The 72,089-nt window shown below is 28.3% G+C and overlaps 1 protein-coding gene and 2 non-coding genes across 3 annotated transcripts; all 3 read right to left on the reverse strand.

The window, feature by feature from the left end:
• Positions 1 to 3,711: 3,711 nt before the first annotated feature.
• Positions 3,712 to 3,783, reverse strand: Trnap-cgg. The gene has a single exon. It is a non-coding gene; the product is annotated as a tRNA-Pro (tRNA).
• Positions 3,784 to 6,202: 2,419 nt separating this feature from the next.
• Trnap-cgg lies at positions 6,203 to 6,274 on the reverse strand. Its single transcript has one exon. It is a non-coding gene; the product is annotated as a tRNA-Pro (tRNA).
• Positions 6,275 to 24,575: 18,301 nt separating this feature from the next.
• LOC113374919 (fatty acyl-CoA reductase wat-like) lies at positions 24,576 to 49,404 on the reverse strand. Its single transcript, XM_026614880.1, has 12 exons — positions 49,047 to 49,404; positions 33,141 to 33,256; positions 32,947 to 33,069; positions 32,299 to 32,483; positions 32,121 to 32,207; positions 31,159 to 31,268; positions 28,397 to 28,601; positions 26,764 to 26,886; positions 26,343 to 26,462; positions 26,165 to 26,258; positions 25,896 to 26,059; positions 24,576 to 24,675 (listed from the first exon to the last, which is right to left on the reverse strand). Exons 1-12 carry the CDS (start codon positions 49,213 to 49,215, stop codon positions 24,576 to 24,578), a joined length of 1,596 nt encoding a protein of 531 aa, XP_026470665.1. The 5' UTR covers positions 49,216 to 49,404.
• Positions 49,405 to 72,089: the final 22,685 nt, after the last annotated feature.

Below are 72,089 nucleotides of genomic sequence, written 5' to 3' on the forward strand. Positions count from 1 at the left end.
TCGTCGAAATAAAAAATAAGTTAAAAAAAAATTATCTTTATTATACGTTTCGACACTTGATGTCATCATTCAGTAGTAACCAGACCAAAATCATAAAACTCATACATCTTAATAAAAATTATTTTTTTCCACAGAAATTAACACAAAACCATAATTATTAGAAGGAATTAGAAATTATAATATTTAAATGCAAAATAGAGCAAAAGATCAATCTAATCTATAAAAGTGACAGAACGAATATGTGATATATTCATCACATGTGTATATTTACTTAAATTATTTTTTTCATTTTGACGAATGGGTTTTTATATAATTTTGTAATAATCGCACTCAAGATTTGCTAAACTGATGATCAAAACATTTTTTCCATTAACTCGAATTATTTAATTTACCTTACCGCACTTAAATATTTTTACGACTCTATTCACAATCCATTATTTTATATTTTATATACATATTAGTTATTTATATTTTATTGCTTTTACTTTTATCAATGTGTTTCATATTTAAACTAGCTAAATGAGTTATTATATTTTGCTCATTTATTCTTAATTATTATTACCTTTTATTATTTTTTGTTTCATCATTTTTTATTTTTGAATTGTTTTCAATTTATTTTTAATTTTGTTTTAATATCCGCCTCATATTTTGGCTACTTATTTGTTCTGTTATAAATATTTTTTATTTGATGTTTAAAATAAAATATGCAAAATTTCCTAAATAAAATATTTTTTTATCATTGAAAATATTTTTTTTAATATTCAAAATAAAATATTTATCAAATTTCGTAATTGTGCTGAAGATTTGCCAAATTGAAGCTCAAATTTTTTTCTACATCAAATTACATATTAAAATCTAAATTACTTAATTTTGGAATATTTATTCACATCACTCAATTTTCAACATACGTAGTACCTATAGTAATTTATACTCAACGTTATAACAAATAGGCAAAATTAACTACTATTCGGATGTGCTAATCAATTTACAGTAGAGCCTACACATGAATTATAATGTACATATCATAATGATATCGTATATACATATATACTGTAAATTGATTAGCAAATTCAATTAGCAATCTACTTTCATCTAAATTTAGTATTTTAATCTTATCATACATGTCAATTTCATATATTTTTCAAGTATGTGATTTTATATTAAATTTTATTGACATCTATATGTTTATACTTCAGACCCTTTTTTCTAGAGCAATCAGTTCGGTATAAAATAAAATATATACCAATTTTCTGATAATATAGAAATGTTATGGCTTTCTCTGAAAAAGACAATTTTGAGGAAAACGCCCCAAAAATATTTTAAATTTTAAAAAATCTTCTCGTACACATACTCTTAAATAGTTAAACTTTGTAAATGTAAAAAAATCTATTTTTTTTAATTTCTACAATAAAATACCCCCTCAACCCTAAAGCATGTTAATATTTTTTCCTATAAAATTTAACGAATGTTTATACTATTTATCGAACGATCTGGTGCTCCTGCACGTTCGTCCGGAGTCGTAGTAAACATGCCGCCAAATATTGCCGTTCGTTTCCGTTCTGCTTTAAATGTGATCTGTTTGCCGCATTGACCGTAAAACGCCTGAGCGTATAAATCTGCCCCATTTTTTCCACTTTTATTTGCTCTTATGCAAATATAGAAAACACATAAAATCACTTGGAATTGTCCAATCGACACATTTCGTATGAATCACTTTTTATTCTATGCCATCATCGTTATACGGTTTCTCATACGCCTCGAGATTCGTTGTTGTAATGTCTGAGGAATTTATATTGTTTAAATAAATATGTTGGCAAACACTATAAAAGACGTTACACTATAGACAATTATATTTTGTGTTGTACTAAATTATTATAAGTATAAATTGATTTTTTTTTCATACATATTTTTAACAGCAATCAGAACCTTAAGTCCTGTAAGATGTTGAGCTGAAACTTCTCCTTACTTCGTATTCTTACATGGTAACCCTATGGTTAATCCATGCACATTTGATAATTTATTTATCACTAGAATTTATCTAATATGTCTGACATTTTTATTGGTGCAGCAATACCGAGCAAGGGCTATTTTTACTTGAAAACATATTGCTATCTATATTTCCAAGTGAAAATAGTTGTCACTGCTCACACCGATAACAGGCTGCTCGAAGTGGGGACCTCTGAATTGTGTCCCGCGCTCTTAACCTACGGGCGAGCCAAAAAACAAACATATATTTTAGAAGTAACTAGATTAATTTAACTTTGTATTAGTCAATTATTCCTCTTTTCTTCTTTCTTTATTGTAATTATTACAATTTTTATGCATTTTCTTTATAATTTTCTGGCATCTTGCTTCCCAATTCTGTGCTTCGGCTTTCAGTTCTCTGTATTTTTTCTCTCGTAAGTCATCAATCATCTGCAATCTTCTTCTTTCTAGTCTTTTCAGTTTCTTTATTTCACCACCGACGACGTCATGAAGGAGATACTCTCTGCATTACGGGTCTAATGTAGTTTTCTTTTCTTTTCATGATAGTTTTAGTAGAGTTCTATATCTCATACCACTCTTTTCAGCTCTTCTTCATTTGTTACTTGTCGATTTCATCTTCTCCATTCGTCTCCAGCACCACTTTTCAAAACTCTCCAGACAGTTTCGGTCAGTCTTCTCTAGAGTCCATGTTTCTCATCTATACAAACCTTATGATCTAGATATAACACTTTATTAACTTCTTGCGCAAGACGAGACTCAATGAGCTTATCAGTAGCGTTCACTTTTTAGTGAAAGCACCTTAGCGCTTGCGATCCTTGTTGTGATCTCTCTCGTCAGATATCAGTCTTTGATCAGGATGCTTTCTAATTTAAGTATTTGAAGTGATCAACATCTTCCAATTCTAGATTTTTTACCTTTATCATCAGTGCCTCATCTCGGTTTCATGTTCTCACCGTTTTCTTTTGTCGATGTTGGTCTCTATTTCATATCTTCTACCCACTAACACATTTTCTTTTCATGACAGCTTTAGTAGAGTTCGTTCCTCGCCTACTTTTCTCAGCACTTTTTCATTTACCTGTCAATTTTATCCTCCAATTTCATCTTCTTCATTTGTCTATAGCACCGCATTTCAAAACTCTCCAGATAGATGGTTTTGATCGGCCTTTCTTAGAGTCCATATCTGTCATCCATACAAAACTTATTATTTTAACTTTTATTAACCTCTTCTGCAAGACAAGACTTAGTGGGCTTTATCAATAGCGTTCTCTGTTTCGTGATAGCCACCTTAGAGCTTCCGATCAGGATGCTTTCTAATTATTTGAAGTCATCAGCATCTTCCAATTCTTTATCCCCTTGGCTCATCTGGGTTCTATATTCTCGTCATTTTCGATCTGTCGATATTGGTCTCCATTCTATATCTTCTACCCACTTCGACGTTTGTGCTCATCATGTTCTGTAGTTCGGCTTTGGTTCTTGATATCACCACAAGATCATCATCTGCGTATAATAAGGTGGTAATCCTCCAAGGTTTAAGTCTTTTCAGCCAAGTCTTTTCTTTATAAGGCATCCCAAAAAATACTTTTTTTATTTGTTCACTTGCAACTAAACAAAGAGGTTGTGTTCGGAGTACCTTTATTATAGGAGATAAATCGAAGGTACTCCGCGACTACTGCTGTTCTGCTGCTAAACATTACGCTACCAACCAGCTATAAAAATGTTTACATCGGGCTCGTCCGGGATTTGAACCCGGGACCTCTCGCACCCGAAGCGAGAATCATACCCCTAGACCAACGAGCCGTTATCATTAATCTAATTTTCCATTATGAAATATTTACTTTAAATGTGCCAACTTCAGATAGATAGTTTTGATCGGCCTTTCTTAGAGTCCATGTCTTTCATCCATACAAACTTATTATTTTAACTTTTATTAACATCTTCTGCAAGACGAGACTTAGTGGGCTTTATCAGTAGCGTTCTCATTTTCGTGAAGGCCTCCTTAGAGTTTTTGATCGGGATGCATTCCAATTATTGGAAGTCATCAGCATCTTCCAATTCTTGATTTCTTACCTTTATCTCCAGTGGCTCATATCGGTTACATATTCTCATAGTTTTAGATCTGTCGATGTTGGTCTTCATTCCACATCCACTACCCACTTCGAAGATTCTGGTCATCATGTTTTGTAGTTCGCTTTCGATCTTCGATATCACCACAAGATCCATCATCTGCGTATATTATGGTAGTGATCTTCCATGGTTTAAATCAGTGATTCCCAAAGTGGGCGCCAGCGCCCCCTTGGGGGCGCTGCGGCGATTCTGGGGGGCGGTGATGGCCTTTGGTGTATTTAGGGGGCGATGCTTAGTTGTAAGGGGCGTTTAAAGCACAAAACTAAAAAATATTATATATATAAATGAGTTATTAAAATTAACACTGAATTATATAAAGATAATATTTTAGTTAAAGTTATTCAAACATATCTGCATAGGTGTATTAGTAAATACATCCGTTTTAAAGCTGTGTACCGCCAATTCTTGTTTCGCAAAAGGTTTAATGAAAAGAATGGTTCATACGTTTCTTTGTGTGTTGATAATTTGTGTAACTTTACCAAATTTTGTAAGAGCTTCTTTAAGAGATATTTTGTAAGAAATTCTGTAAGATTGGCGGATATATGATCACTATTTGTCGTGCTATTAATTATATTTCTTTGATATCTACCCGTAACTGTCCACTCGAATGCCGCGTTTTGTAAAATAGATTTATTGGGGCCTAGTATAATTCTTTCGTTACCTAAAATGTCAAAAAACGTATCAACACCTATCAACATCTACTATCAACATCTACTTCGCACGGAATATTTAAGTGTGAATACAAAAGTTTTAATCCATTATGAAGATTTAGTTCAGAAATTTGGATTTGCTGCGCGGGTAGTAGACTTGATATTTTTGTAAGCACAAAAGCATTTATATTTTTAACAAATGTACCACCTTCAAAAATATTTCTAAATTTGTAAAATTATTCGATTTTGTTGAAATTCCAACAACACCGTGGAGCTTAAGGCTCGTGGATTGAGATTTAACGCGTAATTTTTGGAATAGCGATTTTGATATTGTATTAATTTCCGAGTCTAAATCCAATATTGCTTGAATTATAACGCGACTCCTTTATTACTTTTTGCGAACAAATTTACCGTAGGTACGAGCGCACCCCTCATCATTCCTTTTCCCTCAAATTAAAATTATAATCGAAATACATCGATTGGCTTCTAAATTTTTAAAATCGGTTTATCCGTTTTTAAGCAAACATCGTTGAAAGTTCTAATTTTGACAAACTCCATAAAAACGATACCAATTTTTGCAAACTTTGACGAATTTTCAAAATTTAACTTGTCGTAGGACCGAAATATTTTAGTATGATCTATGAGACTGTGGTATCTACCGTCAAAAAAAAAACATAAAAATTGTCTAAAAAATTACTACTACTTATTAATTACTATTACTTATATTAATAAAAACACTTTATTACAAGAAAACGGCCCGGCCGATCATTACCAAAAATTAATCAGGTCGATTCCCAACCAATATGTTTCGAACAATTTTTAAATTTTCAGAATCGATTCAGAATTGCGGGCTAAAACGTGGACGAATTTTTTTTTACTTTTCTGCGATTTATAAAGAAACGGCTCGGCCGATCGTCGAACAAAACTGAGAAAGTTAGTCCTCATCGAGATACATCGAGTGGCTTTTAAATTTCTGAAATCGGTCCAACCGTTTTTGAGAAAACGACGATTTACGACAAAAAATCTAAACACACACACACACACACATACTGCTTTCCAATTGTTGGTCTCATTCGATTCAGAATGGCTTAAAACGTCGAGAAAACATAAAATTAGCAAATCGGATTTTTTGATGAAAACAAATTTCTCCTTCGGAAATTTTGTAAGGGGGGCGCTGAGTAACATTTTTTCTGGAAAGGGGGCGGTAGGTGAAATAAGTTTGGGAATCACTGGTTTAAATCATTGCAGTCTAGTCTTCTCTACAAGGCTCTCTGCATCTTAAAAATTACTTTTTTTATGCAATAAAAAAAACAGGTTGTTTTCGAAGTAGCTTCATTAATTGTACATATGGGATAAATTAAAGGTACTCTGCGACTACTGCTGTTCTACTGCTAAATAGCATTACAATTAAGTTATCAACAAGCTATAAAAATGTTTACATCGGGCTCGTCCGGGATTTGAACCCGGGACCTCTCGCACCCGAAGCGAGAATCATACCCCTAGACCAACGAGCCGTTTTTAAAGGAGAGACTCTCAAAATCGACTGAATTTAAAAATTTTGAATTTATAGTTCAATAAAAACTCTTAATAACTTGGGGCAATTGTGGTATTTTTTTTGTACTTTTGTACCTAGAGATGTTTTTCACGGTTACGGTGCCAAGGTTTATATGAACAAAATTAATAAAAGGTGACCGCAATAACCAAAAAATGGTCATAATTTTACCAAAGCTCTAGGTTGCACTTAAAAGCTCATAACTTGCAAACAACGTGAGATATTTTTTTTTTCTAAATTTTAATAATATATTAAAGCAACGAAAGAATTTAATACACTAATCGTAATTTCGATCCAACAAAATGGCCATGAGTAATAAATTTTATTATAATTTTTATTATTCTCAATTAATTCATGCAAAATAATAGTAAATGTTAATATTCTCAACAAAAAAGTATCCGCCTAGAAATAATGTCTAGCAGGAAACAAAAATAACGTCTTTAGTGTTAGTTCCATTTTCATTCTCCACTCGCAAGTACTTTTTATTTTCAGATATTATTTTTTGCGCCCATCTCATGTATATTTTTTTCTCTATAATAATATGCAGTTTGTTTCTTTGCACTATTAATGCACGTAATTCTATGAACCAATGTTTTTTGAACTCGTGAGCGATACAATTTCTCAGGCTATGATGTTTTATGTAGAACTGTTAAAGTTGCTGATTAGAGATCAGCATTTACCAATCAGATCATTAAGAGATTAACGATCTAATTAAATTTGTCTTGTAGAATTAATTTGCTTCTACGTCTCATTTGCTTCGACGAACATTTTATGATGAATACAAATAAGAAGACGTCTCGCTTTGTAAGGAACCGAGCGGTTGCAAGAATCTAAATGAAACCACATTAGTTGCTTAATTAATAATGTATTAACTAGTGGTGTGTGGCATCGTGCCCTAAGGCAAATTCCTGGGACCTTAATAATATATTCCTTAAAACTTACTTTTTTTGTTATTTTTGTACTATACCCTAATTAAAAAAAAACAATAAAAACGATTTAAATTAAATTGAATTCTAATATTTAAGTTGATGTACAACTTGCAAATATTGTGAAAATTTTTATCTATTGTCTATCACAAAATTTAACAGTGGGTTTTTGTAAATGAATAAAGATGAATAGATGCTTCAACTATTCCTCTACTGACTCAGTTAAAAATATATCCACAAATGTTGTTTATTCACAATTAATCAATTTCTAGAAAAAGTGCGGTGTTACAACTTACCTCCTGTTTGAGGCTAGTTGTAACATCTACCGCGGCTAGTAGCAACTACAAAAACCGACAATAATGATTCTGATAATTCATTCTCTACTCATTTTTAAGGAAATTGACTTGTCTCTAAGTAATTCTGTTCATACATCAACGCAAACTATAATTAATACAAATAAAATATATATTGTCTTCTGTAATATAAATTTTTATCATAAATCAACGCAAATTACATTTAATTTCATAATAAAATATATAGTGCTTTCTGTAACACAATTTACATGTGCCCACATCTTACAAACTGTGAATTCCTCCCCATCATCTTCACTAGAATCTGCATAGAATTCTTGTATGTTACAACTAGCCTCAATTTATGAAGATATTTTGAAAAAATATAAAAAACAAACTAGCCCCAAGGTTCTGTTTCAACTAACCCCAGGTGTGATTTTTTACATTAATCAAGATAACTACTCCAACAATTTAGCAATTATAGAAATCGTGACACATTTTGGCAGGGAAAGTTAATAAAATATAAAAACTTTAAAATAAAGCTATAAAATTAGTTTTAGAAAAATCTACTGACTTTACATTTTATTACTAGAATTCTACTTGACACACTAGAAGTTCTTAAAATTATGAATTTCATTACAAAAAATTTGAAATCATTCTTTAATAAGTGCTTGTTGAACAAAAACAAAACTATAAATTTCTATTAAAGAAGTTATAATTTATAAACAAATTCTAATTTTCAATTTACTAATAATCTAACAAAATGTTATTTTTATCAAATTATATAAAATTTTTATTACATATTATGTACATAATGTATTTTTGATAACATTGTGCTGTACTTAAATTTATTGTTTACGATTTTTATATTATTTTTTCCACAAATTTAATATTAATAAGATTCACAGTAAAAATGAAGATAAAGTTTATTAAAGTTTTTATTACCTTAGAAATCCGGCATTCATACTAAAAAATTAAAACAAATGTACATTGTATATATTAAAAAAATACATATTTTAATAAATTTATTTTTATAAGAGAGAACATTTTCCAATATTTTTATATAAAGTCAAGAAAACTATACAAGACTATTACATTTAAAAAGTATCATGGTTAAGTCTACTCCACATATCTTCTAGAATAATTAGTGCTGCTTCGAAAGACTTATCATCACCATGCTGGTTATGAAAAGCGATTGAATCTTGGTCGGTTCTTCCCTTGCAGATAATATTTGGAAATTTCGTAAGGTAAGGCGTAGGATTTCTGACAATTGAAGAAATTATGACTTGTCCGATGCCATTACCTGAATTTACTCCATAGTCGGAAGCAAAATCCACCGATTTCAGGTTAAATGAAAAAGTCAAGCCTCTTCGTTTTTACGAGTGTGGTTAGATGGAATTTGGCGTTCCGATCGATAAGCCTTCATGTTGGTGAGCCTTTCGCGCATTGTTTTTATCCGATTAGGAACTGCGATGAGGTGAGCAACCAAGGTGGGGATCTGTGGCTGCTGCAGCTTCGTAAATCCATTGAAGGACGATGATTACAATAGTATTTTTAATTATTCTTACCGAAGTGTATTATTATTAGACATATAACTTTTAAAAGTTTTATTGCATAAAGTATAATATTGCAATATTCAATATCTCAAAGATTCCTGCAATTGCGGTATCTTCAATTAGCCTGCGGATAATAGCGAAAGAAATCAGACATGTTTTCATATAATTTTTTTCATTTTAAACACTTAATTTTATTTTTTATATTATCGAGCTAATACTAATTACAAAAATTATTTTTTTGAAGCATCTCGTTTTATATTTATTGTTTTACCTTGTATATCTCTGGCTTATAATTACGAATTATAATTATTTTCTAATTTCGTTATAAAATTTAATCGAAGTCCGAGCTTTGAGGTGCAGTGATGGCAGGTTGCAAATTGAAATTGTTTTTGATATGCTGTTATGTTTTTTTATATACTCATAAATTTCGAACTTTAGTATGTGCATAAAGTATGGCACATAAAATGGCCAACTGCCGGACATATATTTAACATTGCATGAATCTTACTGGATTGTAAATTCACGTAAAACTGTATGTATATATATATATGCCAGGGCTGCCAGTTACTTTGAAATATATATATATATATATATATATATATATATATATATAAATTAAGGTAAAGTTTAAAGGTCTGCGGGTTCAAAGGTCCACCGATAATTCAAAAACAAGTAAAGTTTGGAATTTTTCAACAACAGTGTTTGCAAGTAGAAGGGAAAAGATGTATAGCCTTGATTCTATGAACGTGCTTATCGGGAGATTAACGGTAATGTTTTTAAATCCATAACAAAATATTTTCTTTTATTGTTAGTTTTTTGGTTGACCTTAATATAATATTTAAGTATACGTTATTTGTTTTTAAGATGTATTATTATTTTTATGTTAGATTCAACAGCTTTTTTATGTAGACTCTATTGAAGCTGACACGTGGGTGGGTAAAAAGGACCATCAAAGAAGCCTTTACCCTGACAAAGATGTGAACAATAAAAAATAGTAAATAAGAATGTAATTTGAGTTTAAAAAAGCAATTCTACATGAGATAAATTAATTTAATAGTTATTCCAATCTTGCTGATAAATATTTCAGACAAAATTTCATATCAAGTTTATATACGATGTAATCTTCGATGTAAAAACGTGCCCATGAAATTTATAGTTTGCATTGCTTGAATAATGTAGCTATTATTTCGTATAATCTCTTTAAAATTAAAAATAAGACATTGGACTTGTTTGTCCCCTGGCGGTTCCATTTTACCCCGCATGAGATGTAAAAATAACCTGGTGACAAATTTTTGAAAAAACAGCAAAAAACACACGTCTACAATGATAAATTAATTGAGAATTTTACTGAACATAGCCAAATAGTTGTTTGTTTGATATGCGTCATTTGTTGTGATATAATTGATTTGCTTTTTACAATATAATAGCTCAAATTCAAATTGGAATTTTGCCCTGCTCTACCTTATATAATTATTATTTATAACATTCCAGTTTGTGTATATATCAAATAATTTTAACTGTTTCATACTTATTAGGTCGGCGTTAAATGATGATTTTCGTAGTACATGCATTATGTTTATACTTTTCTCAAATATTTTCAGCGTCGTGTGAATTCATGCACGATGAAAATATCGTGTGGAAAATCAACGCAAAAAAGCTTTGGCTAACGATGCCGGCCGGCGCGGCGCCAAACTCCCTCTCTATACGTTCCAATACGGATTCCGGATTGTTTTACCTACGATACAATCTCTAATTTTGTTGAACCTATTAACTATATACATAACTTCTAAAAATTGATGAGCTCAATATATACTCTTTACGGATTCAATATTTATTTTTTTTAATGAAATTTCCAAAACTATTGTTTAACATTTTGTCAAGAGACGGTATCTGTAGCGGCCCATTCACATTAAACTGTTGCAAACACAATACATGTATTTATATTTTTTTAAGGTTTCTAAAAACAAAAAGCAATTTAATGTTTAAACTATCGTTTTTTACAAACTCAAGCCATAATTTAATTATTTCAATTTCAATAGTTATTATTTAAAAGTGTTTTATTTTTATTCAAACAGGACTAGCGTTCTTAAATGTTATATTTTTAGTCTGCTAAAAATTGCATTCAAATTTGTTGGGTGAAATTGACGACGAGCAGGATTTGTTGAGCTGTGTAATTTAACCATAATTTCAAATAATGGAAGATATATTTTTCAAGAGTTAAGTTCGGTATTATTTTTATTTTATAAATAATAAATAAAATATATTCATTTAAATGATTATAATACAACTACAAGTGGAAATAAAATATAAGAGCTAATATATAATAAATCCACACATGGGAGAAAGGTGAACCGATGGGTTGCCTCTCATAATAATACCTTAGATCATAAGCGTTGAACCAAACAGCTTATAGAACATATAAATAGTAAGAGTTCTGATTGCTGTTGTAACAATAATAATAATAAAAAAAATTAAATGATTAGTTAGTGAGTGAAATTTGTTCATATATGTATGTTGATTTTAGTTAGTATAAGTTGATATTATATTCATGGTAGATCGATTTTTTATTAAATATAATTTCAAATGATTAAAATAGCAAAATTAGTGAAATTGTATTTTAATCCGTAGGGAAAATTATACTAATCGCCAAAAAATTGAAAATGAAAATATTTATATAAATTTACGATTCAGAGATATTTGAACATTTTAGCATACCTTAGAAAAAACGGATGTATGTGTGTGTATGCAGATACAAATTTTCATCTACGGGTACACGGATCAACCGATTTGAATAATTCGAAAATCATTCGATTTCTTAAGTTCTTAGTGTGGATTAGTTTTGAAAAGCAGGTATAGCCATTTCGAAGATACGAGGCAAAAAGTGCCAAAAATAGTAATTCAGTTTTTGAGCGTCCGATTTGAGTAATTCAAAAAACATTTACAAAATGAAGTACCGTTTGAATTTTTGCGAAGGCAGGTCTGTTTCAGAGGTCGAGTGAAAATAGTAAAATGCCATGATCATTAGATGCTGCACTACAAATTGTGAGATATTCTAATCTAATCTAAAAAGTATGAGTTTTGTTTACATTTCTATGGGTTCCGTACCAATGTTTATCCGATAGTCTACGCGCTTCGATATTTTTTCTCTATAACAGCTACGCAGCACAATTGCTTTAAAAAAAAGTTCAAAATTTTCGGAAAAATTCAAAGTTTAAAAAAATATTGAAAAAAAAAATTTTGGTACGGGAAGTTCCAGAAATTCGCCTTAAGGCACGATGCCATGCACCACTAATTTTAAATTGATCTAAAATATTAACAATTACTATTCAATTACCAATGAACGTGTTGGTATTCACATGTCGATGGAATTATTTCGCTTCTTAATAATTTTTTAGTGAAATATTATAAATAGTCGAAAGAATACCAACGACAAACATTCCAACTGAAAATATAGAAAAGTTACTTATTTAAAATATTCAAAGAATGTTTTATTAAAGTCATGTAAAAATTATGCAAAGAATGTATACTAAATTTGTTGGTGAATTCTTAGTGTCTCATACTATTGTTCAACAAATAAAATAGAATTTATAAAAACAAATAATTTATTATCAACAATTAAAATTGTTCTAATTACTAACCTGAAATTGGTTCCTTCTGCATATTTGTTTGTTCAAGTATTTAACGATATAGGTGATAAAATTAAATTAAAAATTACTTAATTAATTTTGAAGCAAACAACCGAACACGAAAACCAAAAGTTAATACTATCAACGGAAAGTTTTACCACAATACTAGTAACATTCTTGCAAAAGTGCATAAACGTTTCTGGGCTATGTGTATGACGATACAATTATAGCATTAAACTTAATTATAAATATTTCTATTGCCATGGCTAATATTAAAAATATTCTTAATGATATGATATTAATAGGTGCATGATGTGAATGAGTGATAGGATAGAGCGGGTCTTAAAGGTCCATGAGTAAAAAGGTTCACAACCATTATTCCAAAAACTAATGTGGATTTTTTTAACCATGCTATTTTGAAGTAGAGAAATAATGATGTGTAAGTAGGTCATTGCCTTAAATCAAGCGACATCGCAATCAGTAGATCAATAACATTGTCAAATTATTAACGAAAGTATTTTTTTCTTAGTTAGCATTTTTGTTCTTAAGCACGGTTGTTTTACGATATCCGACTACAATTTTTATGTTATTTAATTATATTATTAAGGTTGTCAAATATCTCCCTTCCGCCTTTTTGTATTATAAACCAAGAGCAAAAAAGCGGAAGGGAGACATTTGACAACCTAATAATTTAATATTATTTATACAATTTAAATTGTAATTTAAATATTACAATTAGAAAATTGATATCTTTCCTTCCAAGAAATTATTTTTATTATTAATTATAAATTAATTATTAAGTATACAATAATTAAAACTATCTATTATCTTTCTCATTCAATCGGTCTGATATAGCCATTATCTAATTATATTTGGTCCTTCGACAATATAAACAAAGTGTACTAATTTAATAGAGTTCGGCAGCATTTCGATGGATCAAGAGCTACTATTTATCTCGATCTTGTTCCTTCCGTTTATACTGCTATTTTCTAAAATCTTTTTTAAATTAAAAATAAAATGGTAAAATTTTTGCTTCTGGTTGTTCCTTTTTACATTTCCTATGGGGTTAAAAAGACCAGGTGACAAATTAAAAAAAAATAGCACAAAAATCTATTTCTATAATGATGAATTAGCTGAGAGTTTTACTGAACATGGTCATATAGTTGTTTGTTTGATATGTTATTTGCTGTGATATTGGTTTTGGTTACAAAATATAATTGCTCAAAATCAAATTGGACCTTTCTGCCTAGTCTCACCCTATTATTAAAAATCAAGTGTTTTTGAATTGACAAAGTCATTTAATAAACCGAATTGTATCTGATTCTTTTGTAATTGCAAATTCTACTTACTAATCCATACAATTTATAATTCTAAAATCAATTTCAATTTTCCATTCTTGACATATGGAACTATCAGCATTATTCATTAGTCCTCAATTCAATGCCTGTCATTTGTAATTAGGACATTTTCGTTTTAAGAAAACATTTGATTAAATTATTTCGAATTAGCGAATCACTTGTATTGGGTTTCATCTCCCACACATCAATAGTTAAGCGGTTGCCTCTGGTAATCGAATCATAGTGATTTGCAAAGACCACGTACTGTATTAATGGAATTAGTTTTCGATCAATTTACGTTTGTCTGTACCTTTGTACATGTATATATGTATATATATATATATATATATATATATATATATATATATACATATATATAGTACATTTTTTGTAAAATGTACCCAATTTTTAAAATTCGTTACTTAGTGAATCTGAACAGTTCTCTACATAATCTGGAGAATCTATGTATTCTATATAATGTCAATAAGCTCGCCGGTTGTTGCATCAGTCAATTAAAATTAAATTTCTAATGGTTTATTAGAGATAAAAAATATTTTCTGAATTTTAAGAAAAGATAGACTGTATAAATAATAATTTGCTCAATCTTCTACCATTTTTTGAATGTAGGCTGAATATGGGTGTCGTGACCAATATTCTTTTTACACGGGTTATCAATATTGTTGGAGAGAATTAGCTCCAATATATCCTAATCTACCGATTCGGCCGCATAACAGACCAATGTTATGGCAAGGCTATGTTATGAAGAACTCCCCATACTAATTTGTTATAAATATTGACAAAAGCCATGTGATTGCTGTGAAGTCAGGCGTTTTTCTCAGATTGTCAGATAGAAAACCTAACCTGGAAACCTCACAAATGTCACAAAAAAAAAAAACGGTCTTAAATAATAGGGTCTTTCTGACCCAGCTTCATAACATACAAGTGAATTTGCAGTTCATGTGTAAAACGCCTGAATGCACAGCAAATAAATGACATTTTGACAGTATTCAGTATGATTCAGTAGCATAATGTATGGAAGATGGAGCGTAACATGGCCTTGCCATAACATTTGTCTGTTGTGCGGCAGAATCGGTCCCTAAGTGTGACTTTTTGTATAAACGAAAAGTGTAACCAAAAAATTTGATGTATAATGAAATTATTATTCATGTTTGAATTTTGGAAAACCACATTTTTTGTTTTTTGGTCTGACGTTCAAACAAAGCGGATGGTTTTCCAACTCGTGAACAGGGAACGTATAACTGCCCGTGTGAAAAACAATGATTTTCTAAATAATCTATTTGAAATTTATCCCGCAAACACTAAGCGATTGGCCTTGCGACTTGTTATTGCGAACGAAGAATATTGTAAAAAATGTCTGAGATATAGGTTGTAGACTTTTTTACCCCCGGATTTTTAAGTCCCGCTCTACTCTATATTAGTATAAGATACTAATTGAAAAATAAATATTGTGCTGTTTATTTGTAAACTCTCAATTACAATAATTTTATTGAAAATATACATTGGCACGCACTCAACTGAATTTGCATTTATTTAATATTCTTTTACTATTGCATTTATTTAATGGCTTTTCTTCCATTAAAATACCGAGTTTAGATATATTTTTAGACAATATGCGTATTTCTTGTATATAAATTATTTGCTGGTATTATTGATTGATATTGTAGCAATTAAATTGAATATAATGATTTGTTATTCCATTTCCGGATATCAAATGCAATGATTTGAAATTCTATATCTGAGTTTTAAACGTCTTTATTATTTTGCTTACGGAATATATGCTACATATATAATTTTATTTCACATTTTAAGAATACAAATGAAATTTATAGCATAACATAAACACAAGAAAGTAACTATACTTTTCTGTGAACAATTAATTTGAATAAACCAATATTTATTTTTAGGATTCCGTCTATCGTTTATATACATCCGTTAATGAAAAAATTAAAATTAAATTATTCGATATTTTTGTAACGAAGGCAATCCAACTAAAGTAGTGTTAGAAGTGGACTTTTGTCTACAACATCCTCAATAATCGCCAACCAAAATTGTAAACTTCTAAATTAATTAAATTTTCTGAATCCAGTAAAAACCAAGTTAACTGCTAATTGAGAAAAAAAATTGTCAACTGAAATTTATACTTACAATTAACTGTTTTTAAAAATTATAAAATCTTTTTTTTTTGTTAACTACTAATAAACGGTTCGATCTATCTTTACACATATCAATGAACTTTTTCCCCAACTGTTCTGAAGAAATATTTTTAATTTGATGCAACAACGGGAATCGTACTATTATCAATTGTAAACATATTTTATGATTAAAATTGTTCTTTTTGAAGAAATGGCTCGTCTAATCATCTTAAAATCTAATAAGTACGATCACCAACTGACGGTTTTTTAATTGAATTTTCCGTTCGGTCCATTAATTTTCGAAAAAAATTCCTATGTTGCAAAAAAGGAACTGCCCGATTAGGGCGCAAATATAGAGTTTGCAAACTCTTTTATTAGTATATATATATATATATATATATATATATATATATATATAAGATTATTTTCTATGTAAAGCATGCTTTATGTAAATATTGATCGCTAATACATATTTACTTACGATCATAATAACATGAAATTAAAAATTGTATAAATATTTCATCCGTCACCTACTGTTTTAGGATATATAGTTAATATTTTTTTACCAAATTTTATATAAACTCACTAATAAATACATATTAAAATTTATATGTTGCAACTTTACCATAAATTTAATGAATTCTTTAGCAAATTTTGAGGCTTAAGATGCGAATTTTGAAGGCCACATTGTGGTCAGCTGGCAAAAGATGAAATAGTTGAAAGTATATTTTTTTGGCAAACCATTTTTTTTATTTTTACCGGTTTAATAGAGAGCAGTTATTCAGTTTTATTTAAAAAAATGTGATAAAAGACTGAAGTCTACATAGTGATTCAGTAGAAGATACGACTAAAATCGCACCGAAAATTCATTCTTAAAAATTCTTTAATAAAAATAACGTTCTTTAATGAAAAAATAGCAATTGTTTACTAAATAAATGCTGATTCAGTAAAAATATAAGATATTATATTGTTTTAACTTACTCGGGGGGTACGACTTAAGCAACCCTATACTATAAATGGGTGCACCATGTACTTACGGATCAGCGCACTGCTTTTGAACCTCCCTCTCCCCTCCTTTGTCTGGATAACCTGTTGTCATGCAGTAGTGATATCAATTATCACAAAAACATAGATAAAATATGTTTTCAATTGGAAATAGCCCATTTCGGGCTCTGCGGTGTAAAATGGCAATGGAAAACAACCACTCACACTATTCTGCCCTAAACCGAGTTGAAGTTTAACTCAGCTCACGGACCTGTCCTAAGGCAGTAATACCCACTATACTATATATATTACTATAGGCGTAAATATAAATATGTCGTTGTTTCCCTGTATAGTACAATATAATATATCGAATGTTAAAAAAGTCTGTTTCCTTTGTATGTTCCTATCTGCAAGCGTAATCGTCCGTATCTCGGCAACAATGGATCTCTTAGTTTAATTACGCTCGAATAATTCTATATATCTTGAGGTAATGATTATCTTCATAACTTTGCTCGGCTGCGTTGATTCTTTATGTGACTACCATTTATTCTCGCCGACCAAACAATCCTTTGTATCTGAATGAAATTGCGAATTTTATTCATCTATAGTTTTCAGAACTTGCTTAATAATCGATAATCCTGCGATAAACATTTTTGCAATAAATCAATAATATGCTTTAAAATGAAACGTTCGTAAGATCACTTAAAATTACTATTATTATTATTAAAGGAAAATTGAAGAATTGAAGAATTAAAAGAGTTGAATTAGAAATTCGTATTGATAAGGAGACTTGCTGATTAGTTTTTGGCTTAGGCAGGTCTAGCCGTTTCGAAGATACGGGGAAAAACGAACCAAAAATGGTAATTCAGTGTTTGAGAGAACGGAGCGTTCGATTTGAATAATTTAAAAAACATTTTATTTGTATTGACTAAACGAAAAACTGTTTAAATTTTTGGAAGGCAGGTCCAGCGCTTATAATCTCTCAATAAAAAAAAATAAAAAAAAAAAATAAAAAAAGCCATTTGGCGGTCAAAAATATTCATTATACATTTGCACATCAAATAATCAGATAATTTATAGAGGTTTTGATAAAAAGTACAAATTTTGTTTACATTTCTAATATAAGAGTTCCGCATCAATGTTTAATTGTTAGACTGTGACGCGGCGATTAGATATTTTGTCTTTACCCAATTAACGCAGCGCGATTGTTATAAAAAAGTAATTTTTTTCCAAAAAAATCATGATTTTCAAAAATCTAATTTTTTCATAATTAATTTTTTGTTATAACAGTCCATGTCTTACAAGGTTATGATTATTTTTGGCAAATATATACGTCCGTCATATTTGCCGGCATTTTAACATTTAACACATTAAATATTTTATACTTTTTATCATATCTTTATAAGAACTTTTATAATATATTTTTATTGATATTGTGCAGTCCTTAAATTTATTGTTTGCGATTTTTATATTATTTTTGCCACAAACTTAATATTAACAAGATTTATTGTAAAAATGAAAGTAAAAATTATTAAAACTGAAATACGTTTTCATTACATTAAATAGAAATCCGGCATTCATGCCAAAAAATTAAAACAAATGTACATTGTATGTTAAAAAAAGGACATATTTTAATAAATTTATTTTCATAAGAGAGAACATTTTTTCAATATTTTTATATAAGGTCAAGAAAACTATTCAAAACTATTACATTTGAAAAGTATCATGGTTAAGTCTCCTCCATATATCTTCTAGAATAATTAGTGCTGCTTCGAAAGACTTATCATCACCATGCTGGTTATGAAAAGCGATTGAATCTTGGTCGGTTCTTCCCTTGCAGATAATATTTGGAAATTTCATGGAGTAAGGCGGAGGATTTCTTACAGTTGAAGAAATTATGACTTGTCCGATGCCATTACATGAATTTACTCCATAGTCGGAAGCAAAATTCACCGATTCCAGGTTGAATGAAAAAGTCAAGCCTCTTCGTTTTTACGAGTGTGGTTAGATGGAATTTGACGTTCCGATCGATGAGCCTTCATATTGGTGAGCCTTTCGCGCATTGTTTTCATCCGATTAGGAACTGCGATGAGGTGAGCAACCAAGGTGGGGATCTGTGGCTGCTGCAGCTTCGATAATCCAATGGAGAACGACGATTACCTTCTCCAAGTCGTCCAGAAAATTTATTTAATTTCGGCTTCGAGGTCCATCAACATACGGTCCACATCATCGATTAAAGTTAGCAACACTTTAATTAACACAAAGCGCTAATGAAATTGTAGCAATGCTTTATTAATTTTAAATTTTTAACTTCAAAAGCAACGATTATTGTTGTTCTAAAAAACTGGTTTAAAATATAAATTTATAAAAACATGTATAAAATATTGACTTTGTGTTTACTTTCTTTTGTTTGCTATTATGTATTTTTTCTGGCAACTATGCCAATGAAAAATATTATAATGGAAAACAAAAGATAGTAAACACTACGCCAATATTTTATACATATTTTTATAAATTTATATTTCAAACCAGTTTTTTAAAACAATAACAATCGTTGCCGTCGAAGTTAAAAGTTTAAAGTTAATGAAACATAGCTACAATTTCATTAGCGTTTCGTATTAATTAAAGTGTTCTTACTTTAATCGATGATGTGGACAGTATGTTGATGGACATCGAAGCCGAAATTAAATAAATTTTCTGGACGATTTTAAGAAGGTAATCGTCGTCCTTCATTGGATTAGCGAAGCTGCAGCAGCCACAGATCCCCACCTTGGTTGCTCACCTCATCGCAGTTCCTAATCGGATAAAAACAATGCGCGAAAGGCTCACCAACATGAAGGCTTATCGATCGGAACGCCAAATTCCATCTAACCACACTCGTAAAAACGAAGAGGCTTGACTTTTTCATTTAACCTGAAATCGGTGGATTTTGCTTCCGACTATGGAGTAAATTCAGGTAATGGCATCGGACAAGTAATATTTTCTTCAACTGTCAGAAATCCTACGCCTCACCTTATGAAATTTCCAAATATTATCTGCAAGGGAAGAACTGACCAAGATTCAATCGCTTTTCATGACTAGCATGGTGATGATAAGTCTTTCGAAGCAGCACTAATTATACTAGAAAAGCTATGTGGAGTAGGCTTAGGCATTGTAATTTTTAAATGTAATAGATTTTAATAGTTTTCTTGACTTTATATAAGAATATTGGAAAAGATTCTTTCTTATGAAAATAAATTTATTAAAATATGTATTTTTTTAATATACAATGTACATTTGTTTGAATTTTTTAGCATGAATGCCGGATTTCTAAGGTAATAAAAACGTATTTGAACTTTAATAAACTCTACCTTCATTTTTAGAGTAAATCTTGTTAATATTAAGTTTGTGATAAAAATAATATAAAAATCTTAAACATTAAATTTAAGGACAGCACAATATAATAAAAATATATAATGTAAATTGTAAATAAATATTAAAGAGTTCTTATAAAAATATGATAAAAAAGCATAAAATATTTAATGCGTCAAATATTAAAATACCGGCAAATAAATAATCATAACCTTGTAAGACATGGACTGTTATAACTAACAATTAATTATAAAGAAAATAGATTTTTGAGAATCATGAATGTCATGTTTTTTGGGTTCCGTACCAAGATTTAATTTTAATTTTAAAGTTTACTAATATAGTTCAAACAAATATCCTCGATGATTGAATGATCATTCGGTTCGTACTCGATCGCGAGGCGTTTTTGCAAAAGGCACGTCTAGCCGTTTTGGAGGTATGGAGCGCAAAGGGTTTCAAATTGGTCATGCAGGTTTTGAGAGAACGGATCATCCGATAAGATTAATTTAAAAGATATTTTGCATATGCAGACGGTGTGAAAAAAAAATGCTTTTACAAAAGTGTAAATGCTTTTACGAAAGTTTTATAATTTTGAAATGTTTAAAAAAAAATAAAATTTTCGAAAGAAAATCAAAATTTAAAAAAATCGATTTCTTACAAAAATTCCAAATTTTAAAAAAAATCGAATATTTTAAAAAAATTCCAAATTCTCAACAAAAAAAAAAAAATTGAACTTTTAAAAAATGTTCAATATTTTGAAAAAAAAAAATCAAAATGACTAAAAAAATCAAATGTATATAATAATTGAAGAAATTTCTTATAAACATGCAGATAAGTTATTTGTAGAATACGCTCGTCGCCCAATTTAATAAGCACTTATAAATTTACAATATTTGTAATAAATAAACTATTCGAAAATATTTAAAACAATTGTAATTAATTTATGAATAATTCTCATTGATTATTGATTATTTTTGTTCCTCTAATCTTCAATTATGGTACGGGAAGTTTCAGCAATTTGCCTTAAGGCACGATGCCATGCCCACTAGTTATATTTGACCTCTTACGAATCACACGTGTTATTATTTGCAGTTGTATCTGTTAATGCCTTTAAAATCGCATTAGCAGCTTCGACCGGACTTCAGAAACTTGGTGTAGTTTCGACAACACATTAATGTACACGTAATTCAATATCCTTCTGGCTCAAATATTTATACTCATTTTGAATATAATGTAAAATCTAATGTAAGACAATTTTTGCTTATTGTCTTGTGTGTTTAAATCCAAAACTATTGCGAATAATTTATTTTTTTCGGATGAAATTCTTTCTGAGGTTGGACGAAAAAAACACTACTTAAATATTACTTCAACATATGTTATTAATTTTTATTATTGATTGTCAAATTACTTTAAATACCAAGTATTTATTGCTCACATACTTTTTACTTTATTTCATATTTACTTATAGTATTTTTAGTGCAATTTAATAAACATAAAAAATAAAATATGTCCTTACATGTGCACTACTTTTTTAAATCCAGATATCTATTTTACCATTCAAGTTAATATTATTTTAACTTACTTAAGGAGTTGTCTATGTTTTCTTGCCAGAATATCCCTACATTTTCTGATTCTGATTAATTTGAGACCAAAATTAAAAAAAAAATATTATAAGGTATGAAAAACTTTATCTTTCATCAACGTTTTCTCAAAAAGAGCTCAAGATTTAGATGGACAATCGATGTGGCTCGATAAAATTTCATGTTGATTGGTTTGCCGTGACGATCGGCAGAGCCGTTTCTTTACAAAATATTTCGTCTACATTTGAGACAAAATTTTTGAGTTGATCTTGAAAATTCAAGACTTCTCTCAGTTGGGAATTCTGCTGATTAGTTTGTGTTGAAGATTGACCGAGTCGCTTTTCGTGATTAATTGTTAAAAAAGTATTGTTTGATAATTTTTATGAAACTTTATATGATAATAAAGGTGACGGTCGGAACGGGCATGCTAAAATATATAGGCCTACAAATGTGCTTTGAAATAATGGGATGAATAAAAATGTTAATAATGTATTGTCACAATTTTAAAAGTGGTGAAATTTGAATTCTCATTGATTATGTCGATTATTTATAAATGTCGGGAAATACACTCTCCTTTCCTTAAATCAAAGCGCTTTAAGGAAAGTAGAGTATTGATTGTAGACATTTATTGAAAAATACATGGAAAATTAGCATATTTATACTGCTATTCTAATATTATATTTGAAAATACAGTTAAACATTTTATATTGGAGCTTTGCTAGTTCACTTTGAATGAATTTAATAAGCTTAAATAACTTTAGTCCAGTCATTATAGTAAGTTCACCTCGGAATTCGAGGTACCCAGCTGTAAGTCTGTAAATACTTGTATATTGACATTAAAAAGTTGTCTCAAATCCTACATATGGTAGGGTGTACGTACAATTTTTATATCCAACTAGCTAATTAAAAAGCTAGTAAATTAAAAAGTTGAACAAAGATGTGTATTTGTTACTTTTAGTTTAACGTTACTACTATCTGTTCAACAATTTACCTATTCAACAAATTGTCTACGAATTTACCTATAAATGTGGTAATCAATCTACTATTCTACCGACTTACCAATTTATCTGTCAACTTATTTACCTATCAACCCGTTTCACATGTTTACCATTTTGCCTGTCAACCTGTTTGTCTGTCTTGTTATTTGTCTATCGACTAGTTGTCCTGTCTACCATTTTACATATCCTCTAACTTACCTGACCGCCAGCTATCCAAAGAATTACCTTTTCACCAATTTACTTGTCTACCAATTCACCTGTCTATCAATTTACCTGTCTACCATTTTAGCTATCGACCTGTTTATCAATACACCATTTTAACTGTCAACCAATTTACTTGTCATCCCGTTCTAAATGTGTACAAATTAACCTGGTCAATAAATTACCTGTTGAACAATTAACCTGCTTAACATTTTGTCTACTAATTTACCTATCAACCTGCTTATCAATCTACTATTTTACCGGCCTACAAACTTACCTCACATCCCGTTTTACATGTCTACCAATTAAACTGTCAACCTGCTTATTTATCTACATATTCGTCAATCTACCAGTTCTTCTCTCTACCATTTTACATATCCTCCAATTTACCTGTCCACTAGTTTACCTTTATAAATTCTCTAATTCAGCGTATTTATTTATGCATTATAAACAAATTAAAGCTCAAATTGATTCCACGTTTTAGTTAGAAAACGTTTGTATGTGAAAAAGAAAAGGGCTGTTTTTAGGGTTTTTCCGGCAATTATTCGATTTTAAATAGACCTATGTTATGTTATGGCAAGGCTATGTTACGTGGAGGTTTTTATACAAAATTATACTGAATACTGTCAAAAGCTATGTATTTGGTATACGATCAGGCGTTTTATACATAACATGCAACTTTACTCATATATTATTGAACCACATCACAAAGATACAATTATCATAACATCATTTTTTGTTTGTTTTATTTGTGTGTTTTCTAAGTTAGGTTTACTATCTAAAACTCTTGACTGCACAGAACCACGGGACAATATTTTGACAGTATTTAGTACGATTTTTATGAAAACTGCTGCATAACATAGCCTTGCCATAACATTGGTCTAATTTATTTTATACATGTTTGTAATTGTGCTTTCTCATGACATTTAAGTTTATTTCAATATTTTAGCTCGGGTGCCAGTTTTAACGATTGAGCATGCCCTCGAACGGGCCGCTGCGTGTTTTGAGCGCTGCGGACCTGTACAAGGAACAGAAATCATTTCCCGAGAATGCGGAACTGCCCAAATGGAACAGGAGAGTTGTCACCAAACAACGGCCGCATGTGTTAGCATGCCTCTGGATTTTCACACCCCTGGCAGCGAGGTAATTACTAATATTACATTACTACTAACTAGTATTATTTAAAAAATGCAATATATACTATATATATTTATTTAATTAAACAATGATTACAGGTAACTTATAATTTATGCACATTTTTATATTAGAATATAAATAACAAAATATTCGTGAACACACAGTATACACAGTAAATCATGAAGAGCCAGAATAGTAGCTTGACTGTATTGTGCAACAGTTTTAATCTGAAAAGAGAAACAGTACGATAAGTTTTAAATTATAGTGATAATTAGATGCGTTGATTAATTAAGATTCAATAACAAATAGACTGAGGTATCTATATTAATTAATACAAAAGTATAATGATTTAATCATATAAGTCGTTCATATAACAAGCTTTTGAGAAGATACTGTGCCGTTTTTATTTCTTCATTTTTATTCCTTAATGAAAGTAACTTAAAAATAAATATTAACCCTTTTGCTCTACTAGCGTTGTCTAAAGACGATATCGAGTATGTCGATTCTTGCTTCAAGATTTTAGAGCCTTATTTAAATTACTACGAACTCTAATTGTTGTCTCTAATTTTTCAGAAGTATAATTTTCAAATTTTAAATACAGACTACTGTGCTATATTTATTTTTGTGCTAACATTTCATCATTTTACTCTTTGATATAAATTTTATATTAACCCTTTCGCTCTATCAGGGTCGCCTAAAGACGACATCCAGTATGATTTTTTCAAGATTTTTAACATCTCGAGCTGAATTACTGTGAAATCTAATTGTTGTCTCTAGTTCTTTAGAAGTATAATTTTAAATTTTTTAATACATCTTTATTGTAATGATTGGAACATTTTAAAATAATTTGTGTAACAAATACTTGGGCGGCTTGCTGACTCATACGGCAGGGTCACTCCATCGGAAAACTCTGCCGTGGAGAAAGGGCTAATATTAGTGAATTTTTAGGTGCAATGATTTAACAACAATTATATAGAACCAGAATGATGGAGTAGAACCAGAAAGGTGGAGTACAACTCACGGTTCTACTTCTAAACTTTATTTTTTGGATGTATAAATAAATTTTATTTTCACTAAACTGCCGTAGAGAAAGGGCTAATATTGATGATTTTTTAGATGCAATGAATTACAACATTTATATAGAACCAAAATGATGGAGTAGAACCAGAAAGATAACGTAGAACTCTCGGTTCTGCTTTGAAACTGTATTTTTTGGATGCATAAATAAATTTTATTTTCATTGAACTGCCGTAGAGAAAGGGCAAATATTGGTGATTTTTTAGATGCAATGATCTAACAAAAATTATATAGAACCAAAATGATGGAGTAAAACCAGAAAGATGGAGTACAACTATCGGTTCTGCTTCGAAACGCTTCCAGAAAGTATTTTTCTGGACGCATAAATAAATTTTATTTTCACTGAACTATCAATATATATTTATTTTACCTGCGATACTTGACGATCGCCTTTGGCAATGTATCTAAATCCTCTTTCAATAAATATGTCCTCAAACCAAGTAAATGCGTTTCGCTATGTTTCTCCCAACTCATATCTGCCATACTGAATGGATATACTACTTGGGCAGAATGCGATAATCCTTTCCATAACGCCTAAAATTAACCAGAATTAATTTACACATTCAATAATTGAATTTATCCGTATTATTGTATTTTTAAGATCGATCGATATTATTATAATTGATTTAAAATCCTTACTTGTGTGTTGTTGTTATGGAACACCCAAGAGTTGCAAGCGAAGTAAGCGATGGCTCCACTGAATTTATGGATTTTCTTATACAATCTTAATAATCTGAAAAATAATTACGATGTTAAATTCACAGTGACTTTATTTGTGATCATATTACTATAGTTTGCAATAAATTTTTGTACATACTGTGGCTTATTATTTGTTAGGAGAGCAAAACCGTCGAATATCAGAGCTGGGATGAAGTGCAGGAATAATGTGCAGAGGTAGTAGAATGGCACGTTATTCGTCAATATTAAACAATGATACCTGAAAACAAAAAACATTTACCGATTGATATTTATACATTAGATATTTTGGTTGCTAATGTTTAGTTAACACGATATAAAATCTAATATATAGTTAAATTGCTCAAAATTCGAAGAATAATATGTTTTTATTAAATATTACTTTTCGGATATATTGAAAAATAGGTACTCTTCGATAAATATTACCAACAAGTTTTGATAAACCTAGTTATTATATATAAGTAATTTTCATTTTTATTTTATTTTTTATTTACATATGTAATTTTCTATGGATGATTGTACGTTAAAATATTTTAACTTACCATAAAGCCCTTATTGTTGGGTATTGCTTTCCATATCGATCATTTTTTTCCATAAATTCTTCGTGAGTTATTGGATTTTCTATTGATGATACGTAGTTATATATTTTTATATCTTCTGGGTGCCTATTGGAAACAAATTTATTTTATTAAATTGAATTTATATATAGTGCTATACATGTAACTTGTTTAATAATAAAAATAAATAAATAAATATATAAATATATATATATATATATATATATAGATATATAATATATATATTATAATTATTATAAGTGGCATTTTGCCTTAGGGCAACTTTTATGAACTTTTCGATACGTGTATATAATTGACTTAATTAACAATAATAAAAATAGAATCAATTTTCAATAAAAAACGTCATTTTTTTTAAACAAAAACTACTCGATTTTTCTCATTTCATAAGAATCCTGAATATTACTCGAACGCCTTTTAAATTTTAAAAAACGGTTTACGATTTTTTGTGAAAAGGTTGATAAAAAGGTAGAATTTTTCGTTAATTTTGAAGAAACGGTTCGGCCGATAGTCGTGTAAACTTAATCAACGCGAATTCTTACCGAATTACATCGAATGACTTTTAAGTCTTTGAAACCACTTTTAACCCTTTCCACTCGCGAAATCCGAGATTTATATAAATTTTTCCGCGGCGGCATCCGAGTGGAAAGGGTTATGAAAACGTTGACAAAAAGTCAAAAACCGACAAATTAAAAGTTTGTAAGTGGTATGCCATTTAAATATTATTAGAAACAATACTTTCATTTAATATTCATATTTGCACAACATTTTAGTAGTACTACACTTGTATGATTTAGCAACAGCAAAAAAATCGAAAATAAAATTTTTTGCACATCTTTACATTTAGGCATACTTTAGAAAAAATCGATGTGTGTGTGTAGTATGTATATACGTATGTGCGGATACAAATTTTTGTCGACGATTTCGAGAACATGGATCAACCGGTTTGAACAAATTGAAAAATTGAAAAACATTCGATTCCTATTGACGTGCTGATTTCTTTTTGGCCAAGGCAAAAATGGCCGTTTCAAAGAAACTGGACAAAAAGTTCAAAAAATTATAATTCAGTTTCTGAGAGAACCGAGTATCCCATTTGAATGTTTCAAAAAACATTCTACTTGTATTAATGAAATGAAGAGCTGGTTAAATTTTTGGGAGCGCAGGTCCATCAATTTTGGCGATCCAATGAAAATAGTAAAAAAACGCCAGCTGGCGCTCAAAAATTATGATTAGACATATGCGTATCTAGTTGCCAGATAATTTGTAGATATTTTAATTATAAGTACAAATTTTGTTTACGTCTCTAGGAGTTTTGTACGATTTATAATGTTTAACCGCTTCGATATTTTGTTTCTAAAACAGTTACACAGTACGAATGCTTTAAAAAAATTCAAAATTAAAAAGAATAAAATGCATAATATAAAATAATTAATTTTTTCAAAAAATTCTAATTTTCCCAAAATTTTCAAAGTTCTCACAATGTAATTATTTTTAAAATTTTTTCAAAGCTTTTACAAATTTTCAATCGCGGTACGGGAAGTTCCATGAATTTGCCTTAAGACACGATGCCACGCACCACTAGTTTATGTGGTCGTCTTACCTTTGTGTGTGGTTCATTGTCGAGGTGTTGTAAGCGCATGCGATAATTCCGTTTATGACTAAGTCGCCTGGAACCATTTCAATGATTTCCGACGATGTGCATCGGAACACGTGCAGGACTCCCGTTCCGGCGCCCATCGCAACCCCCGTAGGTCCATACACGTTGTCGATCCAACTACGAATTGGTTCTTTGTATGTTGCAATCACTGAAAATTTAATAATCGATTTAATAATCAATTGAATTGCCATCAGATTTACTAGTTTAAGAGTTTTGTATATGGTGACAAGGTTGATAGTTGTTCGAGCTTTACCAATCTTTACCTGACATCGATAAAATAATTTCCTACCCTAGTATGGGTACGCTAGTTACGCTTAGCTAGTTATAAGCAATTTAATCATTCTGTGCGCAAAACTTGAACGTTAAACATCTAGCAAATATATACTATTAATAACCAATCTTACTTTTTTTTACAATGACTTATTTTAAAGGCTTGATATAGCCATTTTAATAATAAATTATATCTGGTCCTTCGAGGTAATAGATTATACTGTGCAGTGCAATTAATTGACTTTTTTAATAAACATTGCGCCGGGGTAATGAAATGGTAAAGAAAAAATTTTAAATTCGTGCATTTCAGGTATTTAAATATCTTGTATATAGAGAGGTTCATGGTCATAAATATCCTGATATGTTACAATTTTGTTGAATGTTATAATTTCAATGTTTTTGATTCTATGCATAGCGATTTTTTTATTTTTGCTATTTTATGCAGTGAATAGTTGTTCTTTTTTTAAATAGTTCTTGTAATTAATCAATAATTTGTCTAAATAAATTTCTAAAAATAGCGGGATTTGAATTCACAAGAATGAACATAAGAGTTGCAAGGGGGTATTCTGGTCTGGAATTAAAAAAATCGTTTTTTATATTTTTGGATATTTTCAAAAATCCACTAAAGAAGAATATGTTTATGAAAGGACCCTCCGATATATAAATTATTTTTCAAGATATAGCTGTTTGAAGACGGTAATCCTCCTCTAATTCCTTCTTCCGCGAAACTTTAAACGCGTTTTTCTGGAAACTGTTTTTTTTTTGATACGATACCCACGATTTCTCAAATTCTACTGGACCGATTTACTTGAAATTTTTACAGAGTCTTCTTCATAGATTTCTCTTCAATATAAACTACGATCCGATCCACACATACCGATTTTAACTATTTTTAACAAATTCGAGAAAACAAAAAAAAAGTCACTGTTATGTGAAGAACAAATATTTTATCATAACCGTAGTTCATAGGAAAGCGACATTATTCTAGATTAATAATATATTTTTTTTTTCTTCTTCGGATTATTTCGGAGAGCTATAATTATGGGTATGGTCAGGTGCCAATTTTTTGAGACTCTTACTTTATCATCTTTTAGAATTAAATCTATATTATTATTTTAATTTTTATAATATTGAGTATTCAGTATAATTATTGAGAATGAGTATTGTAGAGAGTGTATTTAGAGATAATAAACGAGTGATTAGAGACGAACGTAGTTAAAAATATGTTTTTCATATTTCCAAGACATAATGTAAAAAAAATATTTAGTAAAGATATTATGTTCCTTTTTCTATAAAGCCTTCCAAACATCGCATAAAATTCATGCCTCTAGACCAGAATGCCCCTTCAATGAATTGATTTATTTTTCAAATTAAATTTAAAATTTTTGAAATTCATTCAAATCTGTAATTATGAAAAAGTCAATTGTAGTCAAACTTGGTTACATGACGAACTAAAGTGAAGTTTGTAATAAAATTATTTGAATGTTAATTCTAACAGTGTTCGAATTTGATATATTTAAATACGTGTACGATATTTTTTATCAGAAAAAAGTATATACAAAGCAAACGTATGTATATTTATAAAAAATAATTTTATGCATATATGATAGCAAACATTTGGGACACGATGAATATTAATTCGGATTACCGTTAGGTTATCTATTAATGCGAATTTTTTGAGATTTTTTGCCGATGGCCAAAATTATTAAAAGATTATTCAACCCGCCATAAAAATAGTAATCATACTATACATTATTCGCCTTCAAAATTAAAATGGTGTCATAGGTAATTTAGAAGAAAAACTTCAGTAAAATAACTTTCCGCATATTTCAAGTTTAGTTTAATACATATAATTAACCAAAATGAAAAGCAATTAATAAAAATGTATACTGATAAATTTATATAAACATAGTTGTAGTAATACCCTCGGGTAACAAACTCACATAGTATAATTATATATAATATGTAATAATGGTTCTTCTATACTGAAATATATCTTTTGAAAAAAAAAATTATAGAGACTAAATAATATTTATCTAATCAATGAAAAATGCAAAATTAGAGTTATGCACAATAAATACCCCGTTGTCTTGGTAACTACTTGTGTATATGTATTTAATTATTTACTTAACCTATAACTTTTATCTCACCGCGCATTTTTCATAACAAAAAAAGTTTAAATCTTTGTTCAGTCTCTATTTTAATAGCTCGACGCAAAAACGATATAAAAAATATTCTCATCAAGCAATATTGCTAAAGGGCTTTCTAGAGATAATATCAATCTAGGTTCAATTAATAATGTTGGTTTAGGTTCTACATTGATACTCTCTTGAATATCATTTTTATTGAACATGCAAAATTATTTCTAAATATTATTTAATATTAATTTATGCTTATCTATTTGTTGTAATAATTAATATTAATTTATTTTTTACCTATGCCAGGTCTAAATATCGATATCGGTAATGAGTCCGCGTTTTTCCTCACAATGTCTTCGGCTACAGCCTTTGTAAAAGCATAAGTATTTGGCCATTCACCTAAAATTCTAACAATAAATTTTTGAATGTGTTAGTATTTTGCCAATTACTATAAATTCTAATAATAACTCGCTTATATTAATAACAATAATAATTCAATTTGAAGAAGGTGCGCAATCATTATGAGTAATGATTGTCTAAAAAGCATCTTAAACCTGTTCTAAACAGTTTTTCTTAAGATGGATAATTCGAACATTCATTGTATTAGAATATTTTAACACATAATGATCTTTGTCAGCAAGCTTATATATATACATTATGGTGGTCCTTAATATGGACATTTTCAAATTTTATTGCTCCCAGGGGCCTAAATGCTTCCAAATTGATATAAGAAAATTCTCTAAAAGTTTTAGCTCAAAATGTACATATTAAGGACCACCCTAATATACATAAATAAATTTTAATATATTATTAAAAATATTATCATCTTAATTTAATGTATAGGTTTGTTACCCCTTTCTATTAGAGACCCAAAGCTCTAGTTTGTGTTTTACAAAGAAATTAATTAAAACTGTTGTGAAAAACTTTAGATCATGAATGGAAAATAATATAGAAACGAAACCATAATACAGAATAAAAAAATATAATAGACTATACCAAATTTTTAGCAAAGCTTAATAAACATTTGTGGATAAATCAGACTTGCGACAAAGGAGCTTTTGAAAATGTGAAATAAATTTGCGAAATTGTGAACAACATTTAACGATAATTAGGAAAATATTTATACCAAATTCTTGTGTTTTATATATTATTAGATTAGATATTATTAAATTTAGTTTATTGGGTAATAAGATTACTAGGAGCATCTTATTCCAATAACTAAAATAGCTATCAATTATTTATTAGGAAATAGTACTTACTTTGGCAACATACTTTCGAGTTTTTGGTCATCATGCGTATTTGTTAACTGAATTAAATCATCATATTTGACTGGCATATTATAAAATCTGTAAAAAATAGCAATGATATAAAAATTACTTTAAATGAATGCGGTTAAAAATAAAAATATAATTATATCATTTAGTTTTTTATATTTACTTTTCGTCTATTTCTTTGTGCGGGCAGAAGGAAAAGGCGGTTGAAACATGAACAACGCTTTTTAGTTTTTCGCAGTTTTTCGCCAGTTTCAACATCTCTAATGTCCCCTTAACATTTATGGCAACTGAGTTTTTTAATGGCTCGTGGAAATTGACAGTGGCTGCTACGTGTAATATAACTGTTGCCTGGAAAAGTATTTTGTTAATATTTGACTTTTTTTAAATATTAAATATTAAATATTATTTTTAGCTATATATGATTAATAGGATTGTAGAAATTATAGGCAAAAAAAGTATATGGTGAATTATCAACAAAATTAGATTTTTTTTTTTGGTTATAATTTATTTTTTAATCAAGACTTTAATGTCTTAATAATTAGAAGATAAAATTAATATATATATTTTTTAAATATGCTCCACAAATAGTTTTTTTATAATATTGTAAATGTAGTTTTTTGTTAAATTGATAAATTAATATTAATTTTTAGCACAAATTAATTTATAAGATTAATACACGATTTTATGAAATTTTATCAATTATTTATATCATCATAATCGAGATATCTATAAAATAATTCACCTCTATATTTTTTAAATTTAACTAATTAATTCTGATTTATTTTTTCTATTATTATTTTTTTATATTTACATTATCCTGTATAATTTTTCTATCACTTTCCGACAACCCTAAATCGGGCTTGCCAACATCTCCATAAACAACCTCCAATTTTTGTTGGGCCAACGGACTCTCTTTCTTTAATCGCTGGAATACCTAAAAAAGCATAAAGTTTAATTCTATTCTTAAAATCACCAATAACAAGTTTTATATGTTTAAAAACATACCACATCATTTAACATATCTTTTAATCTATTTTTTGCATCTTTCCCTTTTTTGTCTCGGACCAAGATGTAGATTCTTGACAAATCGGGACATGTCCTCAGTATTTTTTCTATCAATACTGCAAATAAATTAATAATTTCTAAATTTAGTACCTGATGTAATTATAATTTACATGATGATATTGTAATGTCGTTTTAAGTGACTCGAGAAACTAAAAATTTGTCAATAGGAGTTTTTGTTTTATTACAATTGCTATAGGAATATGTAATATAATTGTCCATGATGTTGCAATGTGTTCAAGACAAACCACTTTGTTCAGTGATTTACTGACCATCAGAATCGTGTACTTGATGATGATACATGCAACCAGTTTAATATTATGCGAATAAACCTGTTCAACAATAGCAATTTGTTTGACCTAATTGCGGTATTTTTTTCAATCGAATCGTTGACATAAACTATATTCGATTTTGTCAAAAAAAAAAAAACCATTAGTCTTTTATTTCACACTATTGGTTCTGGGTTTAGTATTTTAATTTTATTTGCTATAAATTATTTAAAACAAGTTATTGATAATTGTTTGAACTTTGAAGTTCCGTTTAATAATAAAGGTCAAAGGAGACGATAGGAACGTGATCAGTAAAATATTTTAGTGATTCATGTTGTCTCTCAGTAATAATCTGAGTTAGTAAATATCTTGATAATTTAAAATTACTTTTTTATAAATTATGGAAATATACTTTTCAATTAAAAAATTTCATGTAAAATTTAGAAAGAACATATTTATTGTTGACGTTTTTAACTTACCGTAAGGTAAGTTATAGTAATTGCAAAAAAATCGAAAATCGGAATTTTTATATATCTGAACGTTTCAGAGGTTTCTGAACATTTTGGCATAAAAAATGGATGTATGCGTGCGTGCGTATGTGTGTGTGTGCGGATACAAATTTTTGTCGACGATTTCGCGAATACGGATCCACCGATTTGAATAATTAAAAAAACATTTGTTTCCTACTGATTAGTTTTTAGCAAAGGCAGGTCTACCCGTTTCAGAGCTACGGGGAAAAAAGGGTCAGAAATGGTATTTCAGTTTTTGAGATAACGGAGCGTCTGACTTAAATAATTCAAAAAATATTTTACTTGCATTGACAAACTGGTAAAATTTTTGTAAAGGCAGGTCCAGCGTCCCCGTAGATCCAATGAAAAATGTAAAAAATAATGCCATTTGGCGATCAAAAATGAACATTAGATATGTACATCATATTATCAGATATTTTATAAAGATTATAATGATAAGTACAAATTTTGTGTTCATTTCAGCTTCTGTACCAATGTTTACACGAGACGACTACGCAGCGCTTACGCGCTTTGATATTTCGACACCAAATCGGCTATGCAGCGCAATTGCTTAAAAAAATGTTCAAAATCAAAAAAGAATCAAAATAAATAAATAAAAAAAAATCAGAATATAAAAAATCTAACTTTTCAAGAGTCAATTTTTTTCAAAAATTTCTCAAAAATCTGATTTTTTTCGAAGTTTTGCAAAGTTTTTTTCTATAATTCAGGTTTCGGTACGGGAAGTACCAGCAATTGCCATGCACCACTAGTTATATTTAAAATATGTATGCTTGTAAAACAGTTTGGTATTAATAGCAATATTCAATAGTGAAATATGGTTACTTTCATGGAAAATACTTGAATAATCTTATTATCTCTTATAATGTGAAAAACTATCAATTATCTAAGTACTTTAAACAGGAACGCGTTACTGCACATAGATAAGTGCGATGCGTCGCTTACGCGCTTTGATATTTTGTCTATAAAACAGCTACGCAGCGCGATTGCTTTTAAAAAAACTTAAAATATAAAAAAAAATAATTTTTCAAATTTCAAAATTTTCAAAAATTAAATTTTTCCAAAGTTAAAAAAAAAATAATAACTTTTTAAAAATTTAAAAATACAATAAATATTGTTTGGTATTACTAAGAAAATTTTACCTAGGTATATTTTGTAAATGCTACAACTATATATTCAAAAAATGATTAAACTTTATATCAAGTTTTAAATTCTATCTGATGAGAGAAAAATATTTATCAACGTTCTTCTATTTCAACTGGATTCAAACTTCGAGCAATAGCGTTAAATTTTAAAGTTTTGTTTAAAACAAGAGAATTAATTTTGAGTATCAAAGAAAATGATGTAGTAATGTTATATAGGGCTGTCAGTCGTATTCTGCTTCTACACGGATCCGGTTCCGGTTTCTGTTCCGGCCCGAACGCGACCCCGGACTCGGTCCAAACCTTGACCGGTTCTCGCAACCTTGTGTAAGACTGTCTTCAAACCGGTCTAAACAATTATACGAGTAATGAACATAGAAATCAAAACACGCACAAATTGATTAACTCCATAAAATACAATGTCAAGAAGGCGATTAAATAATGCACATCATTGTTCAAAACTTCTGTTGTAATATCAATTCAAATGTGTTACTACTATTACTACTACTAAAGAGACAATAAAAAAGAGAATTTTATGTGACTGTGGAGTTTGGAAACTGAAGTAAAAGTTAGTCAATCATTATATTTTTAAATTTTGTTATAGTAAAAGTTTGTTATTACATATTCTGAATTAGGTTTTTCAGAAAACTAAGTGTCGACCTTTGTGTTGGAATACATAATTAATTCCCTGAAGGAGAAGTTTATGTTTTCGTCAAAAAAACGATTTGCTAATTTTATGTTTTCTCGACGTTTGAATCGAATGAGACACAAATTTGAAGAAAATGTGTGTTTGTGTATGTGAGTCAATTTTTGACCCTTTTGTCGACATTTTCTCAAAACCGATTGGGCCAATTTCAAAAATTTAATAGCCATTGGATATAACTCGATAAGTTATAGTATTTGTCAGTTTTGCGTGACGATCAGCAAAACCGTTTTTTGTAAATCTCAGAAAATTGAAAAAAAAATTGTCCACATTTTAGCCCACAATTCTGAATCGATTTTAAACTTTCAAAAACTATTCGAAAGATGTTATTTTTTTGGGAGTCGTCCTGATTAGTTTTGGACAAAGATCGGCCGATCCGTTTCTTTGTAATTAACTGTTGAAATTTTTTTGTCGATGAAATTTTTTACGTTGGTAAAAACCATGGTCATAAAGAACATACTGAAATTTCACGCAAGTAGTTTGATTTTAAAAATTCATCAAAGTTTGAAAAAATAACATCGTCAAAAGTATCAAAAGTTGCTTTTGTGATGTGATGAATCAAACATTGTCAGTTTATTAAAATTTGGAATAATAACCTTCAATTTTAGGACATACAAGTCTGTGACTGTGCAATATAGTTACTATAATTACAGATAATTTAAATGGGTGTGAGAAAATTCAATTGGAAATCGCAACATTTAAATCTCAATTTCGGTTGATTAAGTCAACTATTACACATTTCGGGAAGTTCATGCAAATTCTTATAGTATTGGAGTGAAACAAAAGGATTTTATTACATTTTTTTGAAAATTTTACTTTTACTATGGTTAGTTATTCTAAACTATACCATCATACCTGAAAGTCAAATCACTGGATTTAGACATTTGATTTAGACATTTTAAGTACTATGAAAAGTTTGCTATTGTTCCATGATTATTGTAGAATGTGAGAAAAAAATCTAGTTTTTGTTATATTTGTGGTCAACAGGCTACAAATTTTCTTATGTCTTTGATTTAAATTCTACAATACGTACATTATAAACATTTATATAAATGTATATAAACCTACATTACAACATTTAAACTGTATGCGATTGAATTTTTCTTTAGTAGGAACATTACGCATTATAAAATCTTAGGTACTTCTAAATCTTTCGACGATTAATTTTTTATGAATATTAATAATATCTATATAACTTTGATATAAAAATCGCGGAAGGTCATGCGAAATAAATGAAATGACGCTTTCTTCGCTTTACTTCTATGACTTCTTTCTTTTGAACTTATTTTGATTATATTATATATAATTTGATTATATTTATATATTGTATCGTCTGATATAAAAATATTTTAATATTTTCTGCACGTGGCAAAATATACTCATTGGGAAAATACCTGTGTTGCTTAACAATAATTTCATTTCAGTTGGCTATGGTCTTATTTCTGTATTTTGAATAAATTATAATGAACTTAATATAGTTCTTAACAAAATTATTTTTATGTATGTCTGTAGTTATCTTTGTTATATACAAGAAAACTGATATATTATTATTATTTTATTATAATTTTTGCTAATAACACGGTACGAAAAAGAATTAATGTTATCTTAAATCGTTTATTAGTAATTTTAAATTGAGTCAATGATAATTTTTAGTGCTTAGTAATAAAAATATTTATTACCATTATTATTATTATTAATAATTTATTTTGTTACTTAAAACTATTACAGTCTTATTTACAAAATTGTTGTTAGATATTTATTATTTCGGAGTTATTGTAATTGTAAAAATAATTGACGATAACAAGTGCTTTGATATAAATTGAGATTTTTCAGAAAGTGGAGTAAATCGATAGAAGTTTACATAAATTTGCAACTTTTTAAAAAGCACCTGCAGCATAAAATTATATTAAAATTTTCAAATAATGCATTTAGATAGTAATTATTTAAATAAGTTGTAAGTATAAGATAATAGAGATATTATTCGTTGGTTTGGATTCGATATTACCATGAAGCGATTAGACACGCTTATACAGGTTCGGATATTATACAGCATTATGGTTAATCTATATCAAGACTGTGTTTCATGACAAACACTATTCAAAATTTAATCTATGAGCTGTGTATATTAAATATCTGTATCTAATAATGTGGACGTATTTTATTTGAGATTATATTTGAGGCCTATAACCTCAAGTGAAAATTTAATATCATACTGCTCGATATCAAGTTGGTCAATGTAGGGATCAAATCCAGGACTATTTTGTGCTAACCAATGTTCCGAACCTTTAGACAACGACGGGCTCAATCTCGACAGCATGTGCTTCTGACTCTATGTTTATTATTTTGTTTACGTGTTATGTTGCTAGTAATTTATTCAGTTTTGCCATATAAGTATGATGTGCATTGTAGGCGGAAGAGATGATCGGCAGTCATCTCTTCCTCACAATAAAAAGGCTTCATGCGGTAGGACGCGTGTCAGAGATTGTTTACAAACAACGATTTGAAAGATCATAAACATACAAATTTTTTGAAAACAGTATTCGATCAATTATTGGTGAAGGACGTGGGTTTTGGGTCCGATTTTTCCAACTTTGGGCAAGCTTGATATTGAGCAGTTTCATATTAAATTCTCACTTGTGGTTGTAGATTTCAAATATGATCTAAAGTAAAAATAGCATTTGCAGGCAGTGCTGCAACATGTATACACATTACGTTAAACATATATATAACTTACAAAAAAAAAATGACTGCTGGGTTGTCTTTTAGAGAAAATATCAATTTAAAGTTGTACAAATAATTACTAGTGGTGCATGGCATCTTGTCCTTAGGCAAACTGTTGGAACTTCTTGTACAGTAATTTAAAATTTTTAAAAGCTTAATTTTTTTGATATTTTGAAAAAAATTTCTTTTTAAATTTTTGAATTTTTTTAAACATAATTCTTGGTACGAAACCCAAAAAAGTAGAAACAAAATTTGTACTAATTATTAAAAACTAAAAAATATCTGATAAATTGATGTGCATAATATGTCTAATGATAATTTTTCACCGCCAAATGTCAGTTTTTAATTTTTTTTCTTCGATACGGTTAAACCTGCCTTTGCCTAAAACTAATCAGCATGTCTCTCCATCGATATGAATCGAACGTTTTTTGAATTATTCAAATTGGTTAATTCGAGCTTTCGAAATCGTCACCGAAAACTTTTATCCACACATACACACACAAGTGCACACAGACACACACACACATACGTCAATTTTTTTCTAAGATATGTTAAAATGTTCATAAACCTTTGAAACGTAGAGATATGTAAAAAAATTTTGTTTACGATTTGTTTGCGATTACTATAACTTATCCTGAGGGAAATTAATAATAAAAAAAAATTCTAGGTTGAGCCACCCTTTTATATTTTAGATACCAAATATCATTTAGCTACTTGATTTAAAAATGATTAAGATTTAAATAGTTTTTTATGATGACTGATAATGAAAACTATAGTGACTGATAATGAAAATAATAATTCATAAATTGCACGTATTGTATCTTAATAAATCTATTGCAGCAAAATTTTGATTTTGCTTTATAAAAATATTGAATCATCACATAGGTAGACTAGAAACGATGTATTTTAATTTTCTATTTAAGTAATAATAATAAAAAAAAACTATAAAAATTGAGTCAATGTAATCAGTTGTCAATGGACCGTCAATAAATTAGTTATTAGATGTCAATAGAGCGTTAATATCTTGACTAGAATAATACTAATAGACTTAAGCGACTTTCCTTGGCATGGAACGTTAGCCATGGACGACATCAGCTGTGTGTACGAGTGTCGTCCATGGACGGCATGTTGTGTTTGCCTTAGCTTCAAGATTTGTTACTATAAGTTAAACTATTTATTAAACTATAAGAATACTAATTTTTTGTTATAATTTCTAGTATATTAGAGGCATAATCCTTAATTTTTGAATACATTTTTCCGCGACCCTCTTGTGGAAAACACTAACTTAGCGACAGGGTTTAAAACTGGGTAAAATACATACATAGTCGAATATAAGCTCCACTATAAAATATTATTTATTTGATTATAACAGGTAAATAAGCTTCAATGATTTTGCTCCATTTCTATCATTTTAATCCGTAGATCCATATTCTATTTTAAACTATAACGGAATATCCAGTTTTTCCGTGCTATTACGGTTGTTGAATTTAATTCTGTTATTGTCACGAAATAAATATTATCACACCCTTAGCCATATATTAAACTTTGTGACGCCTCACAGACAATGTCAACGCACTGTTAAAATGATTTGTTACTCCGGAAACTGAAATTTTCTACATACATATAGTACGGTAACCGGTAACTGCAACCACTTTTTTCTCTCGTTTTAATAAAACACGCATTTGAAAATTATTTTTAAAAATATACATGACTTTTTATACTTTGTTATTTTTACCTCTCGCGTCATGGTACACAATTATTTTTATAACTATTGAGACTCGTTAATGATATACCTTTCGGAAAGTGCAGATGACGAATCTTATTCGTCATTTAATTGAACACGTGTTGGCTGTTTCTAATTATCAAGAAAATATTTGTTTAAATTAAAATTTGTTTTTTATTACTTATATTTTTCTACATATATTAAATTTGACTTTTATTCATTTAACTTATTTGTACGCAGTTAAAACTAAAAAAAACAAGAAGAAAATAAGTTTAAGGTGACTTCAGGTGACGAATTTTATTAATCTACTTAAGCACAATTTTATGCTGTATAATACATAATCAAAATAAAGATCAACCGATTTCAATAATTCAAGAAACATTTGATTTGTATTAATGGGGAGACGTGCTGATTAGTTTTTAACAAAGGCAGGTTCTGATATTTCGAAAAACATTTTATTTGTATTGACGAAATGAACTGATAAAATTTTTGGTAAGGCAGATTTAGCGGTTTCGGAGATCCAATAAAAAACTAAAAAAAAAAAGAATGCCAATAGGCGGACAAAAATGATCATTCGATATATGCACATAAAATTATCAAATATTTTATACAGATTTTATTAATAAGTATGAATTTTGTTTACATTTCTATGGGTTCCGTACCAATGTTTTTCCGTTAGGCTGCGACGCGGCGCTATCGCGCTTTGATATGTCGTTTCTAAGCAGCTATTGTATCGCGATTGCTTTGAAAAAAAAGTTCAAGATTTCCAAAATATTTCAAATCGTAAAAAAATTTAAATTGTTCAAAAAGGTCAATTCTATTTTTTAAATTTTAAAATTCTCAAAAATCTATTTTTTTTTTGAAAAATCTAAAAACAAGTTGAATCATTTTTAAAAATTTTAATTTTTGATACGGGAAGTACCAGCAATTTGGTTTGTCATGCACCGCTAGTTTTTAATTTTAAAGGGTTTTTACAAAATAATAGCTACATCATTAAACCAATGCAAAATATAAATTTCATGGGTACATTTTTTACAGAGATAACACCTTGATCTGGTATTTTGTCAGAAATATTTATCACCAGAGTTGGAATAACTATTTAATCAATTCATCTCTTGTAAAATTGCTTTTTTTAATTTTTTTTTTATTTTTTACACCTTTTCTAGAGTAAAGGGTTAGTTAGTCTTTATTAACCCACCCACGTGTAAGCTTTTATAGAGGTTATAAAGGTCGTAAGATTATACATCTTTTACCCTATACTTTCAAATATTGTTGTTAAAAAATTCTTAACTTTACTTGTTTTTGAGATATCGGTGGTGGATCTTTTTTACTCGTGGACCTTTAAGCCCCGCTTTATACTATATCCATTTTCTATTGCAGTTTTTTTTTAAATTTTATTTATATCTATATATTATTTTTATTTGCATCTGATTTTTCTAAAGCAATTCAACGTCCCGTATCATTGTGATAACTAACTATTATTAATTATTTCTGCGAGTCTATTAAATGATTAATTTTATTGTCGCCATATTTTTCCGATTTTTTAAAATAATTAAAGTAATTTAAAAATACATGGATATTCACTTTAACACATGAACCATTATTTTAAATTAATCAAACTTAATATCACAAAAATTTTCATATCAAAGTTTGATAAATGAAGGTTAAACACCGGACTTGTAACTTAAATTAATAGAGAATAAATGCAAAATGTAATGCTAAAACTGTCTACTAAAAGTAATGACAGTACGATATAATATATTACACAATAATAAATTAAAATAATTTTATGCATGTCATTTAAAGAGTTATATTTAGTTTTAAATTGATTTTTAAAACGAGGTGCTAGGGGGTCATTTATAATTATGACCATTAGAAACCGCTTTAAATGAGTTCTAGTATGTACGAAAAATGTTTATGTATGACATTGCGTAATTTATTTGATTGCATCAAATGAAAAATATTCAAATATAATTTTTTTGAATGAATAAACGGTTATTATATGCATTAATGAATGAATATTTGCTTAATATTATAGCATTGAAAATAATTTTGATGATATTCAACAGTGAATAACAGGTGGAAAATTTTCATTGGTTAAACGTATTAACAATTGCAAATTTAATAAACATCAAATTATATTTAAATCAACTAATCAAAATTAATTTTCAAAAATCATGTTACAATTTCAATAATAATAGTCATCATAACTAAGTAATATTTTTTTTTAATATTAAAGTAATAATACGTTAAATAATAATTTGTAATTGTATGAACTTTGAGGTGATATCATTGTTAGTGACATGATTAACAAATAAAATCGAAAAAAATCAATAAAAAACTAAGAAATCCATCATTTCGTATGAGAAAATTATGCATATACTACTATAAATCATACTAGTATACCACTAAAATTTTCCAATAATTCAAATAAATTACCTATAATGCAAAAACAAAAATATTTTATGTCTGTTATGATTTCAATTAAATTTGGTGCATTGTTTGAATTAATTATATAATATTGTCCAAATATAATAAATATTATTATACATTTCAATATTTATATTCGGTTACAGAAGAAATAATCTAAAAATCGTATTTTTAAATGGGTTTTATTTCTATTTTAATTTTAGTAGTTCAGAAAAAAATTTTTTTTTAATAAAATAGCATTCGAAAGACCAGAAAATCTGACGTAAAATACTTTTATGAAATGCAATCGGCAAAATCTGCTTTGAGAATGAGTTTATATAATATTAATAGATTAAATAAAAAAGATATGACGAGTTTTTCGAGGTATCCTTCACAGATTTATTAGATTTTTCTAGTCAATTTATTGCCTTTTCTTTCATAATTTATTATAATTCTCAATATTTATATTGCTATTTAGGATAATACAAAACAAATAAATATCACTATGCCAAACCACTCATAAAAAAATAATTTTATGATTTATTTTAAGCTATAGGATAGTGATGACCAAAATATTTTTTAGATTATTTTTTTTTATTATTTTTCATACACAGAAATCAAAACTACGACTTTGATTTCTTTCACAGAGATTTGAACTCTGTGAAGAAATAGGTTTGAAATCTAAACAAATTGATACTAATACTCTAATATACTTTGATCAAATAATTTCAACTTTGCAATTCAGTTTATATAATTCTTATAAATTTTAGACAATGTTACAATATTGATAATAATCTATTTTAAAACATTCAGTATTCCTCGAACATTTCGTTACTACACCCAACTAGTTATTATTTTTATTGATCAATAAAACTTTCATTTTATTTTATAGTATTTTTGCATTGGAAAAATTCCTGAACAAAATAGGATATTTTTCAAGTGCATTGTACAACAACTATACTCATATAATTTTAATATTGGTGTTGCGCTTTGCTGAAAACAAAACTTACAAGTTATTTAAATTTATTCTGGCTTATAAATTGCTTTTCTGATATAAATTTACAGAATTTAGTTTGCATAGTTTACAAATATTTTTTTCTCAAACAAAGAATGTTTTATATTCGTTTTAAAATTGATTCAGATTTATTATCTTGAATCACGAATGTTTTTTATGCCATTGTATATGTATTGCGTTTTGCATGAATTTAATATATTGTCGAACCAGTTTTGCGAGATATTTTTAACGTGATTTTTTTATGTATGCGTTATGAATTTTGATGGAATTTTAAAAATTGAATATGAATAAATACGAAAAACAAAATTAATTTAGAAAGGATTCAATAAAATTAAAGGCTTTCAATATTTGCACTTGAATAAGCGGCGCATAGCGAAAAATTCATCATATGAGCTGAAGTAAATAAATTTTATGATTATTTATTAACCATTAATCAATTTTTTATTTCATATAAAATCTTGTTTTGTTACCTATAAATAATTAAATATTTGCAATTAGCTTATATATTAAAAATTGTTATATACCGCTTAAATATGTATTTTTTGTTGATATGTTGAAAAACAGATTATTTTTTGTATGATGCTTTGATTTTATCTAAATTCTGAGATTTAAGGTAACCATTATAAAAATCTCTTTATACATTTGAAGCTGTGCATTTATATGATTCATTATACACGGGCCCAATAAATTATACCTTTGCGAATTAAATATATAATTTTTAAAAATAAATTTTATGATATTGATCGATTTTTAAACAAAATGTTCCAATTTGAACTCACATTTACTATCGTAGCTTTTCCAACACTTTGTCTATTATACCACTCACAAAGCTAGTACATTTTATTAGAAAACTTTCATGTTTATGCATATGTAAGGTATGCTTAGCATAATAAAAACAAAGTTTTTATATGTCACTAACTACTTTTTATATAGTTCTATCGTTGTTTACGGTAATAACATTATTGGTAACAACAAAAGCAACTGCTAAGCATGTTTTTATAGAGATAAGATTAGATATTGTAAGCGTATTTCAAATAACGTTTATATAATTAGTATTACTATATATGCAAAAACTAAACGAAACCGTTAAACTGATTATTGGGTATATACAAAATATAAGATATAATAGAAATATTGGTAATTTCTTATGCACAGCAATTACTCTTTTTAACGCAACGTATTTTTTTAAATATGTTATTTATCAAAAGTAGGTTCGCTGATATTCAAATAAATGTATAGGGAAACTGGGTACAGTTATGCCACTTTTTGGATGAGCAATAATTTTATTTATTTACCAGATAGCTCGGAGATAAATAAATTAAATTGTAATTTGAATAATTGTTTACGTGGAAATACTGAAATACTGTTCTTAAATACGATGGATTAGTCATAAAATCAAATTATACAAGAAAAGGGCAAAATGATTTATAATTTGATGACCATATTTTTTTAAGTTAAAACCAGGACGACAATTTTTAGTTGCGGGACAGCGGACGGGGAAAGGGGTGCTTTTTATGGTAAATAACTTAAATAAAATCATATTTAAAATAACAAATACTATTATTTAAGAATACAATAAAAACAGATTTTTTTTAAATTACCCCTTTTTTAAAGAATTGCGAACTTTTATTGTCAATTACATTATGCTATTCTTTGACTTATGACGTTAGTATATAGTATTGTTTTATATATTTTGATCTATATATTTTTTCACTTTTGAGTCTTGTATTAAAATTCTGATCAATTTTCTTCATAATTACCTTGAAAAACTTGCACTTACTTGTTAGTTCTATTAAATTTTCGTGAAATTGCATATAAAAGTTAGAATTTATTAATGCGAAAGACTATTTTAACCGAAAATTTTTATTCAACCCGGAATAATCCGGAACAAAAAATCTAAATCCGGGTCAAAAATTGCTTTTAGAAAAACCCGGGGCAGAAGAATCATTTAAACATAGCTTATGAAAAGAATATAACAATATGTAACAGAACATATTTTTTTAAACAAATTTAAAAAACATTTTTGTAATTTTTTTTTCTTATATTGAAATTTTGTTTTCTTTGTATTTTGTCTTACAATTAGTTAAGTTAAAATTTTTTATCTGTTTAATCTTTAACGAAAAGCACAAAAAATACATGTCACAACCATACCCACAGAATTTGTCACCACCGTACCCAACGCACGCTTTTGAAAGCAAATCATCGTTATGACTGAATTAAATTACATATTTATGCAAAAACTAATTGTTAATAAATAACTACTAATGTTCAACTTACACTTAAATAACTACTAATGTTCAACTTATAGCAAAATAACAAACAGAGTGATCTATCTGCATACAAGTAATAATTATAATTATTAACAAAAGAAATCGAACATGAAAATTCACTTTTGACTCGTTAAAAGCAATGCGGTCTACAGATAATGTTAACCTAGGGCACTGACTGAAAGCAATAATGGTAACTTGTTCGAACAAACATACTTCGCCTTATTCCCAATGGATTTTATCTCAAAATCTGTATAGTTTTGTTCTTATAGCGACTGTAACTATCTGGCACAACCGTACCCTGGTAATTATATTTTGCATTTTAAAATACAAATTATTGGAGTTGGAGTTAGACACAGACAAATACTTTTTGACAAGATCTTTACAATATTGAAAAACTTAAAATGATAGAAAATCCTCAATTTCGATTTTCGGATGAAATCAACAACTTTCCATTTCTGAATACATGTGGAATACATTAGTTCGTGATCGTATGCATCACTTTCGATAGTCATGCATTTGTTGTACTTATTAGCTTGTCTGCGATTTTATTTTTAAGCGACAAAGCGTGTATTCTAAATACATTATTTACATCTTTTCGCACTTCACGTGCGAATTGATTGTTTGTAATTTCATGTCGATTGGAATTTGCTTTACACGTTCATATCGAAATACATATATAGAACGAACGAATAAATATTGAAGTTGGCATGGAACGTAAAAAAAATGTATACAATTTTTTATCATATCGCTTTTTGATATAACTGCAATTACTATCTTGTTCCAATGATCTGGTTTACCAATTGCACTTAGAAAGTGTTTGCATGTGAGCAAATAACATTCAAGAAAGTGTATCGTATGCAACATACGAATATACTAATTTTATTGTATAATTTAAGATTGTAACAACCGTTTAATTTGAAAATGCATTGAAAAATCGTGTATTTCTGCATGAAACATTAAATAAAAATTAATTAATATTTTTATTGCAATAATAAAAATTACCAAGTTATTAAAAGCTAGTGAGGCAATGTGTAATTATCTAACTAACTTTTTGTCCAAAATATACGATTTTTATTTTTCTATTTTATGAATATTCATTTTTTTCTCAAAAATTAAAGTATATGGACCATATTATTGGGATATATTTAACGTTTTGAAGTATTTATTATTAGAGTATCATGTTATAAATAATTTTAACACGTTAATCGCCATGTCAGTCATATGTGGTTGACACTAAAAAATTACACTTGAGCTATAAATAATATAGGGCTATGCCAACCATATATGTGTGAAAAAATAGTATAATAAAAAATAGGGTTTTTCTAGGAATTTAGGAAAAAACAATATAAGGCTATGTCAGTCATATATGTGTAACATAAAAAAATAGTGTTTTTCTAGGAATTTAGGAAAAAACAATAAAAGGATATTTATATGTCTATTTATAAGTCGCATATGTGTGACATAAAAAATAGTGTTTTTCTAGGATTTTAGGGAGAAACAACATAAGGCTATGTCAGCCATGTATGTGTGACATAAAAAATAGTGTTTTTTTTAGGAATTTAGAAAAAAATAATATAAGGCTATGTCAGTCATATATAATCAGACCTAAAGAATAGTGTTCTTCTAAAAATTTAGGGAAAAATAATAAAAGGTTATGTTGTGTGACATAAAAAATAGTGTCTTTCTAGGAATTTAGGAAAAAACAATATAAGGCTATGTCAGTCGCATATGTGTGACATAAAATATAGTGTTTTTTCTAGGAATTTAGGAAAAAATAATAAAAGGCTATGTCGTGTGACATAAAAAATAGTGTTTTTCTAGAAAGTTAGGAAAAAACAATATAAGGCTATGTCAGTCGTATATGTATGACATAAAAAATAGTGTTTTTCTAGGAATTTAGGAAAAAATAATGTATGGCTATTTTAGTTATATATGTGTGACACAAAAAATAGTGTTTTTTAGGAATTTAGGGAAAAATAATAAAGGCTATGTCATGTGACATAAAAAATAGTGTTTTTCTAGGAATTTAGGAAAAAACAATATAAGGCTATGTCAGTCATATATGTGTAACATAAAAAATAGTGTTCTTCTAAGAATTTAGGGAAAAATAATAAAAAGGCTATGTTGTGTGACATAAAAAATAGTGTTTTTCTAGGAATTTAGGGAAAAACAATATAAGTCTATGTCAGTCATATATGTGTGACATAAAATATAGTGTTTTTTTAGGAATGTAGAGAAAAATAATAAAAGGCTATGTCGTGTGACATAAAAAATAGTGTTTTTCTAGGAATTTAAGAAAACACAATATAAGGCTATGTCAGTCATATATGTGTGACATAAAATACAGTGTTTTTCTAGGAATTTAGGTAAAAATAATATAGGCTATGTCATGTGATATAAATAATAGTGGTTTTCTAGGAATTTAGGAAAAAACAATATAAGGCTATGTCAGTCGTATATGCGTGACATAAAAAATAGTGTTTTTTTTTAGGAATTTAGAAAAAAATAATAAAAGTGTTTTTCTAGGAATTTAAGAAAACACAATATAAGGCTATGTCAGTTATATATGTGTGACATAAAATACAGTGTTTTTATGTGATATAAATAATAGTGGTTTTCTAGGAATTTAGGAAATGACAATAAAATGCGATGTCAGTCATATATGTGTGACATAAAAATAGTGCTTTTTCTAGGAATTCAGGAAAAAATAATGAAAGGCTATGTGTGACATAAAAAATAATGTTTTTCTAGGAATTTAAGAAAAAAAATTTTCCTTTTTTTTAAGTTTTCTTGATATATTTTTAACTAAATCATCTGACTCGGAATTTTGGCAAATAATTTTTTTTATACATTTTTAAATAAATTGTCTAATAAAGTTACCATGGTTTATGCGTAAGCTTTTCCGATATTATCGTAGCAATTAACATGTTAATATCACCCGGAAATAGTAAAATGCGATAGTAACGATTTAGAATGATGTAACACTTAATTAAAAATGAACATTTTTTGAGAATTAAATCTATATATAGTGTTGTCTTGTGTTTAAATAATATAATTTGTCATTGCTTACATTTTCCCAAAAATCCGGTACCGCCGGTTATGAAGACGCTTCCGCCGCTGAAAAAATCCTGGATTTCATTTTTTGGATACTCAGGCGATATGTTTTTGGGATCGACCTCGTCCCAAAAATTCTCCAACTTCACTTTTTTCAAATTGCTAATTTCGGTCGGCGTCATCATTTTTTAACACAATATTGTTATATCACTGGCTATCACTGATACAATCAAATCAACAATTTCACTGTTTGTCCACTGGTGTCTTGTCCACTTGGTGCTCGTCGTCTATCACTGCACCTGTTGGACTCTATCTATTCGACTGAAATCAGTTTGATGTTAAGTCGCTCTATCAATGGCCACGACCGCGCACACTGGCTCACTCTGTCGTTGTGTGCGAGTGTTCCTCTTGCTCCTGTATTTATCGTCTTACCTGACCAACTCTGACGCGGCTAAAACAACAATATGCAGGAGGAAAAAATTCTAATTGTGCTGCAGATCGGACTCCATACGCGAAACTGGTATATCTAGTTATGGTTCATTACGTGAAAATGACGCTTACCGAGCTGACACTAATTGTGAAAAGTCATACCTGATTTGCACTTATCGTATACGCCGTTTGTCACCGCTTTACTACTTTATACACTTCGATTTTCTTTCACACAATTCAATTATTAAAGATTCTCTTTATTACTTTTACGACTGAAATATTTTTGATCAATTATATTTTAGAATAATCCAGATCATTGATTTCACAGAGCATCAATTGTTTTTGTATACTACGATACGAAACAAATGAATTTGTTTATTTAAGTAACCATTGGGAATATTGCCTATCAAATTTTGTTCGTTCGAGATTTGTTTCAACCGCTCTGTTCAAAAATTTGAATTATAGAGTTAACTAACTTTGACTTCAAGTGCATCATTTTGAATACAACTAGTGGTGCAAGGCATTGTGTTCTAAGGCAAGGAACTTCCCGTAATTAAATATTTGAGAATTTGAAACAATCAGAAATCATTAAAAATTGATCAATGATAATAACAAATGTTTTAAATATGTTCAAATAGATTATCATAAATATAATCATATTCTATAAATTTATTCATTCATATTTTATATTGCGATGACCTTATCGCACAAAACTAATAATTTCATGTGATCATCAATTTCATTGATCATTTTTGTCATTTTTTTTTTCAAATGACATTTTTTTAATTTAACTTTTTTCTCTCTATCTCCGAAATTGCTGGATCTGTCTTTCCGAATTTGTAATCAATTTTTCATTCCGTCAATACAAGTAAAATATATTTTGATTTATCTAATCTGACGCTTCGTTCTCTCAAAAACTAAACTGCCATTTTTTGCAATTTTTGTTCCGTGTTTTCAAAACTGCTAGACCTGCCTTGGCGAAATAACTAATCAGTACGCTTTCCTTTCAATAGGAATTGAATGATGTTGAATCTGTCGAAAACGTGGGCGAGAAATTGTATCCGCACACGCATACATACTACACATATACATACATACACGCACGCGCGCACACACACATGCATCGATTTTTTCTAAAGCGTGCCAAAATGTTCAGAAACTTTTGAAACGTAAAGACATGCATAAATTTCAATCTTCTATTTTTTGCGATTAGGGGGCGTCCATTAATCACGTGATCAAGTTTTTAAGGATTTTTGGACTCCCCCTCCCTCTTGGTGACACGTGGTGATATTTAAAATTAACCCCACCCCCTCTCCCACTAAACAGCACGTGTATTTTTAGTAACGAGAAAAAATTGTAAAACTTTGGATTTTTTTTGAAAACGTTTGGTTTTTTTAAATTCATGTAAAAAATAAATACACGTGATATCTTACTATACCCCTTCCTCCCCCAAGTGATATTTCATGACTTTTTGCCAAACCTCCTTTTCCCCTAAAAATTTAAAAATTTTAAAAATGTAAGGTTTGGAGTATGAACAATTTTAATAAAATACAAATATAGTCTTATGTACGTTATTGAAACAAATAGTAGTTTTCATCGAAATATTACATCGTAAATATTACATTTATCGTTACTACTGTTATTTTGTTATTACAATATTCAGTTATTACAAGACAGAAGCTTCTAAGTGAAAAACTTCAGGACTCTGCAATATTTGCATAATGAGCTAGATACTACAAGAGAATTATTGAAAAGAGTTTTTTTTTCTATAATATGAGACATACACAATTATAAGCAGATATATAAAAAGTAAATAGGTCAATGGATTAATTTCGCAGCACTTCAGAATAGGAATGAATTTATTAATGAAAATTCCAAAGAATGTGCTCAAATAAAAAAATATTTTTTATACTTATATAAAAAAATGCCTTATCAAAATTCTATTTTTCATATATATATAAAAAATAAAAATATATTCAGACATTTACTAAAATTTGCATTAAAAGAAATTGTTATAACAATTAGTTAAACATTTTATTTCTTCTGCAAAGGTTGTCTATAAACTTTGATCAGCGATCAAATTTTTCATAAGATTCAGAAAATTTAAATTATTTCATTTAAGACTAATATTGGCTTTTATCAACTACGAATATGCAGCATTGTAATGGAGTGAAATTTATTTTGTACATTGCAATCTCGTTACTTTTATATACAAAGCCATATTTTCAATACTAATTCCACCATTAATATTGTTATTATACTTTTATCGGCGTTTTATTGCTCCCAAATAAAACTTTTATGCAATCAAATTTATATTATTTGATTTGTATTTGCCAATACATATAATTATTAGACGTTTATCAAATATATGTTTCTGCGCAATTTTGAGACAAATATTAAAAAATAAATTATTTGAATTTTTCTTTCTAATGTATAATTTGAACATTCAGGCAATATTTTTATTTAAAACTGAGATTCTTTCCAGACTTTTTAAACAACATATATATATATATATATATATATATTAACTATATTAAAAAATATAGAAATATTAATTTTGAAAAAAAAATTGTCTTAAATTTTATTTCTTAAGTTTTATATCATGCGCTACGAACACCTTTTAGCATTATAAGCTCAAAAGCATTATGCAAATCGAATTCATATTTTATTCATAAATTTATTATTTTACTAATAATATCGTTATATACTTTTTATTATAATTTTTATTAAAAACATGTGGTATTTCTTTAATATTAATTGAAAGGAAATTAGAAAATTTGGTAAACGGAATTTTGTGCATTCTGGCCGTCTTTCTTCAGTAATAGTATTTAATAAGGTGTTTTCCCTGAATTTAAATATTGTATTTAAAATTTTAGAAATTTTTTGACAATTTTTGAAAAATCACATCATTTGACCTTTATATAAAGTGGTATCACACCATATCACAAGAAGGTCTATAAGAAAAGTTATTGAATTTTATAATTTCATATTTTGCATATGAATTAGTTGTTTAATTATGTACTTGGAAACCAGTCAAGTAAAACTGTTCGCATCACAAGGTATACATGAATGTGTCTATTAGAAGATTAAATCGATAAAGTAGGAAATTTTATATGAAGACTATATTATAAACATGTAATTATATTTGCACTGGATTAATTAATTAAACTAGGTGTACTATATCATATAAATCCAAGTTCATGTTTTATGAAAAGTTATGCAAAAACTTCTATGAACAAGTTTCACTTCATTCTTTTATTGATGATGGACATTGCAAATCGGTTAAGTTTGAGGACTTAATTATTTGAGAATAATTGAATTATGAATATTTTCAAATAAAATGTTATTCCCAAATCGCCTTATATTGAAAACTTTTATTGCAGTTGGAAATAGTTCTGATAGATTTTACTAGAGTGCCAAGAAACTTGATCATGTAATAACGTTCCTAGGCAACATTTTATGCGTCATTCTAGAATTTCTAATTTGTACTAATTCTATAATGATCTATCGACCTTCTTCGTATATGAAATATTATATAATTTACTGAACGCATTTACAAATTTACTGCAGATAATATGCATTTGAAAAATTTGAAATATAAATTCAATATTTGAACTCAAAACAAATTTGCAGTGCTTTAAAAATATTGTAATATAACAGTAAATTTTGAACATTTTGTCTTTTATATTTGTTAGAATTAATTCCATCGTATTTAGTTTATCATTATTGCAGTATTTAGAGTACTCACAAAGTGTGCTTCATGATTTAATGATTTTTTTATTTAATTGAAGTACACATATATTAAAAAAGATCGGAAAAATTACATTCAAATTATTATTCTGATGTCAAATAATTATAATGACTGACTCTGCCGAACAATGACAAAGCAAATATTGATTTTTTAAAAGTCTTAATAAGCGGGAAGTTCCAGCGATTAAAGAACACTGCCGGCGGCACCACTAGTTCTATTAGTAAAAAATCGAAAATAAAATGATGATGTTAATAAAATGTAAAAATGTTATAAAAGAGATTATACACAGTGTCAGACATACATCGCAATAAAATGTGCAGTGGAAAAATATTATATTACATAAGAAAGGCTTAAATAATAATGATTTATTACCATTAATAAACCATAACAAATATGAATATTGAAGAAAATTATTGCATTTTTTTTCTAGAAGTGGATTTGACAAAACAACCTTTTTGACGTCAAGCAATTCATTTCACACTCATATATTTATATAATTCCAAAAGAAATTATTTTTTTATAAACAACTATGCCTATGCAATATGCATTTTTTATAATTCGAAATAACTAAAAATTATACCTTTCTCTGAGACAAAATTAAATTAAATCATATAATTTGTAAAGAAATTGTGAAATGTAGAAAAGGAAGCACATGTGGAATTCTTACTATGGAATGTTATAATAAAGGTTTATATACGCATACATATATATATATATATATATATATATATATACATATTTATATATATGCACACGTATTAGGGTGGTCCTTAATATGGATACTTTCGAATTTATTTGCTCCCAGGGCTCAAAAGCTTCCAAATTGATAAAAAATATTAATTAATTACTAACCATTGATGACGTAGAATTTTACGACGAAACGTATGGAAAAATAAAGATGTTTTAAAAATCTTTACTTTATTTTCTACTTGATGTTACGCCCTCTAAGAAATTAATCATACATTTTAGTATCAAATTTAAACACCTTCAACACACAGACACATACACACACACACACACACACACATATATATATATATATATATATATATATATATATAAATTTATTTCTCAATTTAATAATTCGAATATTTGGGTGGGATAGCACCGTGATGATACGATATTATGATATTATAATTTAAATTATATTGTTTCATTTATTGGATTAATATAGAAATTGAATGTATACAAGTATTTATCCACTCGATGAGTTATGAACTAACAATCATTTTAATAATGGACATTTAATTTTAATTTATTGATAGATGGAACAAATTTTTTTGCACAACTTTAAATAAATATTTTATTAAAATGAATGTAGGGGTTTCATCTTAACATCAAATTGGATATTGTGAACGAATATGATATTTTGCTCAAAAGTGTACTTTAATATAAAATAGCAAATATCTTTGCAAAGAGTTTTCGGTGAAGCAGTAGTCAGATATCGTCAATATGTTGAAATTCTCTTTGCAATATATAGTATATTTAGGGCAGAGCGGTGTTTAAAGGTACACAGGTGAAAAGATTCATTAGAAGATCAATTACAAGTAATCTTGGAAATTTTACGAAAAAAAATATTTGAAAGTACAGGGCAAAATATGTATGAACAACCATCATCTTGATTGTTACGACGTCGCTATCAGGGTAAAAAGGATCAACTGAACGTTTATCCTGGCAAAGGTGTAAACAATGAAACATAGTAAATAAAAACGTACATTAAGTTAATAAAGCAGTATGACAAGAGATAAATTAAATAAATATTTATTTCAATTCTGTTGATGAATATTTCTGACAACAGACCAAATCAGTGTTATACACAGTGTCATCTATAAAAAATGTATCCATAAAATTTATATTCTTTATTGGTTGAATAATGTAGCTAATATTCTGCAAAATACATTTAAAAGAATTAATAAGACATTGAACATGTTTGCCTCCCCTGCCGTCCCATATGATTTTGCTTTTGGGGTAAAACGAATTATGTGACAAATATTTGGAGAACAGCAAAGTCAAATTGGACCTTTGTGTCCCGCCCTACCCTATATATTAATAATAATGGGTAGTGCTGCCCTAGGGCAGGAGCTAAGTCAAACTTCAAATCGATTCAGGGAAGAATAGTGCGAGAGATTCAAATGAATGTATTGGACTCATTGTTTACAAATTAGCCATTCACTTACGCAAATCCAAAATCGCCATAATACAAAGATTTCAAAATAAGATTTTGAAAGAAATTATAAACGCACCCAAGTATGTCCCAAATTGGTTGGTTCATACAGATTTGAACATTAACACTGTTAAGGAAAAAATTGAAAAGTTCAGACTGAGATACAAGGATAGAATTCAAAATCACCCTAACATCATGGCTAAGAACTTAATAAAAAACCAAGGCATTGAACGGCTCAGAAGAAAACGGCTTTTTTGATATTCTTTAGTAATCCTATAATATGTAGAATTACTCGTAGGCTTAATTAAATATTTTCACAACAGGACTACATCTAAAAGCTCGAATCGATTACCAATGGGTGACCTTTCGACGTTTTTTCCTTTACTTAATAAACCAGAGATTTTGAAAATTGTTCTATGTTAATGTAACATGAATTTCTTTTCCAATCTTGCCTTAGTTGTGTTGTGCTGTACTTCTCTGGCAAGTGGATTCGAATGATCCTCGGTGAAGCTTTTGTAATTGTCTCAATTTATTTGTATTTTATTTCTAAAATCTAATGCTGCGCATTTTCTTCAAATTATTCACAAAATGATTTTTTATGTGAACCATTTGAATTTTGTAGTAATGTGATAAAAAATATGCACAATTAAAATTTAATCTAAACATTGTTTTTAATAACTTTCATTTGTAAATTTTTATTTTAGTTGGTCATACCATGACTTAGCAATATTAAACATTAATAATTAATTTGATGACTAAATCGGAATGTTGGTCAGAAAGACATCGCATGCATCTAGGGCACATGCAAGCTGTATCAAATTCAGTAAGTCAATGCAATATGTATTTATTCTGCAAGATATTGTGTTGAAGGTGTTTTTTGTTTCAATAGAGGCAGTTTGTTTAATGTTTAATACTTCCTTTGTCGAGTAAATTTTCATTTCCTCCGAGTTATTTCGAAAATTCCAATCCGTGCGCGGATAGTACTATTACTATTACATGTATAAGCTTGCATAGCAAAGTATTATGGCATAAACAAATTGTGCAATAGAAAGTTGTGTTACAATTCTGCTTTGAAGCGAGAGTACTCGTACTTACTTTACTATTCAGTTCGATGTACTATAGCTAGCTTCGATAATGTAAGTTCACTTACGATAATGCAATCGACTCGATTTATTACTATTTTCGTCAATAGAAATCATCCATTTACATCGACGATGATGTAAATGAAGATATAATTATGTTTTCTTGTTTATCCAAATTACTAAAGCACACATTGAAAATTAAGAACTCTTGATTGCATGTAATCACAAGAATCCGGATTCTTCGAATCTGCAAATTGTTTTAGCAAGTCATTAAAATTACATATAATTTTATAAACGTATTTATGCGCAGTATTTATTTCATGCTCTAAGATATAAGTGCAATTTATGAGAAAAATAGTTCTTTCAAGTCATACACATAGTGATTCGATACAACTAATGAGTTTGTTTTTGAATATGTTTCTTTATTTTCAAGCCTTGATTATTAGAAATTTATTATCAAGAAATTAACGGTGTGAATTTTATGCGTATAATTTATTTCCTGATTCATAATATTTTTGGTTTCCTAATTTTAACCAAAAATGGTCTATTATAAGCCAAAATCAGCTCTTATTATTATGTTAATTTGTGAGATATTTATCAAAGGCTGCTTTAGAAATTATCATTAGAAATCTTGTCTGATCAAAGACTGCACATAAAATATTTGATCTAGGATTTCCTTGTTTCAAAACTAGTGTGAAATGATTATAATACCTGAACAACATAATGATGCGCCAATAATAGATATGAAATTAAATGTACTCCAAATGAATAATTTAAAATCTGATAATCCTTTAATTAGTACTTCTAAAAAAGTGCAGTAATTTAACCTTTACAATATTTTACACAATATTTAAACCTGTTAAAAATAGAAAAATCACAATGAACAAGAAAAGAGTGCGCGTAAGGTTCACACGCGATAGAAGTAAAATTTATTTGCTACTGTACAAGATGGCATTCAAATAAAAATAAATACATCATATAATAATTTTGAATAATGTTTATTAGTAATATGGTAACACTCGTGATGCACATATTTATTAGTGTCAATCATTATACAAATTTATCTAATGATAAATTATAAATAATATATTTATGATAGCATTAAAAATATGTATAATATTAAAAACATTAATGTAATTAAAGTCATACTTCAAATATGACATGATCGGTTTGTCATTGTAATTAGCATTTAGAAATAAACCTTCATTAGAAAAATAAAGTAATTGCTGATTAATAACTTCTTTAATATTTGTTCACACAGTTGATTATGTTAAACAACGCCTAAACAAATATTGTTTTCGCAACTTCACTCATCATGTAATAATTGTGTTTGAAGAACTTCATGTTATTAAAATTAACACACATTCTTTGACTGATGGTATTTTTTTACTTTTTTGATATATAATCTAAGTCTTTGAGCAGGTGTAATATCTGTCTTGCCAAAAAAATATTTTCCATTACAATAACTTCAAAGATTTATAGAAACTACGAATAATATTGAAATAATTTCTAAGGAACAGGGCAAAATATTAAGAAACAGGGTAAAATATTCTTATGATTCAGGCATTCTTATCTTATCTGCCGTAACGCACTTCTGTTGCATTTGTACGGATTTACACCTTAGTCGCGACTAGAGAAGTTTTACTTAAAAAAATCAAAATTTGTAAAATGATATCAAATTAATCAAAAATTAAAAAAAGATCTCGCAAAGTTTATTTTTATTAAATTACTGATATTTGTAACAGATGGCATTAGAGGGTATTTTTGATTTTTATTATTTTTGTAGCAACGCCCGGAAATGTATTCTTTATATAATAATATATGGATCTATAATCTCAAGTGAAAATTTTCGATCGCTACTGCTTGCTATGTGTCTGTCCGAGGTGGGTACCAAATTCTTAATCAGGTTTCTAATGTAATCATGTTTTTACCACAGAGCCATAAATATTTTTTTATGATTGCAAATTATTTTCTATCTCATAGGGTTGTTCAGAAAGTTGTTATGTATTTTTAAGCCATTTGTAGTCATAATAATGGATAATCATAATAAGCAAAAATTTTCGATCACTACTGCAGTAGTATTGTTGGATACTGCTGCTTGATATGTAGTACTACTAGCAGTAGTACCGCTTGATATGTAGCTGGCCAAGATGGGTAACAAATCAGGTTACTAACCATGTTTTTACCACAGAGCCATAATAAATAAATTTTTCGTTTAAAGATTTTATGATCTATTTATTACTTTTTACTTCATACGAAGTACATCATAGATGAATTTATTGTCTCTATTGTGAAATTTACAAAAATTTTAATGCAATTGGTCATGAACTATGATTCGTTATGAAAAACGAATATGAAACGATCGTTGGAATATCAATGCTCTGCCAACATTGAGGCAATATGGATTAACGATTCGAGAACAATTTAAAAAAAACGCTGCTAAAAAGTATTGCATCAATATTGATGGTTCGATTTGACAACAATACTAAAAAGTGATTTATAGTCAACATTGGATCGATGTTTTTGATCCACGTGAGGACGACAATGATGAATCGATGAAATGACAATGAAGGACCAACACCAATAATCTATGCGAAAACTATATTGGTGGAAAAACATTCGGATATTTTTAGATGGAATTAATTTAATGGAATATGAATAATTCCCATTCCTATATTCTAGCTATACTCATTCATACCAAGTATTTGGCTCATTTGCTTTTTAATTTTAATAGTATTACCATCAGGGTTATTGTATATATTCCAACCTTCATATAGTATTTATGACTCTAAAAACGTTTTGTTTTAAATATTTTTTTTCGTAACATCCCTTCCAGCAAGTTATAAAATTCGCAAAAAACGAAAATAAAAATTTCTGGTATCAATTATTCGATTTTTCATGGAAGCTATTCTTTATGTATAATTTTATACTTGGGTTCATCCAGAACGAATAACGTTTTTATTTCTATTCATGACACTGAATAATTATATGCATAATATTATTCAGAGTTTTTAAATCATTAAAATACTCGCAAATATAAAAAATACATAATTGTAAAAAAAAAAAATATCGAAATTTTCATTGAAAATTAAATTTTTCGAATTTTCCATAAAATTTCAAACTGTTTAAATTTATTTAAACTTATTTTGTCCTTAACATTCTGAAAAATTTTTACTTATGAATTAAACCAGGAAAAACACAAAAAATATTAATGATGTAACTTGAGTTTTCATAATGCACTACGATTGAATAAATACAATATAGGAGGACATTATGTGCTGCTTTAATTCTTCGTTTATTAACATATTAGTATACTATTCTTAACAATTTTAGTATTCAATAAATTTTACATAATTATTTTTTCTGTGTTTTTCTTGGTTTGATTAATGAATGATTACACACATCAAGTGTCGAAACGTTTAATGGAATAATTTTTTTTTTTTAATTCGACAATTGGGCTGCAAAAAATATGTTAAATATATATCAACGTCGACAAAACTATCATATATATATATGTGGGGTGTTCTATAGTGGTTGGGGTCATGAGTTCCAACACCGCTCTGGGCAAATCCTGACATCGTCCAGTAGCGATTTCCGTTTTCAGTTGAAAATATAGTGTAAAAATAAGTTTCCAATTGAAAATAGTTTATTTCAGGCATTGTGAAATGGCGATGAAAAATCTCTTACACAATTCTTCCATGAATAGAGTTGAAGTTTAACTCAGCTCACGGACCTGACCTAGGGGAGTACTACTCATTATTTATAGTAATTAAATATATATATATATAATATATATATATATATATACACACAACACACACACATACATACTATATATATATATATATATATATATCATATGCAATGTTTATATATAAATATAAGGTTAGACTCAACCAACTAAAACACTTCCGTTCTGCATTTTATTAAATTTGATTTATTCCAAAATTTGTTGACGCTTTGGAAGTCCGGATCCACTTACCGGAATTGCTTAAAACTGATTTGAAATCCCATAATAAAGAACAGGTAAATATATGAGAAGTATGTGGGAAGTTCGACACTTATTGTAGTAATCCAAAACCATTCTAATTAAATTATATATAATTATAAATGAAATATTAGTGAGATAAAACTCATGACCATTACCAGGATGAGATTTCTGTAAACATGCATTAAAATAAATAACATAATCTTTGGTTTTTACAATAACGAAGTCAATAATAATATTCATAAACGGTTCTATTTCCTCGTACGACGTACAAGTCCGTGTTTTGATCTGCGATCATTATTTTATACACGGGAATTCCGCAACGTCATTGCGATCTTGTCCGTATAATTTACATAAACTGCGAGCGGCTGTTCGACACAAGAACAACATTAATTTTATTTCAAACATATCGGTTGAACAAATCCTTCAGATATAGATATTCGGTTTTTACTTAACGAAAATATTATAACTTGACATCAAACACTGCACATCGATCAGAAAATACTGTATCGTAGTAGATTCAAAAGAGGTCTGAAAGTAGGGGAGACTGGGTACGGTTGTGCCACTTTGTTGTTGATCAGCCATAATTTGTTAGTTATCTAGGAGAGAAGTAAATTAGTAATCTGGACATTCATCTGCGTGGGAATACTGAAATACTGTCCGTAAATACGAAGCATTTGTCATACAATCAAATCATACAAGAACAGGGAGAGTGTCACAACCGGCCACACCTCCAGAACTTTTATTGTCAGAAATATGTAACATAAATAAAGCTTATGAATATAACATAACTACATATAACAAAACCAAATTATTTAAAGAAAGTTAACAAAAAATCTTTGTTATTGAAAATCTTTCTTGTATTGAATTTTCTTTTCCCTTTCTCTTTTTGATCTATCTGTATACAAGAAACAGTAAACAAGAAATCGAACAAAGAAACTTTTTTTGGCTCTTTAAAAGCAATGTGGTCTACAGAGCGCTGATTCAATACAATTTTTTTTTAACCAGGGGGCATCAGCGATTTGTCTTAAAATCATAGATTGGGCATGTTGTATGAGAACTATATTGGACTTACAGGCACAACCCCAAAGTTCAATGCCATAAGTCCAAATAAGCTTAATTATATTTTTGTAAACCAAGATTTTATTTACAAGTGGTAAGTTTGATATGCGCCTTAGAAGCCGGTACAGGTCTTTAGTTATTTGTTTCAACTGTTTAATTTTAGCTAGAATGTGAGCTTTCCTGCTTTAATTTCTGGTTCAAATGAATATTATGAATACTTGTTTGAACAAACATATTTCATCTTTATCCCTTTGGACTCTATATCAAAAACAGTATAGTTTAACTGTACCCAGTCTTCCCTACTTGCTTTTACTTTCCAAACCCTTTGTGAACAGCGACCAAGACTATATTATTACAGCTAATAATTACTTTCACACTTTGTATGAAACGTGTAATTACTGTTAGGTAAGAGTTAATGAATATTTTTTGATTCGTGTTTCATTATACCTTGCTATTTCTATGTTTTGCAAAATATTTGTTTTTAAACTATTGTTTTTTTTATTATTTGCAAGAACTGCCAATTTATTGCAACAAATTAAAATGACTACTGTCTTAAAATAGTTAAATTTTGTTGTACAATTAGTATGAGACTAATTATATATTTATTAAAGAATATATATATATATACAGGCTATCCTAGAACTCAACGTCAAGTCGAAACAGGGTGATAGTATTAATCGTAACTATTATTGCTATTTCTATGTTTTGCAAAATATTTGTTTTTAAAAACTATGTTGTTTTTTTATTATTTGCAAGAACTGCCAATTTATTGCAACAAATTAAAATGACTACTGTCTTAAAATAGTTAAATTTTGTTGTACAATTAGTATGAGACTAATTATATATTTATTAAAGAATATATATATATATACAGGCTATCCTAGAACTCAACGTCAAGTCGAAACAGGGTGATAGTATTAATCGTAACTATTATGAAAAAAAAATAGAAAGAATGTATTTCATGCAGTTTGAAAATTATAAGTGCAACCTAAAGCTTTGCTGAAACTGTGACCATTTTTCGTTTATTGTGGTTAATTGCGAGCAATATTTAAAATTTTCTCATTTTTTAAACAAATTCTGCTTAAACCGTTGAAGCTATATTTTCAAGCAAAACGTTTATAATTTCAAAAAAAAATGTTTTATTGAAATATCTGTATGTGTAATTTATTATCAGCTCCAATTGCATCTTTAATAAGATATTTCAAATGAATATCAAAGTAATAGTGTATGGACTACTGTAGTTCTTAAGTAGTTTTTCACAAATCGAGTTTTGAACTGTACTATATGAACTACTGCATAAAACATTGTTTACAAATATAAAACCTTTAATATAAAGGATATGAAATGAGAGTAAAAATTGAAGAAAAAATAAATATTTATCAGAATTCTACTAAAGGTAAATAAAGTCTGGGGATGCTTCTCCTTTCATTCAATGGAAAGATTGCTTGTTACGGAAGGGTAAGATCGATCGCCCAGTCCTCAGGGTTATTGAGTATCAGGATTTTAGCTTGGACAGTGCACCATTAGCTTTTATTTTATTTTATTCGATACTACGAGAATTCCAAGATCATCTGGGATCGTATAGTTCGACACATATCACCGAGTTTATAACAAAGCGATGAATGTTATTAACCTTTGAATTTTTATTTCTCGAAGGTGAAGTTTATGTTTTCGTTAGAGAATCCGATTTGCTAATTTTATATATTTTCGACAATAACAATCACAATCATTCTGAATCATTTGGTACCAAAATTGGAAAAAGTATCTTCGGAAATTTTGGAGATACAGAACAAAAGGCGTGATAAATGACCATGTGTTTGACAAAAGTTATATTGCAACATATGGATATCAAATTATCAAATTATCAAATTATCAGCATTTCGTGCTTCTGATTATATGCGTTTGATAAATTTTTATTACAAAATTATTAGTTCAATGTCAATTTTGAAGAACTCCATTTACACTTCTGGTTAAACGATTTTACCTTTGAAGCTTTTCAATGCGAGATTTTTTTTTAAGTTTTATATATTACAATTAATACACTATTTAAGCAGTTATGAATTAAAGTTCAAAATTGCATTTTGAAAAAACGTAAGTATTAAGTAATGTTGATTTTTTGCGGATATTGATTAGTCAAAAATAATCGATCAATCAATTTTCTTGATAACAATTTGAATTGAAATCCTCCAATGAATTCTTTTATTATTATTAGACTAAAATGATTTATATTTTTATTGCAATAAGGAAGTAGATATATTTTAACAATTCATACAATGCTATCATACAATGATTTTAATTTTTTTAATAATAAAAAAAATTAAAACACTAATTGATATTTAACTTTTCACCGTCAACAATTACGTTAAAATCGAAATTGAAAATTTTTGCTTATCTTAACTTTCCAAAAGTTTCTGAACATTTTGGCATATATTAGAAAAATTGAATGTATGAGTGTGTGTGTAGTATATATGTATGTATGGTTGGATGAGCACAAATATTCATTCACGATTTATGACGCACGAATCAACTGATTGGAACGATTTAAAAATCATTTCACTTGTATTGACGAAATGAAAAATTGATTGAGTTTTTGGAAATCAGGTCTATTGGTTTCCGAAAGAGAAGTTAAAATAAAATTAAAGTTAAAAAAAAGATATTTGTCGCTCAAAAATGATCGTTAGACATAAGCACATCAAATTTTCAGATATGTTACAGAGATTTTAATAATACGTATAAATTTTTTTTACATTTCTCTGGGTTCTTTACTAATGTTCTGCTGTTGACTGCAAAGCGGCGCTAACGCGCTTTGATATTTTGTCTCTAAAACAGCTACGCAGCACGATTGTTTGAAAAAAAGGTTTAAAATCATGAAAAAAATCAAAATAAAAAAAATCATATTTTTAAAAGTCTCAAAAATCTAATTTTTCTCAAAGTTCTCAAAAATTTTAATTTTAATTTTTGGTACGAAAAATTTCATCAATTTTCCTTAAGAAACGATGCCATGCACCACTTGTTAGTTTTCGATTAGCAATTTAGTTATCGAAAATGAAAAGTATTATAAAAAAGTGCACATATTTCAAAAACAGATAATAGCTTATAAGTCACCTAAAATAAACTTATTATGTTATGTAGAATGCTCTCACAAAAATGTGATCAAACAAACAAGCAAGCAATGACATGTCAAGAAACTCTATATCTACATTTATATGTATGTATGTATGTCTGTATATACCAGGAAAAACAGAAACAAACAAATCCACGGACTAAAGATCAGGAAAACATTTGAAGTCCACGCGCGCGAGTTTATGGACAATTTGGAATAAATTATTAAAGGAAAATTTATAGAGAACTAGCCCAATATCATATGATCACATCGTAAATCCATAATTATGCTGACGTAATTTCCTGATCAAAGATTCCATCACTCTATCATGATAGAGCAAGGTGGGTAAGTAAGTGTGGCTGCGGCCGAGGATTTACGTTTGACGCTTCATTGATAACACGCGAGGACTCTAGAACCAGATCTCAGAACAGAACGAAACCAATAATACAAACACATTTATGTATTTTCTATATATTTATTTAATGAGTATCCTCAATTACGTTTTATGGACGACATACTTTATTCTTCACGATGTGGTATTATTGTGTCTTGAGGTTAATTGTTAGAACTTTGTTTTATAATTCAATCAGTATTGGAGTTCTAAAAATAAGTATAATTGCAATTTTAACTCGGTACAAAGCTATAGATTTTAGTTTGAAGAGATATCGAAACTAGTTGGGGTGACTTGAGGCAAGTTACATGAACTTCCCGATATGTGTAAATATTCGACTTAATCAATACAAAATAAATGAATTTGTGAATGATTAAAAGTATTCCGAATGGATTTATTACACATCATTGAAAACGAACGAACACGTTAACTCGAAGTATTTTCTATAAGCAAATTTTCAAAAATTAACATTTTTTATAATTGAACCAGTTTCCGTAGGACTTTAATGGTTTAGTATGTTCATTAAGACCAAGTATTCTATCGTTATACCAAGTTAATCGCCTAATTTTAATTTTAGCAAACGTAAAAAAAACTACTTTGATGAATTTTTAAAATTAAACTACTTACCGTAATATTTCAGTAAGTTCTATAAGACCATGATATATATCGCCAAAAAAGGCTCCATAAAAATTGACTTAATTTTTTTTTCCAACAGTTAATTACAAGAAAACGACTCGGTAGATTTTCACCTAAAACTAATCACTATCATTTCCAACTAAAATCTTTCGAACAGTTTTTGATTTTTTAAAATCGATTCGGTAGTATGAGCTTAAATGTGGACGAAAAGTTTAACACTTTTTTTCAAATTACAAAGAAACTGCTCGGCCGATCGTCGCACAAAGCTGAGACGCAGATAATCCTCATCGAGGTACATCAAATGGCTTTTAAATTTCTGAAATCGGTTCAGGCGTTTTGGAGCAAACGTCGATGAAAGGTCTAATTTTGACAAATGCGAAAAAAAACGATTTTAATTTTTGCAATTTTTGAAAAAAATTTAAAGTTAAACGAGTTGTCGTAGGGCCGTAATATTTCAGTTTAATCTATAAGTCTATGGTATCTACCGTAGAGATGTTTATTGCACAAAAACTTACAATTTGAATGTTTTAAATAAAATCCACGCGAGGACTCTAAAACCAAATTTCAGAACCAATCTAAGAATACATGCACATTCATATATTTTATAGTATACTATTTAATAAGTATCTTCAATTACGTTTTATAGATAACATACTATATTCTTCACGATATATGATATTTTTGTACCTTGAGGTTAATTACTAGAGCTTCCCGTTTTGTAAACAAATGTTTAAGTAATAAATGTTATTGAATTAACACTTTTGCAATTCACATAAATATGCGAGTTCAAAACTTTCAAACGGAACAAATTACAAGGTAATTAATTTGCATTATATTATTACTTCCCGAAAAAGAAGTTTATGTTTTGATTAGAAGATCCGGTTTGCTAATTCAAGATCAAAATCTGAATCACTAAAATTGTAAAAAGTTCGTGTGTATGTGTCTGTTAGTGAGCCAAATTTCAAAGCCAGATGAAACTCGATAAAGACTCGCTTTGATAAGTTTGGCAAAACCGTATCTTGAAGTGCAAAATTGTTCGTCCACGTGCTAGCCAAATCTTGAACCTACCTTGAAAATTCAATAACATTCGCAAGATGTTAGTTGGGAATCATTTCTTTGTAATTAAGGATTTTTTATTGTTTTGTATGATATGCTTTGTATGGTGAAAAGATTCATGGCCTAAACGAATACGCTACAATATTAAATATCTACAAAAAGTGGTTCAATTACAAAATATTATCAAAGTTTGTGATAATGCGCCACGATTCAAAACTCTATCCTCATAATCTTCAAATTTGATAAATCACAATTCTTATCGATTAAGTCGATTGCAGAACCAAAAATTAACTTATTCCTAGTTAACTTCCCGTAGGGTAAGTTATAGTAATCGCAAAAAAATCGAAAATGAAAATTTTTATTTATCTTTACGTTTCAAAGGTTTGTGAACATTTTGGTATACCTCAGAGAAAATGCATGTATGTGTGTGTGTGTGTTTGGATACCATTTTTCGTCCACGATTACGGGCGCACGAATCAACCGATTTGAATAATTCAAAAAACATTCGATTTCTATTGATGAGAAAACGTGCTGATTAGTTTTTGGTAAAGAAAGGTGCAGCCATTCCGATGATACGGGGCAAAAAGTGCTAAAAACGGTAACTCAGTTTTTGATAGAACTTTAATAATTTGAAAATTAATACATTATGAAATTTTTATTAGCTATTTTTGTTATTTAACTTTGTTAAAAATATTATTTAAAATATTATTTGAATAATATTCTATATAAATTCATAAATTATATTTTTGACAAAGTTCAAATATTTCACTACAATCTGACAAATCTACAATTTTTTTAAGTTTAAAATTTTAAAGTCATCGCAACTATTGTTTTGACTTTGAATTCGGTACGTTGATTTTTCCCTTTTTGGTAATATTTATTTCTGTTTCCAATAATGAAATAGATTTATTTTTAATTTTTGTATATGTATTGGCTTAGCCACCAAATTCTGTTGAATCATAATATAACCTGCTGACCGTTAAATCTTAAATTATTGAGTTATTATTTAATATAATTGGATATGAAATATACATTGTGTGCTGTAAACCGCAAAGATATAAAATGAAAACAGCTGAAAATTATTTATTTCATAATTTTCTATTGTGCTTTAAAATTTGCTTGTGCATGCAAAAATAACGTTCAACGTTTTATAGTATTTAAATCGATATAAATTAACTTTAAATTAAAGTCGTAATCTATAATTACTAAAGCTGTAGTCAAGTTTTATAGTAAGGAATAAATAAAACTTATATTAACATTATGTTAAAATCAGTTTTTATGTCAAAAAAGTTAGTTATTTTGCTCGATTTAAAAGGTGTCTATAAATGTGTCTTTGAGGGATAACTATAAGGTTTCAGTTTTTGTATTTAACTATAAAATGTTTTTCTACTTTAGACTTCTTGATTTATCTTCTTTTTTAAATTTTTGATTATAATTTTGTACTCAATCAAGATTTTACTTAAAAAAAAAACAGATAATATTTACAAAACTTAAGACATTTTTTGATTTTTTTTTAAAAAATGTTTATTAGAATTGAATTGAAATTGAATGCGAATGCCAAAAATTAAATATTATTTATAATTCATACACAAAACGATATTTTTGTTGAAAACATGATTTTATTTTTCTGTAATAATATTAGGAATATTCTTAAATTTAATATTATATACAATTCATAGAGAAAATGATATTTTTGATGAAAACATGATTTTTTTTTTGTAATAATATTATGAATAGTCGTAATCCTCAATATTCTATAGAACATTTGTGCATTAGTATAGATGAAAAATATATATATAGAGTTTCCATCAGTGTTGGAGTTATGAAAATTAGTATAATTACAATTTTAGCTCGGTGCAAAGCTATAGATTTTAGTTTGAAGAGATATCGAAAAAATTTTACTTGTATTGATATATATTTCATAGGTTTATTTCTAAGTTTAAAAAGAACTTAAGGACAGCAGTTTTTTGCACAAAAAGACAGAAGAATGGTAATTGTATATTAAAACTCTATATATATATATATATATATATATATATATATATATTTTGTTTAATCATGACACTAATTAAAAACATGGTAATTATAAATAACAAATTTATTTTATCTTCTACGTCCCGGACTTATATATGATTTAGTTGAGGCATAAAGCCAATTAAAAGCTAGGTAATTAAAAATTATAAGTTTATTAAATCCACCACGTTTCGGTTTACATCGAGACCGTCATTCAGTAGAAAAAAAAGAAGAATAATTTCAAAAATATCACTTCACTAATTACCCCGTCTAAGCAATTATTACTACTATGAATAACATGGTAGTTAAAACGTTAATTAAATTTTTCAGTATATTTTTGAATATGCAAAAAAAGTATTGTTAGCAGTGATATCATGAAAAATATTGTTTTTCCGTTTTCATTAATATTTTGTACTAGCAACGGGATAAAATAGAGTGCAGTTTCATCTCGAACAAATTCATTGTAAATTTGTTTGCGGAACAATGCAACCATTTTGAGCTTAACTATGTTTTTTCAAGCGTAGTAATAGTTTTCAGTAACAATTTTACGAGCCGCGGCTACTCTCTATATTATCATGTTTACATTCATATGTTGTAATTTTTTTTAGCGAGGCGCCGCATACAAATATTTTATACTTTAATGAATTATCTGTTTTGCTAAGCTGGCTGGCTTTACGTTTGTTTGAATAACTAATGATGAATGCACGGTTTAAACTAGTGGTGCATGGCATCGTGCCTTAAGGCATTTTGCTGCTGCTTTCCGTACCATACAAATTTGAAATTTTTAAAAGCTTTAATTTTTTTTAAAAACTGAAAAAATTAGATAATTGAGAATTTTTAAATTTTTAAAAATTTGTGTTTATTGTATTCTTTTTTTTTGAAAATTTAGATTTTTTTCAAAGCTACGATGCTGTCTTAGAGATGAAATATTGAAGCGCGTAAGCGCGTCGTTGCAGTCTAACGGTTAAACATTATATGAATTGGTAAGGAGTTCATAGAATTGTAAATAAAATTTGTGCTTATTAATAAAATCTATAATATATCTGATAATTCTATAATATATCTATAATATGATAATTTAGAGTCTAATGACCTCCAAATGGTATTTTTAATTTTTTTAATGGATCTCCAAAACCTCCAGACCTGCTTTCCCAAAAATTTAATCAGTTATTAACTTCCCGTAGGGCAAGTTATAGTAATCGCAAAAAAACGAAAATGAAAAATTTAATATATCTTTACGTTTCAAAAGGTTTTTGAGCATTTTGGCGTACCTTAGAAAAAATGGATGTTTGTGTGTGTAGGTGTGTGTGTGTGCGTGTATGTGTGTGTGCGGATACAAATTTTTGTCGACGATTTCCGAAGCACGGATGAAGCGATTTGAATAATTCATAAAACATTCGATTTGTATTGATAAGGAGACGTGCTGATTAGTTTTTGGCGAAGGCAGGTCTAGCCGTTCCGAAGGTATGGGGCAAAAAGTACTAAAAATAAATTTTTCTTCAAAAAGTCTTTTTTTTTTCAAAAAAAAAGTACATTTTTGTCAAAAATTTATAGTTTCTCAAAAATCTAATTTTTTCAGAGTAATTTTTTTTCAAAAATGTTAATCTTTTTGAAAAAAAAAATTTTGCTACGGGAAATTGCACCAATTTCCCTTAAGGCATGATGCCATGCGCCCCACTAGTTTATTTTGTCAATACAAGTAAAAACACATATATACATTCATTTTTTCTGAATGTTCAGAAGGGTTTGAAACGTAAAGATATATAAAAACTTTCATTTTCGATTTTTTGGCGTTTACTATAACTTACCCTACGGAAAGTTAATTATTAGTTATGAAAATCGATAGAATTTTGATTATAGACAAGACATTATTAAAAAGACGAACGCACCGATGCACTTAATATGCTTATTTTTATTTATCCCACACAAATAAAATTTATAGTGAAACTATATAATCATCCTCACTTGTATGAATCGTAATTAGAACATAATACGCGGTTTATATAATTCGCGTTTTATTCTATAATTACCAGTTATTATTACCATGATTTATCTAATGATTATAAATATCAAAGGCCGCCATCAGTAAAATGCATATAGAGCACGTGTTCTAGACATCAAGATTCTTGCATCCTCCAAAATACCAGAAATAAAATTAATAATTACTTAAACCAATGACAAACATGAAAATATGATTTTAATATAAAAATGTGTAATTTCTAATTGCGGAAAGACTTTTGAGAATTTTTAAACTGCGTGTCCAATTTTGAGGAGCGGAAGCATGATACAATTTTATATTATATATAAAATACTATATTCCCAATCACAAAAATTTAAATACATTATCAAAGATTAATGAATTAGAATCGAAATAAGATATACAAAATTTAAAATTAGTCGATAATGACGTGAACCGAAATATTATGATAGATCAATATTATTTTACCTGTCAAAGATGACGGACCTGCACAGTTCTGTTTATTACCTTATATTATGCAGGACGGTTTATTATGCCCAATGAAGACAAAACAAAATTTTAATATTGTTGAAGACCTTAAAAACCCCTTGAAAAACGCTCGTTACTAGTTACCCCTGCTACAAATAGCCCCTAGTGCCTCTACGTTTTTATTTTTACATTTGAAGGCCTTGTGAACACTTTGACATACCTTAGAAGAAATGGGTGTATGTGTGTGTGTGTATGTATGAATATTTGGATACACTGTTTGTGACTGCATGAATGGACCGATTTATTAAAAAAACATTCGATTTGTATCGACTGAGAAACGTGTTGACTATTTTTTAGCAAAGACAGGTCCAGCGGTTTCGAAGATACGGAGTAAGAGGTGCAAAAAATGACAATTTAGTTTGTGAGAGGACGAAGCGTCCGATTTGAATGAGGTTTTGAAAATGTTAAAAGATGCTATTTGGCGGTCAAAAATGATTATTGGACGTATACACATCCATTTGACAAGTATTTTTATAAAGATTTTGATAATAAGTAAAAATTTTGGTCATAGTTCTATTTTCTATTATAATGTTTAACCGCTTAACTGCGACACGGCGCTTTGATATTTTTTCCTAAAATAGCTATGCAACGCGATCTCTCTGAAAACAATTCTAAATTTAAGAAAAAAAATGAAATCTACCGAATTTTTTTTTTTTTTTTAATTTTAAAAAAATGTTAAAGTAAAAGCTTTTAAAAAAGGTAAATTCGGTATGGGAAGTTGCAGCAATTTGTCTTACGGCATGATGCCATGAACCACTCGTTATTATATTTAATATTTAAAAAAAAATACAAAAAAATCTCAAAATTTGAGTATAATGAAATTTTCAAGAGACTTCTTTGTCTTAAGGCACAGTGCCATGATTAAATGATACCTTGGT

This window comes from Ctenocephalides felis, unplaced genomic scaffold (assembly GCF_003426905.1).
Source record: "Ctenocephalides felis isolate EL2017-DRISC unplaced genomic scaffold, ASM342690v1 CF-g0.4_SCAFFOLD_01886, whole genome shotgun sequence".
Lineage (NCBI taxonomy): Eukaryota > Metazoa > Arthropoda > Insecta > Siphonaptera > Pulicidae > Ctenocephalides > Ctenocephalides felis.

What these genes read in the sequence shown, in the direction of transcription:
- LOC113374919 (XM_026614880.1), bottom strand. Translation starts at nt 49,215, where the DNA reads ATGATGACGCCGACCGAAATTAGCAATTTGAAAAAAGTGAAGTTGGAG. An exon ending in CACAAAGAAATAGACGAAAA is followed by an intron (nt 32,208 to 32,298) that starts GTAAATATAAAA and finishes TATTTTTTACAG; the next exon opens with ATTTTATAATATGCCAGTCA. An exon ending in CTAACAAATAATAAGCCACA is followed by an intron (nt 26,259 to 26,342) that starts GTATGTACAAAA and finishes ATTATTTTTCAG; the next exon opens with ATTATTAAGATTGTATAAGA.